Source organism: Tetrahymena thermophila (genome assembly GCF_000189635.1).
Source record: "Tetrahymena thermophila SB210 genomic scaffold scf_8254420, whole genome shotgun sequence".
NCBI lineage: Eukaryota > Ciliophora > Oligohymenophorea > Hymenostomatida > Tetrahymenidae > Tetrahymena > Tetrahymena thermophila.
The window spans coordinates 1-58,211 of record NW_002476202.1 but is presented as its reverse complement, the minus strand read 5'-3'; the positions used below and the strand labels follow the sequence as shown (position 1 = coordinate 58,211).

Here is a 58,211-nt window from a genome sequence, read left to right as displayed (position 1 = left end):
TTAAATCTGATTCTTTATTTAAAGGAGTTTCTTTTGCAAAACCTTAAAAATTATAAATAAGATAATCCATCCATTTAAGATTATCATAATAACAAAGCATAATACTTGCAAGTATTCCTATTCACTATCACTTTAAACAATACAAAGCAGAATTGTAAATGAACATACTTTGGTGGAGTAACTATCTATTTAGTTTAGCTAGTTTAAGCTATATGGTTACAACTTCCTTGCTAAAAAGTCATAAAGCATAATTATTAAATAGCTTAAAACACCCTTTATAACAGCATCTTAAGAGTAATAACTTAATATTATAATTATAAATATTTTTTAATTAATTTTAATGAATTCCCAGTAATATACATTCTTTTTATATTCTTTGAATAAGTATCCATACTTTAAATTTACTTAAATATTATCCAATCCTAGTTTTCTTCTGTATTAAAATACCTAAAAGAATAATAAACCAGGGATTATAAAAACCCATATAGCAAGCAAAGGAAGAACTAAAATAAAACTGTAGAAATTAAATTCTTATGTATTACATTTGTAATTCATGTTTATTAGTATATAAGAAGATTTTCCAACCTACCTACAAGAAACTAATCCAATCATCTACTATACTAAATCTGGTTAGAGAAACATGAATAAAAATATAAATCCTGTATAGAGTGCATAGATATCGTATTTCTTATATCTATAAATGCAAGATTACATTACTTTTAACCAAATAGCATATAGTATCAAGACTATTATAATTATTTATAATGATATTATCAATTTGAAGTAAATTATTGGAATTTTTATATTTAAATCTTTAAGAAAGCAATCAAAAAAATCTATAGAGCTAGAGACAGGAACCCCTACAGCTGAAGCTAATTCAAACAAATCTAATTCATTATCATTTAAAAAAAAATGAATAACTAAAGTCTAGAATTCTAATATAATTTACCAGATTGGAAACTTAAGTTATACGATGCTATAAATGAAGTTATTTGAATATAATTTGTGAAAATTTTTATATAACACTTCTATATTAATATACCCCTTAACGAATAAGATACACTAGAGTTACTAATAGGTCTTTTTCTTATTATTGCTTAGATTAAAATCTTTGATGTCTAATAATCTCTATCTGTTCTCACAGTAATATGAAGTGAAATAAATATCCATAAAACACTGATAAATAATTTCCATAAATTCTATTTGATATTTTTACATTATGTGCATTAGTATTTACTCAACCTCGTATAACTCTCTCCCCAAAATTCTCCATAAATCTTTTAAAATATAATTTAAATAAATAAATATAATATTTTAATATTTTCTTACATCACACTCTTCACACAATGGTCCTATATTTCCAGTAATGCATACTTAATTTCCAAAACTACTTTTATCACAATTTTGTTTTCTATTAACACATTCAAATATATCTGGACTATACTCTTCTTCTCTCCAAAAACCTTACTAAAGATTAATTATTCCATATGTACACTCTGCTCCATATGGACAAGGGTAACAGCTTGTATAATCTAAACTATACTTGCCATTTTCACAAGTTTAACATTCTTAAAAATTATTGTATTTATTAATTATTTCTCCATATTAACATTTTCTAAAATTCACATGAACATCAAATGTGTAATTTGAGTCATATTAATTAGTGAAATTATTATAGATCTTAATTGAATCAGATGTAAACTATATCACACATGATGATTAAGGAATACCAATAAATTAGAGGTTAGAAAAATTAAAAATGTTTTAAGTAGGATCTATATTAATTTATGAATTACCTCTAATGTAATATTATGAATTGTTTTGTGTTTTACTACTAACTTGAACTTATGCAGTTAATAATTAATTTTTTTATTAAATAAATGTTAAATTTGTTTCATCTCTGAGCTAAAATATAAAATTAGGTAGATTTCCTCCACTTTTAAAATCACTCAAGATTATTTTATAATTATTTATATCAAATTAATTGTTAAAATTAAAATCAGCTATGTTAAGTAATAATAAAGATGTAGGATAGGAGAATATATCAGATCCATATAAATTTGCAATATTATTTTTAATAATATTACTTGAATCTATAAATGGACGTATACCTTAATTGTAAATAGCCCCTCCTACTTAAGCTTAATTAACTGAGAATAAAGAATTTTTTATTAAAATTTATTATTTTGTTGAATTAATTGAATCACTATTTATCATTATGGCTCCTCCTGATCCTTGATTTGACAAATTCTCTCTAAATATATTTTAAATTACACTAAGCTAAAATACATCATCTTAAAAGGCATGTATATAAACAGCTCCTCCATCTTTAGTAGCCAAATTATTTATAAAAGAAGAGTTAATTATTTCATTTTTGTTAGTTGCTAGTCCTTAGATATATATAGCACCCCCTACTTAAGCCTTTAGTTTAAATAAAAAATAATTAAAACAAAAATTTATTTTTTAATTCATACAGTCGAGCGAATGAATCTTGCTTCGTTAATTTAAAAAGTTGAGTTATTAAGATTTATTGAAGAACCATAGCAATTAGAATAACAAGAAATATTTTCAAAAAGAGTTTAGCCAGATAATTACATATTTGAGTTTTATACCATTATCATAGAATTATTCTATTTTACTAAATTAGAATATTAATTTTAAAGAAACCTAAACCTATTTTTTTCAACTTTAGTAATATTAAGAAATTAAGAATTTTGGATAACCAATTATCCAGAATCAAAATTTATCAAACTCTGAGAAAAATTACTTTATTGAACTATGACTTTTGTGAGATTCAAATTAGAATTAGTGGAATTAATAAATAAAGGATATATTTGATCAGGTAAATTAAATAAATTGCTAAATGTAGATTAGTAAATAGCTATATTAGAATTTTTTGATTAAATTAAAGCTTGTGATTGCATACTTTAAATTTAATCAGCAAATTCTTTAGGAATACTTAAATCCTTAGTTTGAATTTGTATTACTTGCTGAAAGGATAAAAATGAATTTACTGAATTGATGAAGTAATTATTTTATTATCCTAGAATATTTGTGAAGTAAGAATTAGCAAACAAAATTTAATTTTATAAACTTGGGCTCTATGTTTCTGTGTATCTTTTTATATGTAAATTAGTATGTTTTAAAATAGAAAATAAATTATTTTAAATTAAAAATATTGAATTATAATAAAATTATTTTTTACTAAATAGAAATAGCCTATGATCCAGAACTAAAAGAGTATATATGTGTAAAGTTGCAGTAAGAACAGTTTAAGAGTAAAATAGAATTTTAACTATTAATATAAAAGGCGCTTCCTTTCATTTTAGAATATCCTTACATAAATGAAATTTTGTTAAAATATAAATTAAGAGAGTTGCTTAGAGGTTCAATATAAAGAAATGAACCCTAACTAGCTGTAGAGTTAGTGAATTAGGTATTGTTTATTACTAATTTGTTTAACTTTGCTCTTAAAAATCCACCTTCTTACATAAATTATGATATTGGGTCTTGTAAATCAAATGAAGAATTAGCAAAAATAGAACTGCTAATATAAGTATTATTGCATTATAAGTAAGCAAAATTGTAAAGTGTATTTGATTTTGAGTTTGTAAAAAAAGATCCTTCGATATTAATATCACTTAATGGACTTACAATCTAAAATCCTGTTGTTGACTAGGTCTAAGAGTTGATTTAGCCTTTAAGTTGATTTTCATGAAAGAAACATTGCAAGATTTAGATATTAGAATAGTATTGTGATGTTATTAAAATAGGATTTGACTGAGTATTTGGCTAAGTTTGATTGAATTAGCAATTTGATATATCCACATTTTAAAGTATAATGCTTATGTTTCTATACTGCTAAATGTTCATATTTATAATTGAATTATCAACAGCATTGATATTTTCAACACTGAATAACTATAAAGTAAAAGTTTGAATTTCACTTAACATAAGAAATCCTCCATACTATCTATTATTTCTATTATCTTAAAATTGTTTATCGTTTTTGTATGTTAAGTTGTACAAATTGACATAATTTGAATACTAAATAATACTAAAAGCGATTTCATATTGATTCTGGATTGTAATGTTTTATATTGTAACATTTTAAAGCTAATTAGTAAAAAATAAAGAGGAAGTCTAAATAGAAACTTTGTTGTTTTCTTATAATGTAGGATTATAAATATTTTCAGAGCTAAAAAGATTTGCGATTAAAAGACTATGCTATGGAACTGCATTAAAATAATAAATAGCATTAAAAAAGAGATAGGGTGCTTGAATATAAAATTTATTTTGCTATAGAACAATATTTTGGAAAATGAATTGTAAATTAATTTAATTAATGTTGCTTATGGTTGAAAATATTTTCTAATTACAAAATGAATTATTTGCTATTTGTAAGTTGCTAACAATAGATTGGCCTACTTAAAAAAGTTATCCAACAGATTAAGCAGGGTTGATAGCAAAGCTATTGCAAGTGTTATTTTAAATGATCATATTATCAATTATTAGCAAAGTATCACTTTTCTAAGCTAAAATGCTGAAACGGTAGTTTAGTATTGAGTTTAATAGCTGAAAGTTATTAAATTAAATCTTAATAAATAAAAAAAAGTTAATTATCTTTATTGATAAAAATTAAAAGTTACTTAATTTGAATTTTCTACACTGATAAGCTGATTTACATTTGAAAAATCTTTGTTTGATATTGTAGTGTTAGAAATTGTTATTGTAGAGTTTTTTGCTTAAATTTAGAAGCAGCTAATAGAAGAATTGAAAGAGATATAGTCTAAATTATGAAGAACTGTATTTTAAACATTAGTCAGTTAAATACCACATTAGTTGTTATTTGCTAAATTTAATATTGTAAAATTCAATTTTAAAGAGTTTAACATTACTGAATTATAGTCTTAAAACGAAAGAACATTTGAAATATTAATCCAGCTTTGTTAAGTTGAATTCATACTCTAAATATTAAGCTTGACTTTACTACCAAAATCAATTTATAGAAGTTATTAAACTAAATTCATCGTATTTGATGGATCAACAATTATATTTATTTGTAAATTCAAAGCTTCATATAAAAATTAAATATATCTTTATGCCTAATAAAAAATTATTTAAGAAAAAACTTTTTAATGAAGTGCTGTTTATAAAAATGGTTACATCATAAAAAGCTGTCATGATGCTCTTTGAAGTAAGAAAAGGAGAATCAGTAGTTCCTAAACCATAAAGTGAGTTACTTTATTAAGTTTCATTGGTATTAAAATAAAAATCCATTGAGCAACTCATACAAGAATTTAAATCATGCAAGCATTTATCGATTTCAAAATACACATCAGCATAAATATGCTAAATCCATAGCAGTTATACTTCTGGTAAATAAGTAAAATTTACAACACGATCTAAGTTTTGATTTGATATTATTTTCATAAAATACTGAAACTTACCTGAATTAAATTAATAAATAAATATATCTCCTCCAGATGAAAAATCGTAAATTAACAATAGCTATATTTCTTCAATAAACTACATATAATCTTAAAGACTTTGAAGCTTGATGATTTATTAAGTTTAACCAGTAACAATGTTAAAGCTAATAACCTAAAAATCTCCACATTCAATTATTAAGTAAATTCCATTAGAATTATCATACAAAGTACCAATAATAGAGTTTAAGCATGCGTACTAGGCTTTATTAAATTAATAAAATAAATAAAATCAAACAAAAAATACAAATTTACTTATCTAAATTTTATATTTAAAATCAGTAAAATTTTAAGCATTCCAAACGTATACGTTTCCTTTTACATCTAATCCTATGATTTCTTGTGACTTGCTTGAATACAGGGCGAAACAAGTTTAATTAATATTATCGTCTGGATTACTAGATACCAACACTTAAAATTAGAAATTCCACATATCAACAATATGGAATAAGAAATTTTGATTTTAATTTTTATTAGGTAATCCAATCACAATCCATACTTCTTCTTAGTTATTGCTTTTTCTATAGAAAGCTAAGATATTGTATGTCTCAGAAGGTTAATTTAGTTACAGATAACCTAAATTTAACCACTTTATTTAAAAAATTAACTTAATTTTATAAAAAAGCTATTCTCGAATAATTATTCTTTGAGAAAGAAATATTTAGTAGGATAATAAATTTTTTTTTATAAATTAAAAGAAAATTTAAAATAAAAAAAAAAGGTTTTAAAACAATTTTCGTACCTTATAGTAGAAAAAAATAAAAAATGTTATTTCTTACTTACGAAATAATTATTTGAGAATAACTATATTAAAATAAGTGATAGAATGAAATTTACATGTCCAAACTAAGAATCACTTTAACTAAACGATATCTTTTAAAGCTATACAACATTACCTTATAATATTGTTATATAGCAAAGTGGATTGTTGACAACTTATATGAATGTATTACCCACGTAGGCAAATCCATAAATATTATAATTTTATATTATGTTACCATTCAAATTATCTTAAGTAATAAAAATGAAATTATAGTAAGTTGAAACAAAAAAGTAATTTTATTAATTTTTTAATCTAAATAATTTTGAGTATCCGTCTGTTTTGTAATCTAATTTATTAAGAAAAAAGCTTCAAATGAATTATTGAAAGAATTTAAAAAGAAAAATAACCTAAATTTAATATTTTGTTACTTATAAATTTTTTATTTATTTAAATTTCTTAACGCTTTCAATTAACTCACTCCACCCCTATTAAAAAGCGAGTAAATTATGTTTTTCTTTATTAAACAATGTTTGGGTTTTAATTGATATAGTCTCAATTTATGAGAAATAACATTAAATTAATTATATTATTAAAGTATAATAATAGAGAGTATAAAAAAATTTGAAATCTCTTTAAATAAAATGAAAAAAATAAATATTTTTTGGTTTCTTTTTAATTGATAAATTAATAAATTGAATTTACTAAGTGTAAAATTTTTAATTTTATTGGTAAATTTTAAAAAAGTGATTTACATTGACGAATTTAGCTGGTATTATTGTTGTAGTTATAAATAAAAGGAAAGGATCTTATTTAATCATTTTAATTTTAAACAGCAATGATTAGTTAGTTATTTTCTTCTAAAAAGTACCACCATGATTAAATTAATAATAGTCCAGTTAAACTTACTTAAAGTGGATTTTACAAATTTAAGAAGTTCAACGATTAAATCTAATTTGTAATAGGATCAGTGACAAATTAAAAGTCAAATCTATATAAAGTAAATGCATCTGATGTAAAAATACTTTCATAAATAGAACCAGATATATTTACCTTTATATACTTAATCGCGTAAAATTAATTTTAACTATTTAATAAAGCTATTATTTAAAAAAAATAATTTAGAAACTTTATTTTGAAATCCAAATAATTAACTTTGATGAAATATTTCCGTATATGGTTAACCACTAAAGTGGTTTATTTTAAAAGCAATTAATTAAGTTTAATTTCCAGCTAAAAATAAAATATCATAATCATCATGCACATCATAATTGTGAGAAGAATTTATAAATCCATCTTTTATTATATAAAATAATTGTTAAGTTTTAAATTTTCAAAAGAAAAATAAATTACTTGGTAGTTAAAAATAACTATTGTATTAGGATTTGTTTGTCTTAGTTTGAAATGACCATGAGAATAAACCTATACTATCTTACACCACTAATAAAACTAATCCATTTTATTATTTAAAAGCTTTTGTAAAAGTATAAGTGTTATAAGGAGTAGAATCATATTAACAGTTATTAAATCTTAAGATTGTTTGAAACTAATTAATTTCAACAACAACACACTCACAGTTAATGAAGCACATAAAAAGTAGATCATAATCTTTTAAGTAAGACATTCCCTATATTTGGCTGTATATAAATTACTGCGATATTTTGAGACTATAGGGGTCTACAATTAACAGATGCTTTTAATTAGAAATTAGGATCTTATTTTAAGACTCTATAAAATCCATTTGTGTAATCTAAAATTCGGCTAATCATAATAAAAAATATGTTTAATTATATACAATAAATTTTAATAACTACTTCTAATCACATTTTTGATGTTATCTTAACTCTTTGAGATATCATCAAAGTACAATATGTTATACGCGATTTGTTATCCACTAATAAAAGCTGAATTAACTAGTAGTATGTTAGTTTTTGGTATTTTCAAGAAGTTGTAAATTTAAAATCCCTCGTAGTATCTAGCCACTATTTTAAAAAGTTGAATTAAAATTACATCAATAAATATTTTTTTTACTGCTTTGCATAGTCAATTAGGGGCACTTTTAACCATAAGTAAATAGAATGAAGATATTTTAAATGGTAATCAAAGTTAAAGTAAATATTTTAAGCATAGTTAACTATGTAATTATGACGCTATTTTTTTATTCTTAATTATATTAAGTAGATATGTTTGCCGAATTATTAATTTATTAGAATTTATATTAAAAAGTAAATAAGGATTACCTCCTTTCAATTTGAGCTTAAATTTCTAAAATAGATAAAATGAAGAAAAACATAAAAAGTAATCAATATCTAAAAAACTTACATAACAAGTATAATTAATTGATGTTGCTCTATATTTTTTTGAATTTTTTTAAACTAAATTTAGTGCTCTTGAATCTTAAATATTACAAAATTAATAAACAGAGCATTAATAGCAATAATTATTACAAAGCATGTTAATTACAAATATTATAACTCAGTGCTACTATAAAAAACATAAAGTAGAATTGTTAAAACACACACTTTTAGTAAAAAAGCAGTCATCTGTAAAGTTTAATTATTGTTTTTCGTAAGGATTTAATTTATTAATCAAAAATCCATAAAAGGATAATTATAAAAAACTTAATATATCTTTTATAGTAGTGCTTGTTGTTATTGTAAAAGTTTTCAATTAATTTCTTGTAATAAACACTTTTTTGATTGAAAAGATAAGCACACTTCAAGCTTACTTTAATATATTCCAAAATTTATTTTTTTTCTATACTAAAAACACTTTTAAATAAAAAACCTTATTGATGAAATAACTAAGACAGAGATTTAAAAATTAAAGCAATCAGTATAGCATTTTATAATTCATATTTATAATTGAGTATTATGTGCTTCGCACCTATTTAAGCGAAACTAACCCTTTAATCTATGTTAAAAAATCAGGTTAAAGATAAATAGATAAATATAATAAATTGAATAAAAATTACATTTCATAGATTTTATAAAAACTAGTTTTATTTTTACCAAAATAATTATTTTATCAAGATCATAATAAATGAAAAAAATAGAAATGATTAACTTTAAATATAATATCTAAATTTTCTATTAAAATCTTTTAGAAGCTAATTAAAAATCTTTTGATGTTGAAATAGAAATTCTTAGTAAAGAAATTAAATTTAAGATATCTATTTTCCAAATAAAGAGAAAAATTTTTTAATTAGATTTTTTTTTTTGCTTTAAAAATTACATAAAGTTATTCTTTATTAATATAATGGTGTAATGTGAATTATTGTAACCATTTATAGAACAATCAAAAAAATTTAGTTTTTAATCATTAATAGATGTTTATATAATTTTACAATTTAAACTATCTTAACTAACAATAACTTATCTTCATTAATTGGATTGATAATTAGACAAAATTTAATAAATTTTGAGCGATAACATAATGATTTATTTAATTACAAATATAAATTATAAATTACAATGAATGTATATTCAATTATCAAACCTTTAATATCAATGTAAATATATATTTTTTATTATGAAACATTATTAAGAGTAATTCAATAATTTTTAAGATTATTCCGTATTTTTATTGCTACCCTTCGATATAAAATTTTCAGAGATTCTTATTTGTTTTACTATAATAATTAATTAAATATTAGTTTAATGAAGCCAAACATAAATAAAATTTTGCAGTATTTAATAGATAATTAATTTATAAAATGATGTAATAGTAAGAAATTATAAATTTAAATTAACTAATTTTAATTATTTAAATATATTCTTATATTTTTATGTTTTTTGTTTAAAATAATAAATAATTGAATTTTTTTAAGTTGATAAGCTTCATTTTAATAACTTTTTGCACATTTAATTTATATTAAATTATGGAAGCTTAGATTTAATTTTATATTTTAAAATTATTTAATGTCTGTATAAAATTAGTTCTAAGTCAAAAAATTTTCAAAATCTAGTATTTTTTTATTTTTAAAACAATTAAAATTCCTTACTTTTTACCTTTTTAGTTTATAAATTAATTTACCATTTAATATATATATTTCGAGATAGCTCACAATTATAGTTTTAAATGTTAAATTTTAAAAAAATAGGTTAGTAAAATATAAAATTTTTTTTTACTTAACTTGATTTTTATATTTATTATTTATATTAGTTCCTTCTGTATTTCCATTAATTAGTAAAACTATAACTAAGATTCTATTGTATAAAATAATATTAGATATTTATTAATGTTTATTTGTAAATAACCTATATCAAAAAATGAACTCATCACAAAAATATTTTTTGTATCCATTTTTATAAGTAAAATAATAACTTAAGCAAAAATACAGATAAATAATTTAAAACTATTTTATTTGTATTAAAAATAATTTTTTAAAGAATTAGTAAAAGTAATAAAGGATATTTTTTTAGAATAAATTTTATTTTGATTTTTAAAAATTTTTACGTGTAAAAAAAAATAATAACTTAAAAAAAACCTTCTTTTTAATTTCTTTTTTTGTTCTAAAGACCTTTAACTTATCTTTTTTAGGTAATAAAACTTTCTTTATAAATAAAAGTAATCTAAACAAAATGAAGATTTCTTTAATTATTCTTCATAATATTTTAAATTTATTTTATAAAATATATACAATGAACATATCAATTATCTAATAACTTTAAATTTGTATTTCTACATATTTTTATTACTTCAAACATATTCAGATTCCCTTATTAAATATTTTAATAGATGAACTCACTAAGAGTATGAATTCAATGAATATAAAAATAATCTTGGAATTTATCGTGTTATAAATTAATATCAAGGAGATAAACTGTAAGGATTTATCTTTAATTTAAAGCCAATATTTTAAATAAGCTTCTATTTATAGTTGAATACTAAAATTATTCTTATATTAAAAAAAATTTAAATAATCTAAAGCTTTTTATGCTTTTCACACAAGTAATATATATAATAAAAGAATGTTTCATTGTTCAATTATGTAAAAAATTTTTAAAAAATGTTTTAAATTTTCTTATTTATGGCAATATAATTTTTGAAATAGAAGTTTAATAGTGGATTTTAATAAAAAGGATTTAAAACTATACTTATTAGTAGGTTACAAGCAAAAAGAAGAAAAAATAATAAGTTTAATTAGTGCATCATCGTTAATTTTAATAATTTAAATGGTTAAGATATTTGTTATTCAATATAAAATTATGTGCTAACAAAAATATGTAATTAAATAAAACTAAATTAGAAGAAATACAGAAATCTAAAAGAACTTAAAAGAACTGAGAAGAAAATTTTTTATATTTTAAAGTCCTTTCATAATCAGAATAATCTTCAGATTTAATGTTTTTGATAAATTGTTATTGTAAGTAAAAATTTTACACTTTGATTTGAGAAAATTTAGAGAAAAATAGAAGAAAAATAGATCGAATTAAAAGCATAAGATAAAATAAAATAATTCAATAATTTAAAAATAAATATAAAATAACATAATTAAAAACATAGATAAAATTTTAAAAATAATCATACTAATGGATACTTCTATTCTTTTCTAAGAAACTTAACTTGGAGCCCTCAAGCTTAAAAACAAATTCATTGTTGCTCCTTTAACTAGAATGAGAGCTGACTAACCTGATATGGTTCCTAATGATTTAATGGTTGAATATTACTCTTAAAGAGCTAGTTTTGGTCTTATCCTTACTGAATGCAGTTAGATATCTCCTCTTTCTCATTGTTTCCCTGGTAAATAAAATATATACATTCATTATTAATTTATTTATATCTTATTAGTAGATTACATAATTATAAATTTAATTTAATAATTAATAGGTTCAGGTGGAATTTTTACTGAAGAATAAGCATAAGGATGGAAAAAAGTAGTTGATGCAGTACATGAAAAAGGTTCCTTGATAATGCTTTAAATATGGCATAATGGTAGAGCAGTTAATCCAAGCTAAATCGGAGGATAATAACCTATAGGCCCTTCTCCTATTGCAATCGATTAAAACAATTTCTTAGCAAATAACGAACCATATCCAGTTCCTCACGAACTTACTATTGAAGAAATTAAAGAAGTTGTTTAATAATATAAGCGTGGAGCTGAATTAGCAAAATAAGCAGGTTTTGATGGCGTTGAACTTCATGGAGCTAATGGATATCTTGTTGATTAATTCTTGAGAGATGGCTCAAACTAACGTACAGATATTTATGGAGGTTCTGTCTAAAATCGTAGCAGATTTTGCTTGGAAGTAATTGATGCTCTTGCTGAAGTATTTGGTTATGATAGAGTTGCTGTAAGATTTTCACCAACTGGTAGATATAATGGTTAATATGATTCTAATCCTTTAGCCCTTATGGAATATTTGTTAGGAGAGTTGAGCAAGAGAAATCTTGCTTTTGTTGAGCTTAAAAGACATGGTGCTCTTGAATATTTTATTAAAAATAATTCAGAAGATAAAAGAATTCCTCCTGCTTAACAAATACCTGATTTCTTTAATTAATTAAGGAAATTCTACTAAGGTAATTTGGTAGCAAATGATGGTATTAAAATAGAAGAAGCTCTTACTTTAACCACAAGTAACACTGCCTAAGCAATATCGTTTGGTGTTCTCTCTATTTCTAACCCAGATTTACCAATCAGAGTAAAGAATAATTGGGAAATAAATTAAACCATTGATAAAAATACATGGTTCTTTGGTGGATCTAAAGGATATACTGATTTCCCTACATATGAATAACAAATTAATGTTAGCAGTTCTTGAAAATAAAATTAATTACTATTATATACATAAATAAATATATTTGTTCATTTTTTTAAATTGGTTAGTTTTAAACTATAATAAATTTAAATTTATAATTCTAATTTTATTTTTTAATGACATAAATATAATTTGTTAAAGTTAAGATAAATAAATTTAAAATATTGAAAAAATCAACATTTGTTTACTTTATTTAATAAATATGTAAATTAGTAAGAGGTAATTATATTAAAATAATTAATATGGTTATGTATAAATTTATAATTAAATTTAATTTAAAAAATGAGTTAAATTAAAAAATAAACAAAACATTTTAAAAAACAAATTTAAAATTTAATTTATTTGTCTGTTAGTTTGTTTGAATAATAAATAGCAGATAGTCATTTTATTTTATTTTTTCAGTCTTATTTTTCAGCTTCTAATTGCTAGGAAATAGTGATTATCTCATCATTATCTGCTTAAAGCTGTTCAATTTTTGAAAAAATGTTGAAAGGATTCTATTCATTTTATTATATTTTGAGCTATTTCTAAACATTAATTAATTCTAAATCATCTTTATTTAATTTTAAGAAATTTTAATTAAAATAAGATTAACAAAATTATTTTACCTTAATTTATCACCAAATTTTAGTTTTTTTAGAAACCTTTTATTGATTAAGTATTTTTGAGAGGCTAAATGATGCTATTTTTAACATAATCTGTGTCTTAATTGAGACTAATTTACTCTAATAAATTAATTTAATTTAATTTTTTAGAATTTTCATCTAATTAATCTAATTAAAAAATATATTAGTTTTAGTCTGAGTGAGTTAATGATTCAATTTCTATATTTATCTATTTTTATGGCGTTTATTTTATTTAATTTGACAAATGAAGTGAATCTTTTTTTGTTTATTCCTATTAAGGTCTTTCTTTCATGCTATCTAATTCTAAAAAATGTATAAAAATAATTATTTTTTTTATTTTAATGAAATAAAAAATTAATTTATACATGCATATTTCAAGTCCTGAGGAGATTTATTAGAAATTTCTGCAATTAGTAAGCAAGATTGGCTCATAGGCGAGTTTATACTTCTTATTTTATTATCATAAATTGATTATGTTTAATAAAAAGCTTCTATTTTAGAGTTTTTTGCTTTCGCATATTTATTATAAATAGGAACTATGCCTGTTTAATTCATATTTTCTATTTAATTAAAAAATGTATTTTAAAATATTTAAAATAAAAAGTGCTTACAATAATTAAGAGATTGTCTAAAAAGCTAGTGCTTTTAATCTTAATTTAAATTTGATAAAATTAAAAGCAGTTTTTATATTTATAATTTCAACTAAGGCCTCACTACTTTGTCTCTAGATTTAAAGCAATTTAATTTATAACATATTTTATTTAAAAATTTTTAACTTTAAACAATTTTTTAGATACATTTAAGTTTTTATTACAAAACCTTAAGTATTATATATAAGATAAACAAAGCATTTAGAGTAACTATTATCACAAAGCAACATATTTATAGATATTTTTGTTCAGTATAACTTTAAAAAATACAAAGAAGCATTGTATTAGCGCATACTTTAGTAGAATAACTATCTATCTAATTCAACTATTTCAAACTATAAGGTTTTAATTTCCTTGCTAAAAAATCATAAAAGCTAATTACAAAATAACTTAGAATACCTTTTATAGCTGCATTTTATGAAAAAAAACTAAGTATGATAATAAGAAAGATTTTTTAATTTATTTTAATGAATTCCCAGTAATAAACATTTTTTTTATACTCCTTGAATAGGTAACCATACTTTAAGTTTACTTAAATGCTATCCAAACTTTATTTTTTTCTATATTAATACACTTAAAAGAATAATATACCAGGTATAACAAAGACCCAAATAATCAATAAGGGAATTACTAGGATAGAGCTATAAAAATTATAATCTTCAGAATTACATTTATAATTCATATTAATAAGGACATAAGATGTTGTTCCTACTTATCTACAGGAAATTAACCCAATCATCTATTAAACTAAATCTGGCTATAGGAATATGAATAAAAATATAAATGCGGTATATATTGAATAAATATCATATTTTTTAGATTTTTAGATAAAAACTTGAAGTATTTTTTACCAAATAGCATAAATTATCAAAACTATTATTATTGCTTATAATGAGATAATTAACTTTAGGTAAATTATTGGTATTTTAGAGCTAGAATATCTTAGAAGACAATCAAAATAATCCACTGAACTTGATATTGGAACTCCAATAGTTGAAGTAATTTCTAGCAAATCTAATTTAATATTATAAGTTTAAAATTAAGAACCAAATTAAGAAATAAAAGTTTTAATCAAAAATAATTAAAATAAATTTTGAGATTGAAAAAAATATTTATTTACTTACAAATTAATAAACTAAATTTTTTAATTAAAAAATAATTTACCTGATTTAATTGCTAAATTAAAAGAATTTACAAAAGAAATAATCTAAATGTAATTAGTGAAAATTTTTATGTAGCTTTTTTAAACTAGGATTTGGTTTAATAAATGGGATAGGTTAGAGCTGCTATTTTATCTTTTTCTAGTAATTACTTAAATAAGAATTTTCGATATCTGATATTCTCTATCATATTTCAATGTCATCTAAAGCGAAAAAAAAATCCAAGAAATACTTAAAAATAGCTTCCATAGATTTTATTGAGAGTCTTAGCATTATGTGCACTGATATTTATTTATTCTTGTGAAACTCTCTCCCCAAAACTATCCATAAATCTTTTAAAATAAATAAGTAAATTTTGTAAAAAATATTAATATTTAATAATTTACATCGCATTCTTCACATAATGGACCTATATTTCCAGTTGTGCATACATAATTACCAAATGTTTTTTCTATACAATTTTCTTTTCTATTGGTACATTCTATAATATCTGAACTATTTTACTCTTCTCTCCAAAATCCTTATACAAGTTAAATTACACCATTTTGGCATTCTCCTCCATTTGGACAAGGATAGCAACTTGTATAATCTAGGCTATACTTACCATTTTCACATGCTTAGCATTCTTAGAAATTATTGTATTTATTTATTATTTCACCAATTGAGCAACTTCTAAAATTAACAAAAACATCAAATGTGTAATTAGAATCATATTGGCTAGTAATAGGATTGTAAATTTTGATTGAATCAGATGTAAACTGAATAACAGCAGATGATTCAGGTATTCCAATAAGTTAAAGATTAGAAAAATTAAAATTGTGCTATGTAGGATCAATACTGATTTCTGAATTACCTCTTATGTAATATTATGTTGAATTTTATGTCCTACTACTCACTTAAATTTTAGAAGTTAATAATTAATCTTTTTGTTAAATTACAGTTATATTCATATCGTCTCTCAGCTAAAATATAAAATTTGGAAGATTTCCTCCACTTTTAAAATCATTTAAAACTATTTATTTAATATTTTGGTTATATTGCTAGTTGAATTATATTTCGTTAGTTAAAAATAGAGAAGTAGGATAAGAGAATGTATTAGAACCATATAAACTAGCTTTGTTGTTTTATATAGTGTTTGAATCATAAAATGGATTTATACCAAAATTTTAAATAGCTCCTCCTATTTATGCTTAATTATTTTACATAATTGATTTTTTTATAAAAATTGATTATTATGTTGAATTATTTGAATCACTATTTATAAAAATCGCTCCTCCAGATCCTTATTAAGATAAATTATCATTAAATACAGTTAAAGCTATTTTTAACTAGAATTAGTCGCCTTTATTTCCATGAATATACAATGCTCCTCCATCTTACATAGCTTAATTGCTCATAAAATAAGAGTTAGTTATTTGATTATCACTTGATCTTAAACTTTCAATAAATATAGCTCCTCCTCCTACTGCCTAAATTAAAAAAAATTACTTAATTTAAATAAAAATTTTTAATTGATTACTTTAGAGTTAATAAATTTAGTCTAATCAATTTAGAATGTTGAGTTAATCATGTATATTGATGAACCATAGCAATTTTGATAACATTAGATATTTTCAAAAAGAGTATTATCAGTTGCTTGTAATTAAGAGTTCTCTATCATGATCAAAGAGTTATTTTAATAAGGTAAATTTGACTTTAAGGTTTAAAGAAATCTGCTTTAATATACCTAAGTATTATTTAGGAATTATGATTTTTGTATGATAATCTAACCTAATCCAAAGTTGATTAAACTCTTAGAAAATTTACTTTATTAAAATACTATATCTGTCATATTTATATTAGAAAATGTAGAGTTTATAAACAAAGGAGATATAGAGTTAGGTAAGCTATATAAATTGCTAAATACAGATTTGGAAATAGTAATATTTGAATATTAACATTAGACCAATGCCTGAGATTGCAGATTTGAAATTTAATTTGTAAATTGTTATGGAAAACTAAAATTCTATGTTTAAGTTTGCTAAATATTCTAAAATTAAGTTATCGAATTTGCTGAATTAATAAAAAAACTATTTTATTGGCCTAAAATATTGATTAAATAAGCTTATAAGAACTAGATTGTATTTTTCTAACTAGAAATTTGATTATCTGTGTACCTATTATAAATATATTTAGATTAGATATTTAATAATAAATAAATAATAAATTTATTGAAAATGATCCTTTATAATTATTTACTTAATAGATATTGCTTCAGAGTCTTTACTGAAAGAGTAAATATCAGTAAAATTACATTAAGAGCATTTAAAAAATAAATCTGAGTTAGAATTATCGATGTATAATACACTTCCTTAGAAATCAGAATAGCCTTGTACAAAAGATGTTTAATTTAACTGTATATTTAGATTATTGCTAAGAGATTCGAGATACATGAAAGTACCCTAATTTGCTGTAGAGTTAACAAATTATGTTCCTTTTATTGTTAGATTATTAAACTTTGCTCTTATTGACCCTCCTTCTTACTTAAATTATGAAATAGGGTCTTATAAGTCAAATGAAGAGTTTTTAAAGTTGCATTAATTAATAAAAATTTAATTGCTTTATAAATAGACAAAGTTGTAGATAGAGTTTGATTTTGAATTTGTAAACTGTGTTTCTAAAATAGAAGTATCTCCTAGAGGACTTACAATCTATAAAGCTGTAGTTGATTGAATTTAAGAGTTAATTAGACCAGTAAGTTAATTATCGTGGAAGGAACATTAGCAGATTGTAATATTGGAATATTACTGTGATAAAATGTATATTGGGTTAGCTGGAGAATTAGATTTGGTTTGATAAAACTAGCTATTAAATATTTCTACATTTTAAAATAACATATTAATCTTTGAATATTGTTATGTAGTGATACTCATAATTGAATTATCTATTGCTTTAATGCTTGATACTTTCATCAATTTCAAGTTTAATTACTATATTTCACTCAATTATATAAAACCACCAAACTTAATATTATTTTTTCTATCTTAAAATTCTTTGTCATTTTAGTATGTTAAGTTGTATAAATTAACAAAATTAGAAAACTAAACTATGCAAAAAGATATTTCATATTGATTATAGACAGTAACATTTTATAAAGTAATATTCTTTATTTGGTTGGTAAAAAATAAGGAAGTGGTTTCAATGACTGTCTATTAGCCTTGATTTTAAGAAAAGTAAGAATTTTCTGAACTAAAAACATTACTGACCAACAGACTATGTTAAGGAACTGAGTTAAAATAGTAAATAGAATCGAAAAAGAGATATTAGGCTTGAATGTAAAATTGGTTTTATTAAATAGTAATATTTTAAAAGATAAATTCTAAATTCTTTTAATTTATATTACCATTAGTAGAAAATATTTTCTAGTTGCAAAAAGAATTGTTTGCTATTAATAAATTAGTTACTTAAGACTAGCCAACTTGAAAGAGCTATCCTACTAAATCAGGGGGATTAACATAGTAACTGCTACAATTATTATTTTATATTATCATATTATCAATAAAAAGTTTAGTATCACTTATCTAATTGAGTATAGTCAATTGGCTATTCAATATAGAATTCAGCAACTAAAAATTTCTGAAATAAATCTTTAATTATTTAAAATAGAATTATTATTTAAATGCTAATAATTTAAATTACTTGATTTGAGTTTGCGATGGTTATAAGCTGGTTAACATTTGAGAAATCTTTATGAGCTAAAACTGTGTTAGAAATTGTAGTTGTAGAATTATTAATTTATATTTAGAAGCAGTTAATTGATGAATTTTATGATTTATAATCTAAATTATTAAGGAGGCTATTTTGAACATTTGTCAAGTAAATACCACAGTTTTACTAACTACTAATAGCTGATGTTTAGGTGTTAAAATTCAATAATACATTATCTAATGTTACAGAATTATAATTTGAAAATTAAATATAATTAGTAATATTTATCTATCCTTTTTAAGATGAGTTTAAATTTTTAATATTCAGACTTATATTGCTTCCAAAATCAAGTGATATAAATTCTTAAATTAAATTGAAGATATTTGATGGGTCAATATTAATATTTAAATTGATACTTTTTACTTCTGTAAATATTTATTAATATTTTTTAGCCTATTTATAAAATTTTTTATTTTGAATAAAATAATTAAACATTTATTAAGGAATATACATTATAAAAAGCTGTAATAAGGCTAGATGAAGTTTAAAAAGGTGAATCAATAGTACCTAAGCCATATATTAAATTACTTTACTTAGTTTCAGTGGTATTAAAATAAAAATCCATTTAGCAATTCATACAAGAACTAATATCATTTATGCACTTGCCAATTTCAAAAAATATATTTGCATAAAAAAATTAAATCCACAAAGTTTATGTTTCTGGAAAATAACTGAAATTAATAAGGTAATCGTATTTTTAAAATGAATTTGTTACCATTTTCATTAGATATTAAAAATTACCTGATTAAAACTAAAAAATGCTAATGTTTCCAGAAGAAAAATCATACGTAAGAAGTAGCTAAATTTCTTCAATAAATGAAAAAACATCACTTAAACTACTAAGCTTGATTATTTTTTGAGTTTATCCAGAAAGAATGTTAAAACTGATGATTTAATAATCACCACACTGAACTATCAAATAAATTCCATTTATATCATATCTTAGAGTACCAGTTTAAGGATTTAGACAAGTATATTATGCTAATAATTTATTAATATAATATATTATTGAAGAAATTATAAAGTAAATTTGATTTACTCATAGTAGCTTTATATTTAAAGTTTGTAAAATTTTTAGCATCCCAAACATAGACATTTCCTAGTACATCTAAGCCAATAATCTCTTAAGATTAATCGCAATACAAAGCAAAACTGGTTTTGTTAATATTGTCATCTGGATTATTTGACACTAAAACTTGAAATTAAAAATTCCACATATCAATAATATGAAAGAGAAAGTTTTAATTATTCTTTTTTATAGGTAAACTCAATACAACCCATACTTAGTCTTAATTATTATTTTTTTAATAGAACGCAACAGGTTTATATTATTCAGATGGCACGTTTAAAGCTAAGTAATCGAGACCTAAATACTATTTTTTTAATAATTATTAAACTTTATAAAACTATTTATTAATTGGGTAAAAATAATTTTTACATGGCCAAATGTATTTTAATTGTCAAGTGATGTTTTATATAGCTTTATATAATTTCCTACCTATATAATGATATAGCAAAGAGGGTTATTGTAAACAGAAATAAAACTATTACCAACATATGGTGAATTTATTATATTAAATTATTAGATTATTTTCCCTTATATACTATCTTAAGTAATTATTATTAAGTTGTCAAACATTGAAACAAAATAATAGTTTTATTATAGCTAGATTCTATACTGTTTTGTGAATCCATTAGTTTTATAATCTAATTTTAATATAAAAAATCATAAATTTTCTTTAAAAAGTACAAAAATATGAAATTAATTTAATAAAAGAAATGAGTTAGTTAGTTTTTTGATAATGCAGAAGAGAGAAGAATTAAATAGATGTATGGATAAGTCTTGACCAATTAGTTTAATTGAAAACTTAATTTAAAAATTTTTTTTGGTCAATTTTTTATCTCATCTAACTCTTTGGAGTATAATTTAGGATAATTTTCATCAAAGCTAGTTATCAAATAATTTAATTTTTTGAAATAGAAATCAAATAAATTTACAAAGACGAATCTGACCAGTATTTGTATTATAGTTATAAGCAAACGTAAAAGATTTTTAGTTATCATAAAAATCTTATACAGGAATTATAAGCTACTAATTTTCTACCATATGGTACATAAAAGCATAATAGATTTATTTACCTACCAATTAAACTTAAAAAGGGTTTTACAAGTTTAAAAAGTTCAAAGATTAAACTTAGTTTGTGTTTGGAGTAGTGATGACTTAAAAATCTAGCCTATATAAGATGTATAAATCTGATATGAAAATACTTTATTATTCTTAACCAGATATATAAACTCTTATAAATTTGATATGATAAAACTATTTACTGGAGTTAATTAAAGCTTTTTTATAAAATTGGTTTTTTATTTTTTAGTTAATAAATAATTTTACTATTGTTAAATAATTGTTAATAAGGCTGATTGCTGCAAAAGTGACATATTTGATATATTTACACTAGACCGTTATTTCCTGCAAGAAATATGATATCATATTGATCATGCGAGTCATAATTATGTGATGAATTTAAAAATCCATCTGCTAAAAGTTTTTAAATATATATTTATTTTAACAATTTAGCTTTAAAAATTAATGAATTTACCTAATTAAAAATGGTAATTATATTGATAAATACCTGTACTATATTGAAAAGACCATGTGCATAAACCTTTAGGATCTTAAACTACCAAAACAACTACACCGTTATTTTACTTATAGGCTTTGGAAAATGTATAGGTAATAAAAGGATTAGAGTCATACTAACAGTTGTTAAATCTAAATATAACTTGAAAATAATTAATTTCAACAACAAAACATTCGCAGACACCACCACACATAAAAATTAAACCAAAATCTTTGATATAAGTCATGCCAATAACTTAAGAAAAATCAATTTATTTTATTGGTTTTACACTATAGGGATCAATAATCAAAATCTATGATTAGTTAGAGGCTATAATTTTTTTAAAAGGTTCTATATAATCTAATTGGAGTATTTGATATTCAGCTTTTATATTAATCAGTAATTTTTATCCAAAAATAATATTTTTACAAAAATTTACTTTTAACTATATCCAAAACATTATCTTAGGTTGTTGATATATCATCTAAATATAATGTGGTATGAGCAATTTATGTTCCGCTATACTAAACACTAATAGCTATGAGAATGTTAGTTTTTGGTAGTTTCAAGTAATTATTGAAGACATAATATCCATAAAATCCAACAACTATTTTAAAGATTAAAATGATTGAATTATATTTTATTTCTTTATTTGTTTGCTTACTCGTTTGGATATTTGTTTAAGGGCATTTCTATCCATCAGAATATTAGCTTTAAATCAAAATCAAAATTATTGTCAATATGCTTAAGACCATTACAAAATAAGATAACAATTTATTATTTTATCCTAAATATTGTTTCAAAAACTTTACTTTTGATATTGCAATTAAATTTCTTCAAATGAAATCTTTATAAAAATAAATCTTAAATTCCTGTTAGTCTTCATAAAAAATGTATTGTTTAACATTTTAGGCTAATATATTAAGTCACAAAAAGTTAATCTTAAAAAAAAAGAGTTTATTTATGGATATTTATGATCCTAATAAATTAAGCTTTATAATAATGTCAATATATATCAAAAACCTCATCTTAATTGATTTATATTCTTTATTCACTTATCCTAAAGAAATAAATGTAATTTTTATGTGGATCTAAATCACTTTGTATTTTTTTCAATTAAAATATCTTTCTAACTCATGAAATAACTCTTATCTTATTTATTTATTCATAATTAAATAATCTTTTTTTTACCATAAAAAATTAGATTTAAAAATACAAAAATATTAAACAGAATAGTGTAAGCTTTTATTTAACACCACCCGATTTTATTCAACTTAAATATTTCTAAATATCTTTAAAGCTCTGATTATTATTTTATAAAAATTATAATCCATTAATAGTATGTGTACCCTATTTTAAAATAAAATGTTATTTTTTTATTAAAATTAAAACTTTTAAAAATACCATAATTATATTTTAAGCAAAGTAATATTATCTTTCTTATTCGCTTTAATATCAAAAATTTTTGAATTTGAATTTGAATTAATTAGGATTTTTATGAAATTAGTAAAATAATTAGCATTTATTTATTTATTTTCAATAATTATATTTTAAAAATTATTTTGGTCAAAGCTAAACATTGAATTATTTTTAGTTTTAAGATTAGAAAAAAATAGGTAGATCTAAACTTTCTATTTAGAAAATAATTAAAAAATATGAATCAAAGAATTATTATTAAATGTTTAATATAGAGTTTATCTATCAAAAAAAAATATTAATTTAACACAAAATTTATTTTGTTAAAAAAAAAGTTTTTTAATCAGTATTAGAACCTATTAATTAATCCAAATTTATTTGAATACAAAGAAAAATAAATAAATAAGTAATTAATTTACAAATAAATGATTTTATATTTTATTAAATTTTATTGTTTTTATTATAATAATTATTATTTTTATATCTCATTGAATGAGTTTTATTTTTATTCACAAGTCTATTTTTTTTTTCCATTCATGCATGATCTAAAATGTGCTTTCAGTTCCAAGAAATTATGTTTTTAGAAGAAGTCCTTTTATTTATTTTTGGTAAAATTAATTTTAAATAAAATAAAATAACTAAGTTACTAAAGTTGCTTCAAATTTCCAAAGTCTTTGGATCTTTTTGTATCTCCAGCTGCATATGTTTTGAACATAAGCATATTCTCTTGGTCCAAAAAGTTATATTCAGAATTTCTATTCAAAAATAATAAATAATAAGTTAGATTTTTGCTATTCTTAAATTAAATTAAATTACTTTAATTGTGTCACCTTCTTATTGATGGGAGCACTCCACTAATTTTCTTAGTTGCATTCAGTATTTAAAATTTTACCTTCATATTTTTTTAATCTAGAAACTCTTTGTTCTGGCAGAGAAGATTGGCTGACATTAATATTTTTACTGCTCTAAAGTTAGGTTTCAGCTTTTAAACCAACTATATCACCGTTATTTCTTTTATTAAATAAAGTATATTAGAATTATTATTCATTTTTAAATACTTACAAAATAGCCTTAGTTTCGCATGGTGCAGGACCTTTAACTTTATAGATTACATTATTACGCGATTGGTAGCTGTTAGTAACTAGTCTTAGTTCCCTTTGTACTTAAAGTGACTCTTTTTCTTATTCATTTAATAGTTTTTATGGTAAGAAGAGGTTTTAGTTGGGAATTCTTTCTTCTTTAATTTGTTTGTGGAGCCAAGTATCTTCACCAAAAACATCAGGTTTAGGAACTAATTAAAATTGAAAAAATAAATAAATAAATAAACGCTTTTAAATGAAGTAATTAAAACTTTGTTCAGTGTTTTTCTAGAAAGGTATTCTTTAAGTTTTGTAAAGATTAAGGGAGACGGTTTTTATAAATTGCTTTGATAGTTACTCGTCTTTAGTATTTGGCTTGAAATTAGTAATTGAGTTGACTTCCTTTTTATCAATACCTCTTATCAAAGAAGTGTAATTCATATTAACACTCTTAATGCTTTTCTCGAAGGTAGAATTTGTCTCCAAGTTTAAATCTATCAATAAAAATCATTAAATTAAATAATAATGAAGATTATAAAATAGAATACCTTTTTAGATAATGTCTTTCATTTCCTATCTTGATAATTTGCCTAATTCGTAATCTTTATAGATGCTTTTTAATTTCTACTTTACTTCTGAGTTTATCTTTTAAAAATTGTGATTAGCTTCATTAAAATTTAAATGAATTTTAGATGATTTTACTTGTGAATTCTTTATAGCAAGCTTAACAGAGTCCATAGTTCTAGATGAAGAGACAGATCTCCTTTTATAAATGATAATTAAATAAATTTGATTTAAATAATCATTAAAAAGTAGTTACCATGAAGATGTTGAAAGGGTTCTTGATTGAGACCTTCTAGATGAATTAAACTGCCTCTATTTTAGTAAATATGAAAATATTAATGATGAAATTCTTCTCTTTAAGTAATTGAGAATATATTATTACATATTAGTAGCTATCGGATTATGTAGTACTCATTTTTATATCCTTTGATTTTAGAGTGTTGAGTGATTAGTAGATGATTAGCTTTTAATCTATTTATTTAATTACTTTTTTAATTTTTTGTAAATAAATATTATCAACTGAAACTAGGACAAAAACCCACTTTAAATATAGATTTTTAATATATTCATAAATATTAATTAGAATAATTATTAAAATTTTATTTATTATAAATAACACCATTTTACTGATCAACTTTTGAAAACCATTAAATAAAAATTAATAATATAAAATATATAACCTAATCAAGCTGGTTTATATCTTTTTATAAGTAAAAATTTTATAAAATAAATTGGAATTCCTCAAAACTCTACTTTATGTATGTTGTTAATTCATAGTTATTTTTATTTAAATGGTATCGCAAAATTGAACACATTTGCTTAAATTTGTAGAATTCCAGCATAATAATATAAGAATTAAAAAATTTTTGTTGATATTAAATGATTAAATATATGATTTCTATTTACAATAAATAATAATTATAAATTTATATTTCAGATTAAAATTTTATTATTAAAATAAATAAAAAATAATTCAAAGATTTTCTAATTATTAAATTTATTTTACTAAAATAAAAAAGAATAGTACAAATCTATATTCAAAAAGATAAAACTTTTAAAAAAATATTAGCTAGAATATTTAAATTGTGAATTATTAAAAACACAGATTAAAAATGTAGGAAAGTAAATTGAAAAAATGTTAAATTTATATTTTTTAAAGTTTTATTTTATTCAATAAAATAAATATTTCTCTTTAAATTAAATTTGAATTTTGTTACTTTTGATTAATATAATTTTTTAAATAATCTTTTGTTTCAAAGTAATTAATTTTATTTTATAAAAAATTATATTATTTCTAATATCACTAAAATAATAAACATTAAATAATTTATTGTAATTTTATTTAAAAATTTAAATTATGTTTAAAATAATTTTTGCAAAAAATGTAATAAAATTCTATATTAATTCTTAAAGAATTAAAATTTGACTTTTTTAGCAAAGACTTTGAAATTTATAAAACAGCGACTTATATTTGTATTATATAAGCTTTATTAATGAAATGGTCTAATTATCTTAAAATTTTTGATTAAGATGGACATCAAAAATTTGAGTTTTTTGTTCAAAATTTAGTTGAAGATTTTTCGAATATGATTAAAAATTAATAAAGTCAAGATACAATTTTTTGAAAAAGGAGAAGAAAAATAGGTAGATGTGCTTGGTATTGTATCAGATGACGTTTATAATAAAAGTGATTAATGTTAATTAAAATATAAAGAAAAAATGAAGAGAAAAAGATCTAGCTATTTAATGAATTGAAAAATGTTTGCAAGTAGATGATTAAGTAAAACTAAGATAAGGAAAGAAGAAAAAAGTAAATGAATGAATGAATCATTTAAAAAATCAAAAACTCAAAAAAATAAATATATTAATTAATATTGAAATAAATAATTAAATTGAATAAATATAAATAAGTATTTAAAAGAAATCATTAAAAATAAATAAATAAGAAAAATGTCAAGTTGTTGTCAAGGTTAGTTTTTAATTTAGCATATAAAACAATTTTTAAATAAATTTATTCTTTTAGCGAGCTAGCTTGTTTTTTAGTTTAAATATTTCCAAACTTTAGCAGTCTAACCATAAAAAATAATTTAGCATAAAAGATTATTTTAAATATTTTATCTATTAATCAAATAGGATTACCAGAGATTTTCAGATGGAACGATGTCGTAAAATCAGGCATCTTCGCATTTGCTTTCAATGCCTTATTATTAACAGTTTTATATAACAATCTTGGACTCGTTTATGTTTTAACTAACTTTGTCCTCGTTTCAACTGTTATCACAATTGTCTATCTTGCAGTTTTGAAGTTCATCCTTAAGGCTGAGTAAATTTTTAATAGACTAATTTAATATTATATTTCTATTGAAGTAATAATAAACATAATTTATTTAAATTTAACAGAGATCCTAAGGAAGACACCCAATATGTTTATGTTAGCGAAGAAACTGTCCAAGGACTTATTATTACCTTTGTTAATTGGAATAACTGCATTTAAGGTTACTTCAAGCAAGTTCACTAATCAATCTTATCTCAAGTTAAAGTAAGCAAATCAAATAATTTTTATATTTTGTATAAATTTCTCCTTATTGAATTCATAAAAGCAGCATTTTAAATTACATAAAATATTCAAATCATAATAAAAATTATACTTTTTTTATAAATTAGTTAATCGGCGGTCTTTACTTGTTGGCTAAATTAGTTAGCTGCTTCAGCATCATTAGCTTGACTTGGTTAGGTAAAAAAGCATAATTTAGATATGAATCAAACAAAAAATATTGATAAATAATTAATTAATTTATTTATTTAATTTTTTTTATGATATTAATATTAGTTGTCAATGGATTATTAGCTTTTGGATTTGTTTCTTTCAAGTTGGGAATGGATGTTTGCGGATTATCTAAGGGACTCTTAGGTATGACTTTAATTTAATAATTTTTACATGATTTAGTTTATATCTTAAATAATTAGATAAGGCTTTAGTTGCTGCTGAATCCGTTTTAAGCAAGATTCCTAAGTATACTCCTCCTTCTAAATCTAATTGAAAAGCAATAATATCTTTTATTATTATTTTGATGAAGTTAAGATCACAATATAATATTTTATTTCATAAATAATTAATCTATTAAATTATCATCAATTAACTAGCCACCAGAAAGTTAAATATGACCCACTGTTAATATATAAAGCTTATTTTGTTTTAAATGTATTTACTAATAAGATTAAATTTTATTAACGTTATGAATTCAAAAATTCTCTCGATAAACTACTTTAAAACAAATAAATGAAGACATATTTAATAGAAAATTTACTTTATATTTACAATAACCTTTCATTTTAAATTGATTTAAGTTAAACTTTATTACAAAACTAGTTTCATTAATAAATATTTTTAAATACTTTTTCTCAATTAAAAAAATAAAGAATATTTCAGAGATTTATTTATCTAGATGATAATCATTTTAGCATATTATTTGTATGATTTATAGAAAGGTTTCTTTAAAAAAATTTAGACAGACTTATTTTTATTTAAAATAGAAAGAAAAAAATTACATTTTTATTATTTTTATGAAGTTTTCAATTTCATTAATAAAATTAAAAAAATAATTTATTTTATTGCTATTTTTTATCAAATCAAAAATATGAAGATAGTTGAATTAATTAATTTTATTTCCAAATTAATTATTTTTTTAATAATAAATTAGTTAAAAATAAGCATTTTAAATTTAATCATAAATATGTTATTTGATAATTTGATTATTGCAAAATATTATCTTAATCTTTAAAAAATAATACCTAAGGCTTTAATTTTATTGTTGATCCAGATATCTCTATAGTCTTAAAGGATATTAAATATATCTTAAATTTTGTCAAAAATAATGTTATAAGTTATAAATATTACTATGATCATCCTCTCAATTTCTAGCTCCTTCTTCAATTTAATTATTTTTTAAGCTAAAGAATAAATATTTTAGCTATTTTAAAAATTTCAAAATTAATAGCAAATAAATGTATTTATTTTCACATTGAATTATTTAATATGAAGGAATTATAAAATTTTAAATAAAGAAAAACTTTATCAGCTAAAAAATTTTAAAATAAGTGAGAAAAATCATTTTTTAACTATTATTTGATAAATCTATTTTTAAATTTATTAAATTTTATCAATTTTGCTAAGGTTTCAATAGATCTCAACTTTGATGATGATATAAGTTAAAAAAAATACTTTATATATTTTCTTTATTGATATCATATGATTAATTTTTGGTTTAAGAATCAGATTTGATCGTTGAATTAAGATTTATCTTTTTTTAATACAATCAATTAATTTGGAAATAATGGAAATAAAAATATCTACTTTTTGATTAAAATTGATGGTATGTAAATGAGGTAAGTGATAAGAAAAAAACTCTTAGTTATTTAAATATTTTAAATGATAAAAAGAAAATTACATGAGTTCTAAATAAATAGAAAAAAATATTATGCTTTGTGAAAAATAATAGGTAAATTATAATAGAAGTAAGCCATTATTTTAAAAAATAAAATAATCTAAAATTATAATTATTTAAAAAAAATAAATCTATTCTCTCATATTTTTTAAAAATTATTGAAAAAAGTATGCGTAATTCAGTTATTCTAAATATAGCTTCAATTATTTATCTTTTTATTTTTTTATTATGAGATTTAGTTACATACTTCTTTCTTTGAGTAATTTTAGCATGTAATCTAAATTTTAAAAACCTTGAATAAAATTATATTTTTTGATTGTAAGTTAATTTTCTATCTTATTAACATTTATGAAGATTTTAAAAGGAATTTATATTTTTTAGATATCTTCTTATAATAATTATTTACATTAAATTAAGATCATTGTGGTCTCTATCTTTTTTTCAGATTCAAATTATTACTTAATTTGGTTGTAAATTAATTTGAATTTTGGTATTACATAAGAAAAAAATATCTTTAGAGAATACTTATTTCATTTAAAATAAACAAATTATATCAATCAGAAAAATACTTTTTTATTTTTCTAAATAGTGAAAAAAACTTGATGAATTTTAAAGTTTAGTTTTTAAAAAATATTTTGAAGCAAAATCAAAAAATATTTGTAAATCATTTTTATTTTAGATTTATTTTATAAAAAATACTGCTCTTAATTTTATTAACTAAATATTAATACTTCAATTATTTGTAATTTAACTTTCTCTTTTCTAAATCTATGATGTGCTTATATTTTTTAAATGACTCAATTAAAAATAAATCTAAAAAGAATACAGGATTAAAATTCTATTTGAAAAATAAAAATATAAGAAGAAATTTTAAATACTGTATAAAAAAATAACAATTAAAATAATTGTAACATTTTATTTTCACTAAAAACAAAAGTTTTAAGTTGAGAACAAAATTAAATAATTTGAGATAAACTAAAAAAAAATTAATTATTCTGGAAACATTGACTTTTTAATAATTCAGAATCACAGCTTTATTTTTCTACAACTAGAAAAATAATAATAAAGTTAATTTAAGTTTTATCGCCATTCTTTTATAAAACATACTTTGTTACAATTAATTAAATCAATCTATCAATTAATATTTATAAGATTTTATTTTATTATTTTTATATATTTCTTTTAGTTAAATATATATCATTTAAAAATATACAAACAAATAAGCTCTTTTTTATATTTATTAATTTTGTTAGTGAAACATACTTACTTTAAAGAAGAAAATAAATAGATAATTTTTTATTTTTGGAAGTAGATTTTATTTAAAAATCAATTTTAAATTTATTTAGAAGATGTTTCAGAGTAATTTTAATAATTTAAATCTTTAATATTATCTAATATTAGTAAATAAAAATAATAATGTAAACTAAAACATTCTAAATTTATGACTGAAATATTATAGTATTTTTGTTAATTGACTGATTTGTATTAGTTAATAATATCAGAAATAAACATTTAAATGAATTACCTAATTTTCTAAAATTATAATTATTAATTAAAAATTGATTTTTAAAACTCAACAAAAGATAAGATTTATTTTAAATTATATTTTAAATGAAATTTATGTTTATATAACTTGTCTTAGTAGGATTAATAATAAAGGAATATCTATGCAATTAGTGTCCAGATCAGTAGATATTTGATGCACTCACGAATTCTTGCTTATAGTGTTCTGATTCTTGTTAGAGCTGCTTCAATATTGACGATAAATCTTGTATTACATGCCCATAGAACACTTTTAGAAGTTCTGATTTTAAAAATAGTTGTGTATAAACATGCAAAAATAATGAAATAAGCATATTAATAGAGAACTAAAATACTTGTGTCAAGTGCTCAGTTCCTGGTTGTATTAGTTGCAATGCTCTATAGGTATGTTAACAGTGCGATACTAATTTCTATCTTGATTAAAATTAAAATTTATGCATTTTAAATAAACAAGTATGTGAATCAAACACCTAGTTTATTCAAAACCCTTATCTTGCTGCTTAATGTGTTTAAACATGCCCACAGTAATAATACTCCAACTATAACTCACAGATTTGCGAATAAACTCTGTAGTGCATTCAAGTTTAGAGCAAATCAAGTTAATAGTTTAATTAGTAGATTCTATAGATTTAATCTATTAATTAAAAATAGTTTATAGTTAGAGCAAGAGCATGTAATATAGGCCTTGTTGATGAAAATTCAAATATAATATTCTCAAAAGTGCTTTAATCAATAGATAATTTTGATTCGCTTTATGGATTTAAGGAAAATGAAAGTGAAGCTATTAGTTTTATATCTGGTTTATACGGAGGTTGCTCAGCTGGAAACAGATTTACTGTAATGAACTTCTCTACGCTTTAGATTGAGTTTGATTAAAATATAAATTCTGATTATATTATCTGGAAAGTAGATGATGAAAATTAAATTGTGTTTTTATAAAATATTTTATATGAATATAATTTAGTGTATTACGACATAGTTTCCAAATAAATCCATTCTATAAATTTAGGATTAGGTATAGGCTTCAATATAGCTAGTCTTATGCAAGGCAGGTATTTCATCTTCTATAATAATTAATATCAAGTAAATATTTTTTTTATATATTTATAAAAAATATACAAATTCTACTTCAATATTTTTATTTACAAAAAACTATTTTAATTGAATAACCAACCATAGCATTTTGATAGATTTTATAATCAAAGAATAAGAAATTTAAAGAAAGATGTATTTGTCTCAATTATTTTTTTTCAAAATTATTTATACCTCTGATACTAATTTTCCACACTTATTTTCTTTATATTAATAACAATTCAAAAGTTGTATGACAAATTAAAAAAAATATTCATTTTAATAAAACCCCTTTTCGTAAATCTTTAATTTCAATATTTTTTTTCAATTGAAATAAGGTGGGAGCACTTTAAAAAGATAGATCAATCGCATTCAAATAATTCGACTATGACTAATCTTATTTTCCTCTATCATTTATTTAAATAGGAAATAACTTAATATTATAAGTGTACTATGATAGTGAAACCAATAATAATAATTTCTTGATTGTTAACATTTAAGATAACGTACCTCAAACTGGTTAACAAGTTCTCTCTATTCCATGCTAGTGTAAAGATAACACATTCTTAAGTTAAAGTCTCATTTTGGCTCTTTAATATGACACAACTTTAAATACTTTACAATTAACCTAATTTGATTAATCAGGGAAATAACTTATAAATTCAGTAATTCTTACTTAATAATTCACCTTGGTTTAGACATTTGAAAATGTCTCTTTAAATAGTTTTTTTGTTTTTTTGAGTAATGGAAACTTCTTCTTTGCAAATATCACAGATTTTATTTACTAGTATTAGTAAGGGAAGTAATAATTAGATATTAGTTAAAATCTCATTCCTGTTGACTTAAGCTTCATTTAATCTACTTCTACCTTGGTTAATATGACATTCTAATCAAATAACATAGTCAATCTTTTCTTTTCACAATTAAAAGACAACAACTTGTACTTTTAACAACTTGTAAAAATTCAATACAACATGAACAATCTTTCTTTTAAAATCAGTTACATCGACTCATTTTAAATGTAAAACTTCTACAAGAGTGGTTATTATTCACTGCCTTTGCCTAACTATGCAGTAACATTAAATTAAATGATGCTCTACATAGACAAATCTTCAAATAGTTACTCTCTTTATTCCATAGATTAAGCAAATCAACTTAAATTACCAGCAATTAATATTTATTAGTATGATTTAGCTATTTCTCTACAAAATTTATAAAAGAAATCAAAGATATTAACCAAAAGCCATAAATTGCAGTTAAGCCAAAATGATGGAAAATATTCTTTTACTCGTTTTATAGGAAATTAATACATAATTCTTACGACTGATATATCTAATGGAGTCTAAGAATAAATAATCGACTTATCCTCAGGATAACAAATATATGCATATAACTGCGGGTCAGTTGATATTTAATAATAATAAAATACCAATATATATTACATTCAATCTAAAAATCTCTTATTTGTGTATGAAATTTATCAAATTATAGATTTAACTGAATAAAATAAAGTATTTATAGATTTATCTAGCCAACCTATTGATAAATTTATAATTTTAAGTGATGAAACTTTTTTAATCTACTATTCAAATATGTAATTGATTTAGGTAGATTTAAGTAGTGGTAGTTTAATTACACTCTCTTAATAAATAACATTTATAGATTTTTTGTATATCGATTAGTAGAGCAGACACCCTTTAATATCTAATAATGATTTAATTTACCTGGTTAACTAGAATTTATGCTTAATTTTTTCTATAAGCTAGAAAACTACTATTTAGTCACCAATAATTTTATAAATTTCAAATCAAGCTTTCTTTTCTATTTATGACCCATTAAATGAATTATTTATTTTTGATCAAGGAAAAATATATATTTATACAACTAATTTATAGTATAGTAGCACATTTTAAGATGGTTTTTATTTTACTTACCTTAGCTAAGACACTAGAAACGTATACTTTTAGAATAACTACAGTCTTTATAAGTTAGATATGCAATTAAAAGTATTACAATAGCTTCAATCAAATAGTAGAAGTAATTATATAAATGGAATTTTAGATACTACCCAATACATAAAAAAGGAGAAAAATATTATTGACACCAAAAATATGATTATTTCTAAAAGATAGTCAGAAATTAATATTTATATTGGATAGGCAAAATTTGGAGATACTTAGGCTTACTTTTTTTAATCAGAATAGGGTCTTAACTGGCATAAAAATTTGTACAACTTCCCTTATAATGCTATTAGCATGAATTCTAATTAGATTTTGCTTGATTAAAATATTAAAAACAATAAATTTTTAGTTGCAGTTTACGATAGTAGTCAAAAGATTATCTCTATTTATGATATTTAAAAATATAATTCAGAAGCTACTTAAATAAATTTCAGCATTTCTTTTACCTTAAATATTAAGTTTTTGGATTGGTAATAAGGAATTTTTATTTATGTCTAAGGTAATATTCTCAATCAGTACAACTCTTCGACTTCTTAGTCACTTTAAAACCCCTTTAATCTATAATAAAATATAGAATATTATGATGTTTGTCCTTAACAATAGATATTAGTAGCTCAGACCAAAACTGATGTTATTAAGATAAACGTAAATCAATCATATTTAAAAAGAATATAAATACACTTCTAAAAATTATTTTATTTAAATAGCTATAAGATAACACTTAAGTTACATTGACAGATTTTTTATTTAAATTAAAATACTTTAATTAATTGACTAATCCAATAAGTTTTACTTTAGATTGTGATTAGAGTTTGATTATTTTAGAGCAACCTTGCTTTTACATATTCGACCTTATCACGGGAATGCCTTCGTTTGATTTTTTTGTAAATTTATTTAGAAAATTGATTTAAATATATTAAAAACAAAAAATATTTTTTTAATATTAAGTGCTAAAAATTTATTCTGATTATTTTTCAATCAAAAAAAATATTTTGTTTTCTTCAAAAACTCTTTAATTTTTTTCTTAGTTCCTTAAATGCTTTAATTTATCAAACATTCTTTAAAGCACATAAATAATATTTTCTGAACTTAAAAAAAATATTTAGTTTCAACGCAATTTCCATGTTAATACTTGATTTTTTAAATTCTTAATTTGATATCAAGTTATAAAATAACAAATTTAAAAAAATATAAATTTAAAAGTACATATTTACTACTAAGATATGCTTTAGAATATTTTTTATTTTATTTTTATAATTTCTGTCTACTTATAATTTAATATTTGAATCTTGATATTCAGATATTTTAATCTAGTTTTTATTAAAATATATATAAGAATATTCTCTTTTTTTCAGTTCACTTTTAAAACTGGTAAAATTTAAACCCCCATAACTTAGTTTCCTACTCAAATAATTTTTAAATTATATTTTTTATAAATAATAGGCTTAAAATTTTATTTTTGGCTAAAAAATATGTGCTAATCCTTTAGTATATAAATAATAATAATAATTTATTATTATTTACCCTACTTCAATATTCCAATTTGTATAGGATAACTCATTTCCTTTTCCAAACGACTTAAGTACTAGTGTCCTTTACCCTAATATTCTGGAATGTTAGTTAGGCTAATCTTAATTATTTAATGATATTAATTACAACGTAATTTTAGCAGTCACGGGATCAAAAAGACACATGATTTCTATAAGAAAATTCCCTAAATATTTATAGACATTTGATTACTATACCTAAAATATATTTACACCAGACTTAACATATTTTTATTCTAATTGCTAAACTTTTATTGTATTTGACTAATCACAAAATTTTTATCTTATCAACTACTTGAGTAACAATGTAACTTATTTCTAAGTTAGCGCTAACAATATTAAGGGGTTGCTTGTCGAAGAGAGCTAAAATATGACCTTTTTATACTCAGATCAATTAATATACATTTACAGATTTCCTACTATGGATTTTATTGAAACTTTTTCTTTATCATAATATGGTCAATCTCCTATTTAAAACATATTTTTTAATACATAACTCCACATTCTGACTGCAATAACTTAGTCTGCTTTAGTTTGCTTTGATCTAGTTGAGGTACTTTATACCAGCGAAGTCAACTTAAAGTAGTATTAGAATATTTAAAACATAGTACTTAATGATTAATATTAGATATATTATAGTGAATAAAATTACTCTATTAATCTTCTTAACAAAGAAATGGTAGTGGACAACTTATTATTTTAGCCATTTTAGCATTAAGTTTACCCTTACTTTACTCAATTAGTTTTAATTGGTTAAAACTAATTCATATATGTTTACTTCACTCAGCTCTATATCATCTAGGTTAATTTACAAACTCAAAAACTATCCTCTAATCAACCTATTCCTCTGTAGGGTTCACCAGATAACTTCTTTTTTGATCAACCCAGATTTTAGCTTCTTATTTTATATAAATAAATTTACTAATTAACATCTATAAGTTTATAATAGTAATAGACATAATAATAAGAAGTTAACCTCATTAAATTCACTGAAGGTATCACATCATTAGCTTTCATATGTGGAGATTATGTAATACTTCCTTCTGTAAATATAATATCAGTTTACAGTATCAAAAGTAACTCAATAGCCAAAATTAATATATCTTCAGGTATCAAGATTTAATTTGTGTTTAAGCTTCAATCTAAATAAATTTAAGCTAATTATTGGTGGAAAATTCCCTTCGAATATGAAGAAAGATATAATAGTAATGACTTCGATTCTTCGTAAAATCAACAAACAAATTTCTTATGTGTTGTTTATTAAAGTTCTTTAGATTCTTCTCTCGTTCTAGTTAATTTATAAACAATGTAAACACAAAATAATTTGTTGTTAAAAAATACAATAATAACTAATATAGTTAATGATCCTTTCAGAAAAATGATCTATGTAGTTACTAATAAGGGAGTGACTAATGTTTACAATTAATTTTTGGGAAATATAGGAATTTTACAAAACTCATGTCTTAAGCAAGCTATAATTTCGTTTGATTCCAATTTTATTTACTCAGTATGCCCTCTAAATATTATAATTTATAATGGATTAAGCCTTTAATAATACCTTGTAATAAATTCAGGATTATAAGAAGCATATAACATTGTTAATGTGTAGTTCAATAACTATTTCCTCATTTTTTAGAAGAGTAAAGTTGATCTTGTGTAGATATTTTAAAATTCTACTTACAAAGTATACTTTGAAAATAATGGACTGTATCAAGAGTTGTAAGTTCTTCAGCTTTAAAAGAGTACTAATGGCTAACAAACATTAAATTTTATAGTTTCATCAAAAAATAATATTTAAAATCTAGTTTTTCCTTTAACTGATAACTAGTAAAATTGCAACATTTTTATAGAGCAGCAAAATCGCAGCTTAGAGAGCACTTACTCAGCAGTTGTTATTGATCAAACAATATAGAATTTATAGAATATTTAAAATTCAAAATTGTAGCTCATAGAAATAGTTTATATGGACTAGCAATAGATTGGAAGCATATAATCAAATTATTTCAATTCTTCTCAAATAAATGCCAATCTAACTTTGAGAATGGAGTCTAAATCTACTATGAATTAGATTTATTGGTAAGATGGTAGCATTTATTCTTAATAGATATAAAAAATATAAATATATCAAATGCAATTGAATGTTAATGCATTAAATCTTAATACTTAAGGCTATATGAAAACATTATAGATTTCAAGTGTGACTCTAAATGTTACTTAAAGTTTGGTATTAACAAACTTTATCAGTGTTTATCTTCAAAATATAAACCTGATTATACCAAATACATAAGCATTTTAATCGATTACTATTAGTAATTGTAATTAACTATTTATCGAATAATTAACTTTGAACAAGATAAGCACTCTTTAAAATGTACTGATTAAAATTTCGAATGTTAACACTGTAGTTATAAAAAAGTTAAATGTCTTTGGTTTAAGTAATCTTACAGTTTTTTCTCTAAGCAATGTTTAAGACTTGCAAATTTAGTCTGTGGATGTATAGCAATCTTAAGGAATAAACTTAATTTAGATTTAGTAAAATAAAAATATGAATGTTGAAAATATTTAACTAATTTCAGTTAGTAACTCAAAAATCTTAAATATATTTGGTGCTTAAACTACAATAATTTAATAAATTACATTAAAAAATAGTACTTCTTTAAGTGTAGTTGATATTTAAGAACTAGTCCTGAATTCAATCACTTATAATTGCCAGTCCTACTAATTAAGTAATGTTATTATTAATAATTCAACTGATATTTCATTTGATTCATCTGTAGATACAGTTTAAATTCAAAATTTGACTTTGAATTAAATAATTAACAACCAAAAGAATATATTTAATATTGCAGCCTCTTAATTCTTATTAAATAATACTATAATTCAGTAGTCTTAAACAAATCAAAATAACATATTTGCAATAAATGTGATAAGCATAATTGATTTGCACATACAAAATTTTACCTCAAGCTATAATTAGATATAAATGATATGTGTAAAATAGCAAAAAGACAAAGGGTAAGCTTAATTAATATCTTCTCAATTTTTAAATAATATAATGACTGGAGACAATCCTCTAATTAGTTTGCAAAATGTGGTTTAGATGGATTTTATTTTTGTAATCATGAAAGATAATACCATCTCAGGAAATACTTACTCTTCTTTACTATAGATTAGTTAAAGTAATTAAGTTACTATTAACAGTAGCAATTTTACAAGCAACATAAATTATTAAGGAATAGGAGGAGCAATATCAATTACTGAAAGCTTAACTCTTAAGCTTAATTAAGTAATTTTTTCATAAAATATTTGTTCAAAATAAAATGGAGGAGCTATAAATTTCGTCAATACATTATATTAAGGTTAAATAATAGCTAACTATGCTTAATTTATGTAAAACTAAGCACCAATATCCACAGGAGGTGCTATTAACATAAATAATATTAATGTATAAATGTAAAATTCTTAGCTTTCTTCAAATAAAGCTCAAATAGGAGGAGCAATATTTTATTAGTTGGTTATCCCTGATTTTGTGTTGTAATCACAAAATAAAATCAACAATAACAACATTATTAACAATAACTATGCAGATATATTTGGAAAAAATATTGGATCAACTTTAAGGAAAATTCAAGTAGATCTATAAGGTATATCTGCTCCTAATACCACCTCAATAGTGCTTTAAAATGAAAATCTTATTGTTTCAAATATTTAAAGTGGTTAGTAAATTATTTTTCATAATATTAACATTTTGGATGAAGAGAATAACCCTATTTATATTCCTTCAATTTCAAGTTAGAAGAAAATAAGTAATGATGTTATAAAAATAATTAACTAAATTTATGTTTAAGTCATTTGTGATTAAAGCAATTTACAAATCTAATGTTTGGGTGAATTAAAATCTAATGATTTTTCTAATGGCGGATTTACATTAACAACCCAATTGATATACAAACCCCTAAGTAATATGCAATTTCGAATTGTTTCAAATATATAACCCTAACTAGCTGATTCAAAAGGCAACATTTATATTAGTCAAGGATTATTGGAATTTAATGTTTAGATCAATTTCAGCTAATGCCAGGTAGGATAAATTTTGAAATAGTTTTCTTAATCTACAATTTGTGACTAGTGTTTAGAAGGAAAGTATTCATTAAATATTAATGATGGTTAATGTAATCCTTGTCCAGATTCTGCATTAAAGTGTGAAGGTTCATAAATATACTTAAAAAATGGATATTGGAGAAGCAGTGAACTCTCTGATGATATTATAAATTGCAGCTTCAATCCAGATGCATGTTAGGCTGAAGATCCTGAGTCAATAGTATAACAATTATTTATTTTTAAATGTTAAATTTTTTTGCAAAGTTAATAATTAAAACTATGGATATTAAAATAATTAATAAAAATTAGCATTATTGCCAAAGAGGACATGTTGGAATTATTTGCAATAATTGTGATACTTATGGAGAAGTTTGGGGTGAGAGGTATGCTGAGAATTTTGGTACTGGAGTTTGCTAAAAATGCAGTGATAACATGTCAATAATAATAGCAAACAATTTATTAAAATTATTTTTAATAATTATATATATCATGTTTATGATAAGAAATTTACAGAAACAGATTTACATCAAACTAGTAGGTCACTACATAACTAAATCAGGAATGCTATTTTTGGGCAACAGCTGTAAGATAATTATTTAACTAGTATACTTTTTATTTATTTTTCTGTTATTAATTTAAAAAAAGATAAATCTGATAAGTCAAAGATATTTTCAAAAATCTTAACTGATCACTTGCAAATTCTTTCTTTAGTTTGTGGTATGTTCAATATACCTCTTTCAATCACTCTACCTATTTAAATAACAGGAAATCCTTTGAATTCAATAAGTAAATCAATTGATTGCGCTATTGGTAAGAATTCTAATGCTAAACCAATATGGTTTTATAATTTATTATGGTCATTCTTTCTGCCACTACTAACAATATTAGTTTATCTTATATTCGCTACTTTACTTTATATCTTTAAAAGAAGAAGTACCTTGAAATTCTTTAGATCTGCTGCAATATTTATCTATTTTTACTACTTTACTTCAATTGTTACTGTTTTGAGTAGATCATTGAACTGCTTTTCAATAGGGAGTGAAAATTATTTAGATCTAGACTTAAGCATTAAATGTTATGATTCAAAAGATCATTTGCCTTATGCTCTTTCAATTACTTTACCTCTTTTAATTTTCTACGGTATCTTAATACCAATTACGTTATTTATCAAAATTTATCTAATGCATAAGAGAAAAGTCTCAATTATAATAAAGACCTAATATTCTTTCATTTTTGCAGGTTTTAAGGATGCTTTCTTTTATTGGGAGTTTTACAAAATATTTTATAAAACATCTCTGATTCTTGTTTTTGTACTTCTAAAGTAAAATCCATTTTTGCAGGTAAATAATATTTTATAAAATTCATGGCTTTTATTATTATTATTAATATCTTTATTAAGGTTGCTTTAGTTAACATTTTCATGATAATAAATTTCTTTTTGTTAGTCAGACTTAATCCATACTCTAGGAAAATATACAATAACTATTAAGTTCATTCAACTTTTATTTGTGCACTAACTCTCAATTTGTACTTTTTATAGAGCTATTCAGCAAAAATGGAAGCTACTGAAGATATAATTTTGCTTATTGTGGCACTTTTGAATATTTAATTTATTATAAGGCTTGCTTTTGGAATTATAAGAATTGTAATTCCATAAGAAAAAGAGGACAGAAATAATCTTCAAAAACTTATATTTTTTGTGAAGAAAAAATTTCCAAGAATTTTTGAAAATATCGTAATTTAAAATTAAAAAAATATAGCTGTTTTACTGAAGCTAAAGAATGTGTAAAAGAAAATTAAAGGCTTGATTAAGACTTTAAAAAGTAAAAGTATTTACGATATTATGTAAATACAAGAAGATGCTAAATAAAAGGAAACCAAAATATCAAAAGATATAATGATCCCAATGGAAAATATGGTAAACTCTAATTCTGCAATTTTACAGAATAATTAAATTGATTCTCTAAGCTCAGCAAGAAATAATTGGAACTACTACACCAGAATGACAAAAAGCATTAAGCTTTGTAAAAATATAACTTATTATAAACTTCTAATTTTAATTTTTAATTAAATATAGAGTAAATTGCAAGTATTTAAAATAATGTAATGTCTCCTTAACATGATGAGAATCAATAGCTAGCAAAAATTGATAGCGATCTAAATATACAGGAATATAACAACAACATTCAGTGTAACAATATTTATTACTTTGCTTCTTAATATTGATTTTTCTTTTTAATTTTTAGAGCAAATTACAAATTATTCATGTTAGTTTTTGACTCCTTAATAAAAGGCAGATATTTAAAAGCAAAATCTTTTAAGCAGTAGTAGTTAAGATGATTAATTCTAATTAGATAAACAAATTTAGAGTAAACTTTTATTTTTTGAAAATGAAATTAAAAAATAATTTATTTATAGAAAATATAAAGAAACTACAGTAAGAAAATAATAACCTTCTTAATCTTGAGAAAGAAGATAGTGAGTAAATTTAAGATTAGGAGAAATAATTAGAAAAATATACCCCATGTAAATTAAATTAAAAATACGAATATAATTTATAGATTGATTTAAAAACGATAGCTGATGACAAAAAGAATTAAGGAACAGAAACTTAACTAAGTCTATTTAGCAAAGAAAGACAAATGAAGGAAGAAAATAGTAACAAATCTATTAATATTTCAATAAAAATGTATTCAAATAAAATTTAAATTAAATTAGGATAAGCCTCTTAGCTTACTCAGCCTTTAGAAACAGATTCATTATAAAAAGAAAAAAATTTGACTGACTAAAGTGAGAAATTGCTTGTTTCTAGCGAAAAATGATTAACGATTTACTCACAAAAATATAATAAAAATTAAAAATAAAATAAACAAATTATGTTTTTAAATGTTGAAATTCTTTAATTGTTATTTATTTTTTTGTATGAATTGAATATTTTTTGAAAATTAAGTTTATTAATTTTGATTTTACCAGTTTTTGATTGTTAATAATCATATTTGTTACAAAGAGGTTAATTTAATAAAAAATATATAATTATATCAATTTTTTTAATTAAAATTAGTTTTATTAAATGTTTAAATTATTTTGAAATATTCTATTTTATTACTCTCAATCTTTTAAATATATTCTAAATTCTCATTTTTTAAACTTAAATAGAATTAATTATTCATAATATTCTATTTATGCTTTAAAGTCTAAAGCACTTTGGACTTAAAAAGAATGAATAATTAAGTAGATTTTTTATTGAAAAAATTTAGTTAATATAAAAATATATGCTAATCTCTATATAAAATATACTATTTTAATATTAATTTCAATAAAATTGATTGTTAAGTATAACCATTTTGTGTATTCATTATTATTACATTTATTAGTTTGTTTCCTTTTTTGGAGACTAATTTAATTTTGAATTAAGAATTTTATCAAAAACATCAAAGCTGCTTTTAGATTTTGAATTATTTACATGAATATTTTTTTTAATTTTAGTTTGAATAGATGGAGATTTAACAAAATTATTTAATTGATAAAGACCTTAAATTGATTATTAGGTTGCTTAAGAATTATGATTATTTTACTATCTTGTAGATTTAGTACTAAATTACTATTAATTTAGTTAATAATAACTTAACTTAACCCCTTACTTATATATAACTCCTGAACAATTTGTTTATAAATTTTTACTAGGCTATTAGGAGATAAATTCTATAGAAGATTTTCTTAATTAATCAGCTTTTTAAGAAGCTTAGCTTTCATTTTCATAGTGAAGATTATTGAATATTTCATTGAAATTTTTATACACAGAGGTTCTGATTACTTTTAGATTATTTTTTGTAGAAGGTTATGTAGATTTATATATAAGAGGTGTTTCTTCAGAATTTAAATCTTTTCCTTAAGTCTCTAAAGGTAGAATTAGCTATTTAATTATAGAGTTTTTTTCATTCTCTAAAGCATTTTTATCTTCAATTGTATTTTAAGTTGTGGATGCACAATTATTTAAAAAAATAATTTAATTTTCGTTTTAGTTTGCATTTGATTATTCTCTTAAGCAAATTGAGTTTGTATTAGATATGCTATTATTTTTAAAATTTGTTATTGTAGAACTAGCTCGAGAAGAAAATAGTCTTCTCGGTATTTATAATTTTTTTTTAATTTCTATTCCAATAGCTTCTTCATTTTTATGATAAATTTCATTGATACTGTCAGATTTATATTGAAAAGTTATTAAAGGCTGTCTTCTCTCAGTTTATATGTTATTTTTATGATCTTCATTTAATGAAATAAAATCTTATTTCTCTAACTAAAGATGAGAAGATTAACTAACGATTTTCCTATTTTTTAATTATGGGGAAAATTTAGTTTAAGATGATTATCTGTTATCCAAATTTAAGGCAATAGAATCTAAAGTGTTTTTTCTAGAAGAATTATTACAGTAATTATTCAAAGAATATTCTTCAACCTTTAAGTTAGATAAATTACAATTGAATTTATTTTTATTATCACTAGAAGATTCAGGAGACTATCTTCTTTGCAAATTACATAATGATATTATTTAATTTTCTGATTTAAGTAAACAGTCAGTTTATTATAGAGTAGAATGAATAGTTTATTTTTCTGACTGATTATAAATTTGATTCATTTTTTATAGAATTAACGAGTTTTATCTAGAAAAAGCAGTCTTTTATGGAGAATGAGATAGTTTCTATTTATTCTTATTTAAATTCTCCAAGCTAAACTATCTTCTGCTTTTTTTAACACTTATTAAAGGTTCTTCAAGATTATTTTATTTTTAATCCAAATATCTATAAAAGAAGCTATTAAAATATTTCATTCCACTATCTGAATTTACTTTCACTGTATCTTACTAAATATCTATTTATTTATAAAAACATTAATTACAATCATTTTCATATTAAAAATATATATAAAATAGATAATAGATTTTGCATTTTAATTTTAAGACATCTTTAAAATTGATGTTATAATTTTCAATTAAATTTTCTTTTATAAATTTTTTATTTTTTTCTGCTTTTCATTTTTTTTAATAAAGTACTTTTCTCATAAAATATTTTGATAAAAGCAATTAAAAATGTATAATTATTTGAATGTTTTATTTTTTAAACTATTACTTGATTTAGATTCGGTGTCTAAGTTTGACTTACTATCATAGATTTTACTTTCTTTTGTAGAGTTTTTCATCTTTGTTGAGAAGTTTTAATTTAACTCAGCACTTTTTAATAAATCCTACTCAGTTACAATTTTATTTTATTTATCATCAATTATATAATTCAATGTAGGTATTGATATTTAATTATTCTTTTCATCAGATTGAAATATATTTTGATTTTAGGGATATGAGAGCTACTTTTTTTGAGGAGACTGGCTATTATAAGCTTTTTTTAAGAATTTGTTAAATTGATCTTTATTTAACTAGTCTATTGTTTTCAGAGAATTTTTTAGAAATTCTGTGCTTTTTTACTTCATTTATTAGCCCTGCAAGCTTTAGAAAAAGAAATCCATATACTAACTGAGCTTTTATTTTTAATTTTTCACCTTCTATTCAACAAATGACATCTTTTTATTTAAAAAAAATTGTTTGGTGTAAATTTAAAAATATTTTTTACCCTTTAATGGTGCAGATTTAGGATATTTTATTTTGTATTTGTATCTGTCAAAACCAGATCTTTAAATATTTAATGGTGCATTTTTATAACCAGAGCATCCTAGCTCTCTGTAACAACTGAAAAATATCTTTTTTATGTCCCTTCCTATTATAGGAAAAGCTCGCTTTCTCCTATCATTTCACCTTTACCAACCATCAAAATCTAAATAAATAATTTTAAAAAATATGTTATTGATAGAATAAATCAAAATAAATACAAAATTTTACCTTTAGAGATTTTTATTATTTTTTATTATCTATTTCATTTTTTGTTTGAGTCCTAATTTTTTCAACATCATTAAGCTCTGCTTTGGCTAGAAAAGAAGGAGCGTATGTATATTATTTAAAGGCTGAAAATTCTCCTTCTACTATCAGAAATATGCTATCAGCATTATCTCCTTCGTTGTAGAGAAGGTTTCCTCTTTTAAGTTATACTTTTTACCCAAATAGAATTATTCTTTTAAGCAAATTCTTATTCCACTCCTTAAAGAAGTGCACACAGGTCTCCAAAAATTCAATATCATTTTATATAACATAGCTAAAATAAAACTTTAATGTAGAATTGAAAACATCTTTTGGTATTGCTAAAAGCACTGCATTTCTTGAAGTACATTACGCCACTATCTAACATATTTGTTTTAAGCAAATAGATATTTATCCAAAGTAATCAAATTTATTCAATTTTTTATATGGAAGGAGCTAGCTTTGCGAATATCTTGAAACTATTGAGTTCTTTTTTGGTTAATCGATAATCTCAGAAATCCTTTAAGATTGCCTATTTACAACTTGCTACTAACTACCAACATTTTACAATGACTCATTTTTTTTATCTGTTGGTACTTTAAAATTATTGATATTTTATTATTAATTTTTTTCATATTTAAGTTATTCTTCATTGCTGCTTTCGTTGTTTACTAACAAATAATTTAGTGAAACTTATCCTTCAAGAATGATGTAAAAGTACTCTACTTATTATTCTATTATTAAATAAATATTTTCTATCTTTAAAACTCTTTTCATAACTATCTCAAAATCAAAATTTAAATAAACATTTTTAAAATAATATAAATTTTACTCAATTTTAAAATGGATTAATTCTGGTGATAGGTAAGCTTTACACAAGACTTCGCACATAAAATGCAATCCTCTTTTTTGACATTTAAAAAAGAGAGAATCTTGTGTAAATAATCTGAAAGAAATGATATTTGTTCTTCAGATCTCTTTTCAGGCTTGCATCCAACTACATTGATAACCAGCTCATCCTATAGAAAATAATTTGAAATCTAAATATATTTGTTTAAAGATAAAATATGTAATTTAGTTACTGTTGATGGATTTTCTACTTATTCCATATACGATTTACTTAACTAGATTTTGATAGTTTTTTAACTAAACTTAATTAATTTACTTATTCTACATAAATAATATATTAAATGCACTGTATTTATAATGAATTTTGTTCAAAAAATATAAATTAATAGAATCTTTTAATTTTTATGGTATCATAAAAATCAATGTTTCAGTGAAATATCCATTAAAAAGTTGAAATTTTTTTTTAGCCACAATTAAATTGAAAATGTGTGTGTTTGCATATTTATTATTAACTTTTCTTACAACGCATTTGTATTAATAACCTAACTAACCACAAAATACTTCATAAACACTCCGTTTGCTTTGCATAATAAATATTTCGACCAATAACTTTTGTTTTCTTCATTTTTTTTGTTTATTCTTGAAAATTTAAAAATATTATTCATTCATTAATTCATACTATTTATGAGCTATTTCCAAAAATTTAATTTGCCTTTAATTTAAATTCATGTATATTCTCAATAAGAATATTAAAAATTAAATTCACTAGAATAATATAAAGTTTATGGGTAGTCTTTAAGTAGAAAAAAGATAAAAAAAATAAAAATATATTTTAATTAAAATTTATTCATCAAGTAAATTAATTTTTATGTATAAAAAATAAAATTTAAATTATAATTGTGTTTTATTAACTATATTAATTTTCTTTTAATTATTTGTAGGCTTTTGCTCAGAAATCAAAAACATCCTTCTAAGGTCCTGCTCTTTCATCAACTGATCTGCAGAAAGGACATTTTTATGTCTTACTTATTTCAAATTCATATTCATCCTAATTGATAAATTTTTTTGTGTGTAATTATATGGAAAAAAAATGATATTAATTACCAAAATGTAGAATGTTCCACATTCTTAACAATTCTTGAGAGGAATGTCTGTTAACATACTCTTGTAATATTTTATTTCTGCTGTGTAGCAATATTTTGTATAGTCTACCCAATAAACCTATTAAAAAAATTAGCTAATTGTAATGGGCCTTTAAGAGAAGATACATTAGTTATTTGTTGTATCTTTCTTTAAAAATTAAACGAAATTACCTCATCTATACTAAGAGATGATACTATATTTTCATCTAATGTAACAGGTATGTATTCTTAAGTAGTTTATTAAATTTCGAATACTTCGTTAAGTTTATCTAAGAAAGGACTGCTTTCATCTTAATATTTTTTAGATTTAAATAATAAATTTTAAATAATCATGCTAAAATCTTTTACTGTCATTTCCTCCTTTTTAAGGTGAATTGTTAAAGGTGAGAACTTATTAATCTCCTTAGTGAGATTCTTACCATCCGTCGTTTCTATTTAATCAAATTATTATGAAATAATCAAAATATCAGTTCAAATTAATAATTTCCATCCAATTTTGAAAAAAAATTTAATTAATTTTGAATTGTCAGTGTAAGTCAAGTAATTATTAAAATCTAATTACGCTTTCTTCTTCTTTTTATTAGGTTGTGTTTTTGATTTATCAGAATTGATTAATTCAATAAATCTCTTATGTGTGATTTTAGGATCCAATTTAAACTCAACCAAAGGTAGATTTTCAAAGCTTATGAAGCAGTTTTAAAATTAGTGCATACAAGAAGAACATCTGTTACCTTCTGTGAGAGCTGGGTTTTAATTATAGCATCTATTGCAAATAGGAAGTAAAGACTCCTAATCACTATATGGCTTAGATCTAATTAAGAGTGTACTTAATTCTATTTCTTCGCTCCATTCAGTAGGAATTTTGTAGCTCTTTTTGTTAAAATAATGTTTAACTTGGTAATAATAATAATAATAAATTTGAACATACAGCTAGTTTTTCATAGCAAATACGGGCTGTCTTGTAACCTTCAAGCTATTTACTTACTTTTCCTAATGAATAATAGAGATAACTGTGTTAGACCTATAATATAATTTTTGATTTTAAGTATTTTTAATAAATTTTAAAGAAATTGTACTCCGTATAACTGCCTGTTTCCTAGTTTGTTTATGGCGAAGCGAGCAGCATTGAAGATATTTAACATGTAAGCATGACCTGATAAAGGTAAGAATGGTTCATCAACAAAAGATTAAACTTTGGAGTATGCAAAATATATTTCAGCATCATCTCTGTACTAATAAAATTTCATTAAATTCTCAATATCTTCAGGGGTTGGAGCTTTCATATTACGAATCAAACCTAAGTGCTCAGTAGCTATCATCCAAGTAAATAAAGCAGCGTCAGAGAATCTTTTTTCAAATACAGCATTCTAAGATAAGTTATAGAGCATCTTAGTAGCCATATCATGTTTACCAATTTTTCTGTATGCCTTTAAAGATTCTTCGTATCTATCTTATTTAGCAAGCCAATTGGCATAAGGCAGTTTGACTATCTCCATGAATTCAGGATGAGCCTTTGCTAAAATAAAAAATCAAAAATATATTCATCTATCTCTCAAATTTGATTTATATAAAACTTACCAAGAGTCATAGCTTCATCCCATTTTTCTAGATCAATATTCAATTAAAGTAAAGCTTTGTTATCTTACAGCTTCAAGTAAGCTTCTTTTGTGTATTGATGAAGTTTTGCTTTCCTGATAAATTAAATTAAAATGTTATTAAATTTTTTGAAATTATTTTGCTTACTTAAAGTATGCAGCACATTATTCTATTTCTTTTCTTTGAGTTTCTGCATCTGCGTTTCTGCAAACTTCAACAATACCTTCTGAGAAATTATTGGTTACATATACTTCTATAGCCTTTTTATATACTTCAGCTTGAATGTACAATTCACCACCCTTTTTCCAATTTCCTTGTTTGACTTCCCATTCTGCCCTCTAAATGAGTAGGTCCTTTCTAGAAGCATCAGCTGGAATTAAAAAATTAATAACTAAAATAAAATAAGAATTATTTACAATTTATTTCTTTATTCTGGCCTCTATTAATAGGACTAGCACCAGTATCTGTAATTCTCATAGCCTTATCAAATTCCTTAAGAATGATCCACATTTCTTTTGCTTAAGAAGCTAAATTTGACTTAGTGAGTGCGTTTTCTGCTTCATAGAATTTAGTTTATAAAGCATATATCTCACCTTAATAGAATCCCTCAACAAATGTATTCTTTTTAAAATCTTTTTCTGCCTAAAATTAAAAAATATTTTGTTCATTTTGATTCTAAACTAATTAATTGTTTCTTTACCTTTTCAAGGAGATAGATGAAGTCTAATTTTTTTATTCTTGTGTAGCACTAATTTATTAAAAATTTAATCAAGCATTAATTAATATTATTTTCAACATTTTAATTTTTCAATATTTACTTTTCTAGCAATAGCAAATTGTGTTGCGATTAATGCTTCATTACCTAAATATAAGAAATCTTAATCAGTTACTCCTAATAAAGATATTTCATATGCAGATTAAAATTCTTTTCTTTCTAAGTATTTAATCATAGTCTAAGTCATCGAAACATCAATTGTACTCATAACATTGTCATTCAAAACAAATAACTAATTTCATAAAACAAATTTAATTAAAACTAATTGTTAAATGAAAATAATTTATTACTTTATTTGCTTTAAATCCTACAACTTATCCTGATATTTTTTGAGATAGAGGTGGATGATTAGAGCACCTGATAAATGTTGTGTCAGTTGATCTATACATTTATTTATTATCAAAAATTATGAGTCGATGAAATTTAAATATTTATTAAAATAAATTAATACGAAAAAGCAAGCAAGTCATCAAAATTATTGTTGAAAGCGCAAGAAACAATATTCATTTCTTAGAAGACTTATTCTTTGTTTGAAAGATCATAAACAGTTAGGTTGCTATTTTTATCAACAACTGCTAATCTTTTTCTTTTTTGAGAAGCATCAATATTTTTAATAGAAATATTGTGGTTTAATATAGGAATAGGGAAACTGTTATCAACAAATATCTTTATTTTATTATTTAAATAAAATGAAGTTTTACACATTAAAAAAAAATTACTTTGAAAATTTAACCGTTCTTTAAACCGACATAAGCTCCTTCTTTGTTAGGCATTCCACCTATAATTTTAATGCAATTAACTCTTGAGTCAAAAACCCATTCTTTTTCTAAATCTCCTGATAATTAATATAATTATACTTTATTTTTTACACAAGCTATCAAGTGATTTGAAACTATTTCTAAGATATGAGCTTCAACTTTTTTAACTATTCTCTTATGCAACTTATATTTCATTTAGCTATCTTCTGAAGAAGTTCCATAAATCAAAATTCTTTCTGTTAAATGAGCAGCAAGCTTATCTTTATATATACTAATGTTCTTAACTAGTTCTTTGCATTTCAAACGAATTCTTTAATTTGAGCTCATGCTCTAAACAACAATATCTGTTAAATTATCTCTATAAGCATATTTATCACCTTCAAGTGCATGCACTGTTAGTTATTGAATTTTAAACATACTGATTTCGCCATCATTTGTAGTTAAAGCAACGTGTAACTAATCTTAAACAGCAACAGATCCTGTTAAATTTAAATCATACAAAAAATTAAAACACATTTTTTACACAAAAATTAATCTCTATTGAATTTATTTAAATTAGTTAATAATTACCAGCTTCTTTAATTACAGGTTTCAATTTATTATTCCAAACCCAATCATTTTTTGTTGCAACATCTATTAAAAAGCCACCTTCTCTGGTGTATAGAGTGCATTTGTTATTAGTTCCACTTACTAAAAGGAATTCTCCTTGAGTGCTAAAATTGATATCTATAGGATCATATGTAAGCTTTTTATCCGAACCTAATTATTGACCTTAAATATTATAGTGAGCTATTGACTATTCCCAAACACCTACTACGAGAACACTGTTTTAATAGTCAGGAGTAATTGGCGTCCAATCCATACACCATATAGGGAATGACCTTTAAATTTCTGCTAACTATTCGAGAGCTCTGTTTCTTATTCCAATAATACCTCCCATAGTACCAAAACCTAAATATAAACCATCCCAACTCCATGCACAAGTTATTATTTTATCTTTAAATTTAGATTTTTCTATACTTTGTTGATCTGGAGTCCATAAAGCATAGTCCTAAGCACCTCCAGAGAAAATCTTTTATTTTTTATTATAAATTGAATACTCGAATTATAATTGAAAAAATTTATTAATTACTTGATGCGTCAATGGATTAAAAGCAAGACATAAAACCTTATCTGTATGAGAATATTTTACTTCAGGTGCTAATTTGGGATTTTTATTTACATCGAATGACCAGACCCAAACAGTTTTATCATTACTAAAATTTACATTAAAAATTTATAAAATTTTAATATCAAAATCCAATCAAAATTTAAAAATTTATAATAATTTATTATTGGATTAGTTGCATAATATAGCAATTTATAGCTATTTATCAAGCTCCATTTAGTAGTTTTGAATATTTTATTGGTAAGTCTTAATTACCTAGCAGTTGCAAACCTTTTTCCATCTTTTGAGAACTTGATGCAATTAATTTATTCCTTTTATCCTTTATTTACATAAAAATAATTAGCATTAATTTTTAACTTAGCAGAGCAATAAATTATATTATTATAATGGTTAATGAAAAGCTTTTTTCCTAAAAAAATTATTAGAATTATCCCTATTTAATGAATTATAAAAAATTATAATTACCTCCTCTAATTGCTTTATTTACTAAATTGCCAGTAAATGAATCGTATACAAGAATAGCATCTCCTACACAAGCTAATAATATAGAGCCATCTATTTATATGATAAAGTATGAATAAATATCCTGCACATACTTTAAATTCTGAATGAATTTTGCAAATGTTTAATTTTAATACCATTATTGAAGCTACAACTCCATACTTGATTTGTTATATTAGAATTGGGGTCATTCTTGGGCTATTTTTTTATTTTTTATTGTGATCATTAATCAATTTTTTTAAAGTAGAGTGGAATAAAATTATTCTCTTTATAAATAATGGTTGCTAGTGTTTAAAAAAAATACAATGATTTCCGTCCATAGTTCTGAACACTTCATAATTGCTAATTTAAACTGATATAAACTTTTATTCCTGCTTCAAAATTTAAGTTTTGTGCTATGGAAACCTAAAATTTGCTTTCTATTCTGCTTATTATTTTAATATGAAGATATTAAACAAATAATATATCTATAATTTTTACTATTAAGATTATACAAAAATTTATTATTTTTAAAAAATAAAGACCTTAATTAAATTGAGGAAGGAATCTTTGAAAATTTCAAAATTTTTTAGAAATATGTTTCAAAATCAAAATCATTTATTAAAATATTTGAACCTTTTATTCATTTCTAATAACTCTAAATAAATGCTTTTTTTTAATTATTTAGTTATTTATTATTTTATAAAGCTATTTTAAAAATAGTTTCAAAATTTTTAAAAATATTTACTAAAATTATGAGTAAATAATACAAAAAGTTATTTTTACATTTATAATAACATTAAATATTTGCTAACATTTATTTACTTACATTCATCATTAGGTAAAATTTATCTTATCTGTTATTTAATAAATTTATTTTAAAAATATTTAAAATGTTTTAATTAATTTACTAAAAAAGATAAATGAAAATTATAAAATGTAATTTTTACATTTGTTAAAATAATAAAAATATATCAAAATGTATCAACCACCATTATTTGCATTATTTTGTTAATTGTTAGTTATTAAAGCATATAAATAAACAATAAATACAATTTTATTTTTTAAATCTCATAAAATTTTTTTTTAAATATTCAATATTTTTAATTTTAAGATTTAAATTTATTTTAATTTTTGAGAAATTTATAAGATTTTTTAAGCATTATTTGATATTATTTTTAATTATTTATATCAAACTAAGAAAAAAAAGAAATATTTCTAGAAAACTGCATTTATTATTTATAGCAATAAAATTCATTTTTTTAATTTTCTTTCATTATTAATTTTAAATTAAAAAATTTTTAGCAATTATTTTGATTTTAATGAAAATGTTTTAATTTAGTTTTAGATATTCTTTTGCTTGGTTTTACTCAACTTATAAGTAAATATTATAATAAAAATTTTTATTATTTAAAAATAAATTAATAATTTTAATATATATTTTTATTTTTTAAATGCAAATGATATATAAATATAATAAGATTTTAATTAGTTTCTGTAATTAATTATAAATAGTTCAGATATTAATTTAGAATTAAGAGTAGCTTATTTAACTTATTAATGGTCTTGATGAGTACTTGTTAGAAGGAAGACCAGAATCTGTATCTAAATGAGAATCTTTGCCTTAATCAAATGGTGACTTTTATTGCTCGTAGATATAATCTCCTCCAAAATTAAATGATTTCCTTATATTTAAACTATATTTTTAAGATGCATGATTAGGTGTTAATGAACCTCCATATTATCTTTCAAAAGTGTTAGAAAAAGAATTTCCACGCATTTAGTTTTAACTTCTTATATTTAGAGAGGAGTTAGTGTTTTAAGATGTTGTGTTATTGGTTTAAATAGCTGGTAATTTAATTACTTTACTATATTAAGAATCAATTTCTTACAGAGATTCTATTTTATTTTTACTACTTATGCTATGAGTGTCTAAGAAGTTGCTAATTAAATGATTTTAGTGATTATTATCTATCTATTAAATATTATAAGGCCCTGGGTTTTCATATTTACTCACAACAATTTAGCGCTTACTTTATTAATTGCTTCCTAAAGCAGTAGGAGTTTAGCTTTATTTTTCGTGTAAATACTGTGTTAAATCAGTAACTAACACAGATTTTCTTTAAGGTAAAAGTACCTGATTTATCTTTAGATTATTTTGAATCTATTCACTTGTATTTTCAAATTTCTTAGATTATCGGCGATGCTCAAAATAAATATGAGCTGTATTTTATTTGTTTGAAGAAGATAGAGATTACTTAGGATTGAATTACAATTTATTCAAACCAGATTTATTTGTCTAATTGAGATTTGTTTGCATTGAATCGTGATTGTAAGGATGGTTGCCTAAAGTACTTGATATGCTACCAGTTGTTTAAAGTAAATTAATTTTGTCTTCTATTTCTTCAATGTTACTAAGATTTTTATCAAATAATAGTAACTCGTTTTCATTTCGGAAAGAAAGACCAGTTCTCAAATTTTTAAGTTCTGATTTCTTGGAGTCAACCATCATTTTAGTCATCACAGAAAATTTAAGCTCAGGATCTTCTTAAGCTATGATGAAGAAGTGGCGAGACTTAATTTAAATGAGTTCTCCTTAAGCAGATCTACAAACAACACTATTCTATCTTGGTGATTAATTTAAAAGTTCCTTCTCACCAAAACTGTCAAAAACTGTAAACGTCTATATCTAATTATTAAAAAAATTGTTAGAATATAAAAATCATACTAAAAAATTCTTATCAAAAACATAATTTAGTTTTTTAATGGAATTATCTACAACAATAGAAAATAACATACTTTCTTAATTAATAAAAATAAGTAATATCATTCTCTTACTTAATTATCTAATTATCTATTTTTATATTTTCAATTCCTTTTAGAGTTGCCTTTATTCGGCAATTTTTAACCTAAAGAAATTGTGTAGTTGGAAAACACATTTTTTTTTCGAAAGTATTTTTTATTGGAAATCTAATTAAATTTAAAAATTAAAGATTACTAAGTCTGAATTCATTTCTACAACAGAACCAACAAGAAATCCTGCTACTTTTTTAAAAGCATCTTATTTGCTTAAACCTCTCAAAAGAGTCTGTGATTTGGCAGCAGGAGTTGTTGATCCACTCTAATCTTGTTTTTGTTCACTTGTTTTCTACTCAATTTCCTCAATTTTGTTTAATTTTTCATTAAATTCTACTGGCTCGCCTTTATCAATATTTTCATTTCTTTACCAAAATTATCTCTTTTTGTATTGCTTTTGTTTACAAATAATTAAGATTAAATTTATCAAATTTTTCTATAAATCATAAATCAATCTTTATTTTAAATAATTTATTTATTTATCTCTAATGACTGTCCGAAATTATTTAATTTTCAATTCTATAAATGCAAAAAAATTAAAAATTATCATTCAGTATATTTTATTTTCATTTTTAATTATTATTAAATTTCAAACAGTGCATTAATTGATAAATAAATAAATGTATGTATGTGTGTTTAATATATTTGCTTAAATTACTCCAAATTCGCCCTTTTTCACTATAAAAAGTGCATGGCTTTGCTACCCTTCTTAGTATATTATTTAACTACGAGGGACAGTGTATTTTGTAATGCACATTTGTAGTGATGTTAAATTTTTTCTTGGCCAGTCTGAAATAAAAGGAACTCCCTTTAAGAAATTTAAATCCGCATCGAACTTATCTGACTCGTATTTTTAGAAAGTTTTACTAAAATTCTAAGCAGTCATGCTTAAAATCTAAACTGTGTCACTCAAAGCCTAAGTTGTCATTAAATAGTTTTAACCATCAATAAGAGTACCCATTTCTATTGGATCCCCTTGAATAAGCTTTTTAATCAAAATTAGCTACTTTTTACTAGGCTTTAACTAGTCTGCAACTTCTAAATAAAGTCCTACTTATCCTTCCAAAATAAGCATAAACTAGTTGTTTTTTTCTCCTTCATATTTCAAAAAATCAATAAATACTTATTTTTCAATAATAAATTGCTTTAAAAATACCCTTTCTTGTAATGAACTAGTTTTTATAGAATGTTTATAAATCAGCTTTCATAAAAGCCTACCTAATCAGTTGTTTATTTCCTTCTTAAATATATTCTTTGAAAAAATTAAGATGTCCAAATAAGTTCACAAAACTGTCAGCATCAATCGCATTTCTATCTGAATTTTGGCTCTCTAGCAACGAGTATAGTCTCTACATTTAAAAAATATTAACTCTAATTTAAGTAAATACATTAATTTATTGTTTATGCTTACCTATGTCTCCTTTTTTTGTATTTTTTTATTTTATTCTATAATATTTCTTCTTCTGATTTTCTCCTCCTCTGGTATATCATTTCTTTTTCTGCTCATGACGAGAGCGCCTAGAGTTTGAATACTCATTTATCTAAAAGCTTATTTTAATATTTCTGTTATTATGAAATGTTTTCTAGATTTATATTTGGTAGGTTATCCAATATTCTTAAAATTGATATTTTTAGGAAGATTACTTTAATTTTTTAGATTTTTTTTAATTACAATTACTAATTGAATTGATTTTACAAGCAATTTTAAAAATGTTATTTAATCTTTGTAATTTCTTTGTTTCAATCAAAGTTAAGATACAAGATCGTTTCTGTTTATTCACTACTCTTCTTTGAATACTATAATGGCTCCTATAATGTATTACTAGATATACCTATTAAGTAAAAATAAATAATTTTTATTTACTTCTAATTCATAGTTTTTAAAAAAAAATCTTAGAAAAAGGAAATATAATACATACAATTTTAAATTATTTAGTCATTTCTATTTTTTACAAGTAATAATTTAAAATATGAAAATGAACAAAACTAAATTTTTTTTTTATTTTATTGAATTTCAAGCTCATAGAAATTTAAATTAGGTTACTCAAAATTATTTAGAATATAACTTTATAAATATTAATAAAGCAAAATAAACACCTGAAAATTTGAGCCTTTTATATAAAAAAAATATCAATAAGAAATTATGTAAATACATTTAAATGTGTAAATTTCTATAAAAATTAAATAATAATTGATCAAAGCTTAATACCATTGAATTAATTAATAATTTTAAGGTAAAAACCAATCAACGCTTAGAACTAAAATATGTTATTTTGTATTTTATAATAAATCAAAAACTAAATTAAAATTTCTCGTTTAAATAAAAAATCAGTATTTTTTGTTATTATAATTAGCTCCAAAATATTTATCTATACTTTAATTTTTTTGAGCTATTTATGGGCTCATTATTTAAAGTGAATGGCTTTAATTTTACAAACAAATAATAAATTTATTCATCCATCAAGCATCTTATTATTAAGCATAATTTAAACACAATATTTTTGAATTAATATACTTTGAGATTACTTTTTCACAAAAATAATTTGATAGAAGGTTATTGTTTATTTATATATGTAAATCAAAAGTACTTATTAGGTTCTACTTAAAATAATATACTTATTTATTAAAAATCTTTAATAAAAACATTAAATTAATTTTTCTTATTTTAGATCATTTATTTAAGTCACTTCTTTATTAAAAGATATTAGTAAAATTTTAATAAATATGAATATTTATTTTCAATAATAATATATTCATTTATTAATAAATAAATAATCATTTTTTATTGGTATACCCTTTATAAAAAATTTTAATAAAGAAGATAAAATTTTAATATTACGTTAAATTTTGATATCTTATGGGTAGTATAGGTGAGTTGAGTTATAATTGCCCTTATCTAATATATCCTGAAATAAACTAATTACTAAAAAGAGCATTTAAAAATGTATGAATTTATGATTATGAAATGCAGATATTTTTTAATAGTTTAAATTTCATATTTGTTTTGTGAAGTTTTTTGATTAAGTAATATTAAATTTTTTTTTTTTATTTTAATAGGAAGACAATAGTAAATTTATTTAATTAACAAAAGTTAAAAATAAATACAAATAAAGATAAATCGGGGTTGGGGTTGGGGGTTGGGGTT

The 58,211-nt window shown here is 22.0% G+C and overlaps 10 protein-coding genes across 10 annotated transcripts; 3 read left to right on the top strand and 7 right to left on the bottom strand. All coding sequences in view use genetic code 6, as the record gives it.

Annotated features, from left to right (window-relative positions):
- Window positions 1–11,774: 11,774 nt before the first annotated feature.
- On the top strand, window positions 11,775–13,013 carry TTHERM_00694470 (FAD/FMN-binding family oxidoreductase; the record flags this gene model as incomplete). The annotated part of the gene is made up of 2 exons (XM_001023612.2): window positions 11,775–11,994; window positions 12,082–13,013. The coding sequence occupies exons 1-2, from the start codon at window positions 11,784–11,786 to the stop codon at window positions 13,011–13,013; spliced, it is 1,143 nt and encodes a 380-aa protein (XP_001023612.1). The 5' UTR covers window positions 11,775–11,783.
- A 395-nt stretch (window positions 13,014–13,408) lies between these two features.
- TTHERM_00694480 (hypothetical protein) lies at window positions 13,409–14,003 on the bottom strand (the record flags this gene model as incomplete). The annotated part of the gene is made up of 2 exons (XM_001023613.2): window positions 13,409–13,563; window positions 13,619–14,003. The coding sequence occupies 2 exons, from the start codon at window positions 14,001–14,003 to the stop codon at window positions 13,409–13,411; spliced, it is 540 nt and encodes a 179-aa protein (XP_001023613.2).
- A 1,236-nt stretch (window positions 14,004–15,239) lies between these two features.
- TTHERM_000694479 (transmembrane protein, putative) lies at window positions 15,240–22,569 on the bottom strand (the record flags this gene model as incomplete). The annotated part of the gene is made up of 16 exons (XM_012799837.1): window positions 15,240–15,300; window positions 15,451–15,493; window positions 15,679–15,778; window positions 15,833–16,915; window positions 16,966–17,602; window positions 17,685–19,072; window positions 19,125–19,586; window positions 19,645–19,700; window positions 19,935–20,174; window positions 20,233–20,566; window positions 20,632–20,900; window positions 21,192–21,427; window positions 21,648–21,732; window positions 21,827–22,198; window positions 22,254–22,421; window positions 22,479–22,569. The coding sequence occupies 16 exons, from the start codon at window positions 22,567–22,569 to the stop codon at window positions 15,240–15,242; spliced, it is 5,625 nt and encodes a 1,874-aa protein (XP_012655291.1).
- Window positions 22,570–23,788: 1,219 nt separating this feature from the next.
- TTHERM_000694478 (hypothetical protein) lies at window positions 23,789–25,288 on the bottom strand (the record flags this gene model as incomplete). The annotated part of the gene is made up of 9 exons (XM_012799836.1): window positions 23,789–23,822; window positions 23,878–23,985; window positions 24,047–24,241; window positions 24,293–24,521; window positions 24,582–24,803; window positions 24,858–24,954; window positions 25,012–25,072; window positions 25,130–25,185; window positions 25,256–25,288. 9 exons carry the CDS (start codon window positions 25,286–25,288, stop codon window positions 23,789–23,791), a joined length of 1,035 nt encoding a protein of 344 aa, XP_012655290.1.
- A 1,535-nt stretch (window positions 25,289–26,823) lies between these two features.
- Window positions 26,824–27,914, top strand: TTHERM_00694510 (reticulon protein; the record flags this gene model as incomplete). The annotated part of the gene is made up of 6 exons (XM_001023616.3): window positions 26,824–26,842; window positions 27,007–27,196; window positions 27,274–27,412; window positions 27,538–27,607; window positions 27,704–27,784; window positions 27,841–27,914. The coding sequence occupies 6 exons, from the start codon at window positions 26,824–26,826 to the stop codon at window positions 27,912–27,914; spliced, it is 573 nt and encodes a 190-aa protein (XP_001023616.2).
- A 3,015-nt stretch (window positions 27,915–30,929) lies between these two features.
- TTHERM_00694520 (transmembrane protein, putative) lies at window positions 30,930–42,362 on the top strand (the record flags this gene model as incomplete). Its single annotated transcript, XM_001023617.2, has 12 exons — window positions 30,930–31,943; window positions 32,270–33,658; window positions 33,827–34,537; window positions 34,600–34,776; window positions 35,336–39,760; window positions 39,850–40,123; window positions 40,186–40,880; window positions 40,940–41,564; window positions 41,618–41,731; window positions 41,787–41,909; window positions 41,959–42,198; window positions 42,259–42,362. 12 exons carry the CDS (start codon window positions 30,930–30,932, stop codon window positions 42,360–42,362), a joined length of 9,891 nt encoding a protein of 3,296 aa, XP_001023617.2.
- Window positions 42,363–42,892: 530 nt separating this feature from the next.
- Window positions 42,893–46,605, bottom strand: TTHERM_00694530 (cyclic nucleotide-binding domain protein; the record flags this gene model as incomplete). Its single annotated transcript, XM_001023618.2, has 6 exons — window positions 46,525–46,605; window positions 46,275–46,461; window positions 45,428–46,176; window positions 45,162–45,362; window positions 44,667–45,111; window positions 42,893–44,409 (listed from the first exon to the last, which is right to left on the bottom strand). The coding sequence occupies exons 1-6, from the start codon at window positions 46,549–46,551 to the stop codon at window positions 42,893–42,895; spliced, it is 3,126 nt and encodes a 1,041-aa protein (XP_001023618.2). The 5' UTR covers window positions 46,552–46,605.
- A 635-nt stretch (window positions 46,606–47,240) lies between these two features.
- Window positions 47,241–52,568, bottom strand: TTHERM_00694540 (intraflagellar transporter; the record flags this gene model as incomplete). The annotated part of the gene is made up of 21 exons (XM_001023619.2): window positions 47,241–47,339; window positions 47,396–47,512; window positions 47,605–47,723; window positions 47,782–47,864; window positions 47,996–48,303; window positions 48,362–48,454; window positions 48,510–48,949; window positions 49,012–49,124; window positions 49,177–49,399; window positions 49,446–49,671; window positions 49,730–49,777; window positions 49,848–50,036; window positions 50,095–50,185; window positions 50,256–50,470; window positions 50,524–51,041; window positions 51,133–51,634; window positions 51,695–51,818; window positions 51,986–52,049; window positions 52,196–52,285; window positions 52,369–52,429; window positions 52,536–52,568. The coding sequence occupies 21 exons, from the start codon at window positions 52,566–52,568 to the stop codon at window positions 47,241–47,243; spliced, it is 3,756 nt and encodes a 1,251-aa protein (XP_001023619.2).
- Window positions 52,569–53,726: 1,158 nt separating this feature from the next.
- Window positions 53,727–56,421, bottom strand: TTHERM_00694550 (cyclic nucleotide-binding domain protein; the record flags this gene model as incomplete). The annotated part of the gene is made up of 4 exons (XM_001023620.2): window positions 53,727–54,899; window positions 55,209–55,460; window positions 55,725–56,161; window positions 56,223–56,421. 4 exons carry the CDS (start codon window positions 56,419–56,421, stop codon window positions 53,727–53,729), a joined length of 2,061 nt encoding a protein of 686 aa, XP_001023620.2.
- A 132-nt stretch (window positions 56,422–56,553) lies between these two features.
- TTHERM_000694549 (hypothetical protein) lies at window positions 56,554–56,907 on the bottom strand (the record flags this gene model as incomplete). The annotated part of the gene is made up of 1 exon (XM_012799835.1): window positions 56,554–56,907. A coding segment is annotated over one exon (354 nt), but the record flags the coding sequence as incomplete, so codon positions are not given.
- Window positions 56,908–58,211: the final 1,304 nt, after the last annotated feature.